The sequence below is a fragment of the Hypomesus transpacificus genome, unplaced genomic scaffold (genome assembly GCF_021917145.1).
Source record: "Hypomesus transpacificus isolate Combined female unplaced genomic scaffold, fHypTra1 scaffold_195, whole genome shotgun sequence".
Lineage (NCBI taxonomy): Eukaryota > Metazoa > Chordata > Actinopteri > Osmeriformes > Osmeridae > Hypomesus > Hypomesus transpacificus.
In genome coordinates, this window is record NW_025813740.1 from 1 (window position 1) to 53,128 (window position 53,128).

At 51.1% G+C, this 53,128-nt stretch overlaps 1 protein-coding gene and 1 long non-coding RNA gene across 2 annotated transcripts in view; one reads left to right on the top strand and one right to left on the bottom strand.

The window, feature by feature from the left end:
* Window positions 1–925: 925 nt before the first annotated feature.
* Window positions 926–46,431, bottom strand: hmcn1 (hemicentin 1). The gene is made up of 42 exons (XM_047052058.1): window positions 45,777–46,431; window positions 34,942–35,012; window positions 34,035–34,193; window positions 33,824–33,946; window positions 33,038–33,209; window positions 32,710–32,816; window positions 28,586–28,706; window positions 28,046–28,309; window positions 27,808–27,952; window positions 27,338–27,459; window positions 26,592–26,861; window positions 23,673–23,814; window positions 22,657–22,784; window positions 22,214–22,327; window positions 20,435–20,593; window positions 20,145–20,339; window positions 19,972–20,067; window positions 18,131–18,258; window positions 17,857–18,001; window positions 15,536–15,648; window positions 13,614–13,773; window positions 13,264–13,420; window positions 12,881–13,008; window positions 11,468–11,740; window positions 11,068–11,163; window positions 10,732–10,926; window positions 10,472–10,602; window positions 9,131–9,278; window positions 8,735–8,861; window positions 8,296–8,450; window positions 7,873–8,149; window positions 6,749–7,032; window positions 5,506–5,617; window positions 5,251–5,420; window positions 4,784–4,938; window positions 4,453–4,576; window positions 4,185–4,286; window positions 3,528–3,704; window positions 2,904–3,055; window positions 2,667–2,790; window positions 1,284–1,459; window positions 926–1,176 (listed from the first exon to the last, which is right to left on the bottom strand). Exons 1-42 carry the CDS (start codon window positions 46,036–46,038, stop codon window positions 940–942), a joined length of 6,696 nt encoding a protein of 2,231 aa, XP_046908014.1. The 5' UTR covers window positions 46,039–46,431; the 3' UTR covers window positions 926–939.
* A 4,808-nt stretch (window positions 46,432–51,239) lies between these two features.
* LOC124489682 overlaps window positions 51,240–53,128 on the top strand; it is a 3,399-nt gene continuing 1,510 nt past the window's right edge. Inside the window, exon 1 of the long non-coding RNA XR_006958786.1 lies at window positions 51,240–51,472. This is a non-coding gene — a long non-coding RNA (uncharacterized LOC124489682). The remainder of the gene's footprint in view (window positions 51,473–53,128) is intronic.

The following is a 53,128-nucleotide window of genomic DNA, read 5'->3' on the forward strand; positions in this document are numbered from 1 at the left end:
GTGTGTGGACAGTCCAGTACTGTTATTATCATACACCACAGGTCTACATCTGCCTCAGGATGTTATAGGCTGACTGGAGGTTTCATATGCTGCATAGTTTTCCTTCCCGACCGTACAGACGTGTCCATGGAACACACACACACACACACTCTCACACACACACTCTCACACACACACTCACGCCGTCCTCTCACACGTCGCCTCTGAGGTGTCAACGGATCCAACATAAACACCCGTGTCAGATCAGACCAAACAATCCGGGCGCCATGGTAACAGCGGGCCGCTACAACACCGTTGCCTGTTCACCCCGGGAGTCTGTTTCAACAGCCGGGCCAGCTCTGTTAATGGAGCGTCGCGCTGCTATCGAGAGACCTGCCTAGAAATCACCCTGAGGGCTTCTGGAGAGAGACCTGCCTAGAGATCAGCCTGAGAGCTTCTGGAGAGAGGAGAGAGACCTGCCTAGAGATCAGCCTGAGAGCTTCTGGAGAGAGGAGAGAGACCTGCCTGGAGATCACCCTGAGAGCTTCTGGAGAGAGGAGAGAGACCTGCCTGGAGATCAGCCTGAGAGCTTCTGGAGAGAGGAGAGAGACCTGCCTGGAGATCAGCCTGAGAGCTTCTGGAGAGAGGAGAGAGACCTGCCTGGAGATCAGCCTGAGGGCTTTCTTGAGAGAGGAGAGAGACCTGCCTGGAGATCACCCTGAGGGCTTCTGGAGAGAGGAGAGAGACCTGCCTGGAGATCAGCCTGAGGGCTTCTGGAGAGAGGAGAGAGACCTGCCTGGAGATCACCCTGAGGGCTTCTGGAGAGAGGAGAGAGACCTGCCTGGAGATCAGCCTGAGGGCTTCTGGAGAGAGGAGAGAGACCTGCCTAGAGATCACCCTGAGGGCTTCTGGAGAGAGGAGAACTTGGAGGTAATTTCAGAGGCTACACTCCAAACTAAGTCATCTGGAAGTTCTGTTATTGAACGTTTCTGTAGTCGTTTGGTGAGATGTCTGCCAACATAGGCAGGCACTCAAGTAAGCATAAGAGTGACACACACAATCACGTGTGTACGCACGCACACACACACACACACTCTCACCCCAGACGTTAAGGTTGTAGTTCTTCTCGGTCTTCCCGGCAACGTTGGTGGCCTCACAAGTGTACCTGCCCGAGTCCTGCACCTGGGCACTGTCAACCTGCCAGGGGGAGCGAGAGGATAGGGCCGTCAGCCTGTCAATCACACTCAACGACCAATGACAGTGACAGGGATGCAGACAGGAGGGCGGGAGAGGTGTCCTCCTACCGTCAGGACGCTGCCGTCCTCGGACACGGTCAGGCCGGGCTTCCGGAAGAGCGGGCGGCCATCTTTACGCCAAGACAGAGTGGGAGGAGGGATGGCGTCGCCCTGGCAACGCAGCTCCACCGGGCGACCCAGCATCACCGTGGCGTTCGCCTCCTCACCCATGATGTTGGGAGGCACTGGGAGAGACACACACACACACACACACACTGATAAACGTGGGCCAACTGGGACTCTGTTTCCCATGATGCAACTGTCACCGGGGTGGATGTCAGACCCAGACGGTGACCTCAGACTAGCGATGGAGATGGACTCTCAGAGGTCCAGCTCTCCAGCACTCCGCCCTGCGCAACTCCCTCTGGTCACCACCCTGCTGGACAACCCCTCGAAACAAAACAAACACGCTACTTTCCCCCCTTCCACTGGGATGGCCAATCTAGAAAAATCGGACTCATAAGCCAAGATCATCCTAAAATACGGTTCGTGGTGTGATTGCTGCACTTTCTCAATCAGAAACCCTCCTGTTTGTGTTGGCGTCGAAAACTTCCAAGAGGGGGCCAGTTTCTCGCGGAATGATGTCAGTTGGAAAACAAAACAGGCGTGTGTCACGTGTGTCACGGGGGGGGGGGGGGGGAAGTTCTGTGTGGCAGCTGGGGGACATGGTCATACGCAGGGTGTGATTGGAGGACGGGTGTGGGACATGGCCATTCGCAGGGTGTGATTGGAGGACGGTTGTGGGACATGGCCATACGCAGGGTGTAGTTGGAGGACGGTTGTGGGACATGGCCATACGCAGGGTGTGATTGGAGGACGGTTGTGGGACATGGCCATACGCAGGGTGTGATTGGAGGACGGTTGTGGGACATGGCCATACGCAGGGTGTAGTTGGAGGACGGTTGTGGGACATGGCCATACGCAGGGTGTGATTGGAGGACGGTTGTGGGACATGGTCATACGCAGGGTGTAGTTAGAGGACGGTTGTGATTAAGACAAGGCTGGCTTTCTGTCTCTGGACATCATCCTCTGGTCTGCTGAGGGACGCCGACCAGGCGTCCTCGCTCTCGTCACACATGTTGAAAGCGTTACGCACTCACGAGACGTAAACACACGCACACTCACAACTCTCTCGTGTTACAGTTCTTCAGAGTACGTTGAGGAGAGTGATTGAGACTGGGGCTCATTCACAGGCTAAATCGGTGGTCCAAACATCTCTTTCCTGAGCTAAACTCACTCAAGTGTTTCACATTCAACAGACCACACTCATTTCCCCGTTGTAGCGTATTGCTTGTGCTGAGTTCACGGACTTGTTAGTAGACATTCTAGAATGTGGTGTGTGCGTGAGTGTGTACGTGCTGAATGTGTGTGTGTGGTTTAGACTGTACTCACCATACACATGCAGGTCATAATCCCAGAGTGTCTCTCCCCCAGCATTGACCGCTACGCAGGTGAACCTGCCCGTATCACTGACCTGAGCACTGCTGAACAACAGCACTCTGCCACCAGACAACACCTGGAAACACACACACGTTATAGAGAATCACCGAACACACACACACACACAAAAGAACCACAACCAGGATCCCACCCTGGCGCCCACACAAACAGGAAGTAGAAGGTGCTTACCTGTATGCCATCGGAGACGCTGGCCACGGGGCTGCCGTCCTTGAGCCAGGTGAGGCTGGGCGGGGGCACGCCCGACGCCTCACACTGCAGCCTGGCCTCCTCGTTCACCACCACCGTCACCATGCCCCCCCGGCTGGAAATGACTGGGGGCACTGTCGGGGGAGGGGGGAGAGGAGGGCTTTACACACCAGTCACCTTACACACTGGTACTCACACACACACACTCTCTCCACACACACTCTCTCTTCTCCACACACACTCTCTCCTCTCAGTCTCAATTGTGTCTGACGACATCAGCCTGTCTGATGCTAAACAGAACTGGTGTTTCCTGTGCAGAGAGCGTGACGTTCTCTCCTGTAGACCCTCACTGTTCTCTCAAGGACGCCAGCCCCACGTGTGCCCCATGACAACGCTCCATGGCTTCCTGATCGTATGACGTGCTGCTTCCTCCACATATGGTCGTCTTCACTGGACTTCACCATCTGTGAGTAACTCATCGCCTGCATTCTGGATGACCTCTGACCCCCGCACAATACTCCATGTGTTCCCCCCCCCTGCTACGTCTGACGAAGACGTTGGGTTTTGGACCGCACGGTCATGTTGTGTGTGGTTGTGGTTGCTCACCGTACACCTGGAGCCTGTGGGAGAGCTCCGCCCTCCCGGCCAAGTTGACCGCCACGCAGCGGTACAGGCCGGCGTCCGAGAGCTGGGCGCGGTCGATCTCCAGAACATGGCCGCGTTTCAGGATGGTCACGCCGGCCGCGCTGGTCAGCGGTCGACCGTCTTTGTACCAGGTGATGGCTGAACACATGGGGACAGAGAACAGGGACACTGTCATGGCAACACCTGATTACTCAAAATACGTTTCATTAAAAGGCATGTTGTTCATCACCACTTTCTAAACCACTCTTTCGTTTACATTTCGTGAGAACTCCATCAGTCTGACTTGGCTCTGGTCCAGCATCGCTAGGTAAGAGAGTCTTGGGGGGAAAACCCCCTGGCTTGCAGCTGTTTCAGACGAGCTCGTTTCTGATGAATCCAGTGCGGGCTTATCAGATCAGGAGGGAGACACCTGCTCTGGATATGCAGAGACGTCCCCCAGCCTCCACCGTGACGCCGCTCATCGGAATGTGGGCGTCGCCTCCCCCTGCCGCACGCACGCACCACCTCAGAGAGCGGCCAGGGCGACCTAACCGTGCCTGCAGCTGGGAGCTCAGCCTAACTTGGGTGTGTGTGTGTGTGTGTGTGTGTGTGTGTGTGTGTGTGTGTGTGGGGTCCTACCTGGGAGAGGAGCTCCTGTGGCCTTGCAATTCAGCTTGGTGGGAAAGCTGGCCAGGATGGTCTCTTTGAAGATCTCTCCGGAATATGGAATGCTGGGAGGCTCTGTGGAACACACACGCACACACACGCACACACACGCACATACACAGGTATTGTATGGACACAGGCTGGTGTGTGTATCTACGTATCCACAGTCCCAGTGGAGTAAGATAAGCTACGTGCACGCAAAGCTGGAGGAGGAGAGACAGGGAGGCGTGTTTCCCGTTACCATGGACACTGAGGCGGGTGTGGTGTTGAGCCTCGCCGGCGGCGTTGGTCGCCACGCACGTGTATCTCCCAGCATGCTCTGCTCTGGCCTCCGTGACGAAGAGGGTTCTACCTTCCAACTCCAGCTGTGAGAACACACACACACACGAGCATATACAACATTTAGATATCATACGTCAACCTGAGACTTTGAGTGAGAGCTAGGGGAGGGTAAAGCTTAGCAGTTAGAGCATTGGCCTGCAGCCTATCAAGAGGTCACAGGTTCAAATCCCCCCTGAATGAATCCAACTGATCAAGCGGAGTGTTTGTGAGGGGCAGGTGAGGGCTGTCACCTTCAGGTGGTCCTGAGTCGCGTCCACCGGGCGCCCGTTCCTCAGCCAGGTGATGCTGGGGGAGGGGACGCCAGTCGCCACGCACTGGAGGCTGATGGGCTTGTGGAGGACCACCGAGCGCTCCGCAGGACCGGACGAGCGGATGGACGGAGGGACTGGAGGGGGGAGAGAGAGAGAGGTTGAGAGACAGTGGGAGAGACAGGGGGAGAGGGAGAGAGGAAGAGAGAGAGAGTGGAGGGGAGAGAGAGGGAGAGAGAGGAAGAGACGTAACCATCAAAGGAAACAGACGACCCTCCGAAATCCCAGTAAAAGACAAGAGATGCATCTACTGTACCCTGTGTGAGGAGAACCCCTCTGTTGCTTGCACACAGAGCAAAAGATACCCGTTAAGAAGCCATCGAGATGACTGCTCGTGTCACACAGATAACGGAACGCACGCAGGAGCGAGCGAGAAGGCGCCAGCTCACCGTGAACCACCACGTTGAAGTCCCTCTCGTGGTCCCCGGCCTCGTTGGTGGCCACGCACTGGAAGCGGGCCGTGTCCGACACCGTGGCGCGTGACACCACCAGACGATGACCACCGGCCCCGATACGAACCCCCTCACCCTGCCTGACCGGCTGGCCGTCCTTGAACCACCTGCGGAACAGCCACGCAGCGAAAGTTGAGGTGTGTGTGTGTGTGTATACACGTGTGTGTGTGTGTGTGTGTGAGAGAGCCTTACGTGATGACGGGGGCAGGGCTTCCTGTGGCGTGACACTCCAGCTCCAGAGAGCTGTCGATGACCACCGTGGTCTCTGTCGTCACCTCCTCCCCGCCCTCGATGAACGGGGGCACTGGGGCGGAACCAAAATGTCATCAAACAGGTTTCACATGGGAGACCCCACAGGAGAACACAAGGAAACAGGAGACATGGTAGAAACTCTTGTTTTCTTTTCCCTAAACTCCACGGTAGAACATCTCCGAGCATTTCACCTTTTTGTGACTGAGTACCTTTAAAAAGCTCGTCCTCACAAGCCTCTCTGCTGTTCTTAGTGTCTCTGGGTAATAACTGTCCTACTGCACAGCCCATGAACCCAGATCTGAAGCCATCTGGGAAGACTGGCAGACGTGCTGTGGGAAGATGGGGTGTGTATGCACTGAGTCTGGCCCCCACATCCAGATGTGGAGATGATCGATGGTGGGCCTCAGATCTCAGATCTCTCCATGGCTCTCTGTCTCGGGCTCTGCACCTCCCAGCTGAGGAAGCCATGGGAAACACTGGGATGCTGGGAGTCTTTCTCTCGTGACAGTGTGTGTGTGTGTGTGTGTGTGAGAGGGATTTGGGAGAAAGAGAAACATGTGTTGAGTGTGTGTGTGGTGTGTGTGCGTGCGTGCGTTTGGTGTGGTGTATGGTACTGTATGTGTGTGTGGTGTGTGTGTGTGTGTAGCCCCCATGCATCATCTTTCTTCTTCCACAGTCATGCAGATGCTAAAATCATTCCGACACAGTGGAGAAGACTGCATATCTCAATATTTCTTTCTTTCTAATACTGTTTCTCCCTCTAGTACACACACACACACACTCACTCACTTAGTTGCCAGAACAGAGGAAAACAAGTTAACTCTGGGCAAGTCTCTTTCTTCTGACATTGACTAATCACCACACTGAAAGAAAAATACAGTAAAATAAACTAAAGCAAATGATCTTAGACTGGTGTTTTCACTGAGTCCTGTTGCCTTGGTGATTTACTGATCAGACCTGTCTGGCTGTTACACCAGGATAGAGTTACAACACCACGACATCTGAGCCAAGACGTTCAAAATAAAACGGCTATATTTTGAGAGACTGTGGTTCAGAAGACAAAGAGAGAGAAGCTGGACTGTTTCACTGTGCTGCACAATGAACTCAAGCGTTGGTGTGTGTATGTATGTACGGTGTGTGTGTATGTATGTGTGTGTGTGAGGGGGGGGGGGGGGCGACGCACCTAGCACGCTGACATCATACTTGATCTCCTTCTCCCCGGCGACGCTGGTTGCCAGGCAGACGTAGCGGCCGGCGTCGGACACGGTGGCGGAGGTGATCTCCACCCTGCGGCCCTGCTGGAGCAAGCTTACACCGGGCGCCTCCCTGACCGGCACGCCGTCCTTCAGCCAGGTCAGCGAGGGCAGGGGGTGGCCCCCGGCCTCACACTCCAGGGTCAGGAGCTGGCTAAGGACGACCTTTCGCTCGGTGGGGGTGTCCTGGCCCCCCCGCGATGGTGGGGGGGCACTGAGAGAGAGAGAGAGAGAGAGAGAGAGGAGAGAGAGAGAGAGAGGAGAGAGAGAGAGAGAGAGAGAGAGAGAGAGAGAGAGAGAGAGAGAGAGAGGAGAGAGAGAGAGAGAGGAGAGAGAGAGAGAGAGAGAGGAGAGAGAGAGAGAGAGAGAGAGAGAGAGAGAGAGAGAGAGAGAGAGAGAGGAGAGAGAGAGAGAGAGAGAGAGAGAGAGAGTAAGAATGAGGAGAATATCAAGGATCTAATTTACACAGCATAATGTATATCTAATGACTGCAACACTTGTCTACAGGAAATATCTTCCTCTCAATTTCCCTCCAAGTCGTGTTCGTCTCCTGCAAGAGACACCTTGTTAAAGACAGAGCCCAGACCAGAGACACCTTGTTAAAGACACAAAGCCCAGACCAGAGACACCTTGTTAAAGACATAGAGCCAGACCAGAGACACCTTGTTAAAGACAGACCCCAGACCAGAGACACCTTGTTAAAGACAGACCCCAGACCAGAGACACCTTGTTAAAGACACAGAGCCAGACCAGAGACACCTTGTTAAAGACACAGAGCCAGACCAGAGACACCTTGTTAAAGACACAGAGCCAGACCAGAGACACCTTGTTAAAGACACAGAGCCAGACCAGAGACACCTTGTTAAAGACAGAGCCCAGACCAGAGACACCTTGTTAAAGACACAGAGCCCAGACCAGAGACACCTTCTTAAAGACACAGTGCCCAGACAAGAGACACCTTGTTAAAGACAGACCCCAGACCAGAGACACCTTGTTAAAGACAGACCCCAGACCAGAGCACTGTGTCCCAGCAGGACAGGGAAGGTTCTTACGATAAACGTCCAGCCGGTAGTTCCTCTCGGCGCTGCCGGCCACGCTGGTCACCCTGCAGGTGTAGCGGCCCGCGTCGGACGCCTGGGCCAGAGGGATCTTCAGGAAGTGACCTCGGTCCACGTACTGCGCCTGGCGGCTGGAGAGGACGGCCGCACCGTTCCGGTACCAGGTGACGGCCGGGAGCGGGACACCACGCGCCTCGCACTCCAGCGTTACCGTGGCACCCAGGAGGGCGGTGACCTCAGAGGTGAGGTTCCCGCCTTTGATGGTGGGGGGGACTGAGGGGGCGGTGGGGGGGGGGGAACAATTTGCAATTGTTTAAGCTTCTTTCCTGTTGTATTCAGCATCACCTGACACACAAACAAACACACACTCACTCACTCTCTGACCCATACCCCCCCCCCCCACCAGCCTCCCCCCTCACCATAAACACTGAGGTTGAAGTCCTTGGACTGTTTGCCCGCGGCGTTGGCGACGCTGCACTGGTAACGGGCCTGGTCACCCAGACGGGCGCTCTTGATCTTCAACACCTGGCCCCCGTCGGAGAGCTCCACGTTGGGGTCGCCCAGGAACAGCAGCCTGGGGGGGGGGGGAGAGGGGACGTGGAGGTCAGTTGCTGGAGGGGGGCTGACAGCAGGCTGGAACAGCGCCAGCTGCTCTCAGGGGACCTGGAGGCATTATGGGTAGGTTCCTACAGCAACGCAGGATAATATAATCCCTTCATTTTCAGTGCCTGGAGGCCAATTCCAAGCTGCGGTAATCTATTTTAATGCTCCACTCATTCCCTATTATTCATGCATTACTTTTCATGTTGATTTAGTGAGAAACAATGCTGTGTGATCCCGTCACAGGAAGTAACTCACTTCCTGTCCTTGTACCAGTGGATTGTGGGAAAGGGCACTCCTATGGCCTGGCACTGCAGGGTGACCTCCTGGTTGATGACGGCTGAGAGGTCGCTGGAGGAATCAGTCCCCGTGATGGTGGGAGGGACTGAGACGCAGAGAAGAACAACTGGGACTAAGAACTTAGAACTTACAGACCCGCCCGGCAAAGTACGGTTCTACGCATACTCTAAATCCACCCATTTCTCTCATGTCTGATGTGTACTGATTGAACTTTGACTGAACATTCTGCTGTGTTTTGATTGACATGCGTGGTGGTGAGTACTGAGTCGTTGAGCTGAAGGTGTGTGTGTGACCGTGTGTGTGTATGTGACCGCGTGAGGCGTGGCGGTGCTGGGTGGGTGTGGCTCCTCCTACCCAGGACGTCCAGGTGGAAGGCCTTCTCGCTGCTTCCTGCGATGTTGACGGCATGGCAGCTGTAGCTTCCTGCGTCGCTAGAGGCTGCCTGCAGGAGCCTCAGGGTCCTCCCCCTCTGCAGGACCTGGACGCTGCTGCTGGGGACCACCTACACACACACACACACCACACACACACCACACACACACACACCACACACACACACACACACACCACACACACCACACACACCACGCACACACCACACACACACCACACACACCACACACACACCACACACACACACACCACGCACACACCACACCACACACACACACACCACACACACACACACCACACACACACACACCACACACACACACACCACACACACACCACGCATACCCAGATACGCACATAAACATAGATGCACATAGGAGTCAGATGGCTGAGCGGTTAGGGAATCGGGCGATTCCCGCCCGTGCCAATTGACGTTGTGTCCTTGGGCAGGGCACTTCAACCCCTGTACTTACTTGTAGTCACTCTGGATAAGAGCATCTGCTAAATGACTAAATGTAAATACATCACATTAAAGAAAAAACAAAGTGCTGTAAAGAATACAAAAAGTCACTGTTTATCTCTGTCAGTCCTGTGACAAGCCGCTGAATATACTACATACGTAATCCAACTGGTGAAAACCTTTAAAACACATTAGAAACACTGCAAACTGAAGGGTCAGCAACATTTCCACTCTTGCTCTGAACTTGCATCACACATGGAACGAGACATGACATATTCCTTCAAACAAACTCTCCATTACCAGACTAACATGTACCAACAGCAAGCCTGTCCCCTAAGCAGGAAGGAGGAAGGTTGAGGGGAGAGCCTGAAGCCACTAAGGACCAGCACCAGCCAGCCAACGTGAGGTGGAACATTACCCTCCATAACACTCTCATATTAATACATCATCATTATTATGTGCTATTACAAACATGGGGCTGCTGATTAGATATTTCCCTGACCAGTGTTTGTCTAACACATAGGCCTACGCAAGCTTCTATGCACACACACACACACGTCTCAGTATAATCCATGTAAAATGTTTTTATGAGCCTTGCTTTATTCCCCTCCATGTTGGATCGTTCACCCTGTAATCATAACCCCCTCTCCTCTAATGGGCTCTCTTTAATAGAATAACAGCCTTCTATAAAGCAACCTCTCTTTACTTTAAGTCAACGTCATGTATCCTGTCATCTCAGTAGACATATTAAAACCCTGACAATTATGAAACGAAGACATTATGAAGCTTCTAATGGAATAATCTTTGACACATGATTGACACTTGGGTATGAGTTCACCTACAGGAAGTCCGTCCTTGTACCAGGTAATGACCGGGGTGGGACTTCCTGTGACATCACATAGCAGGGTGGTGGGCTGGTTCAACACCACGGACACGTTGCCCGGCGACGCTTTGTCACGGATATCCGGGGGCACTGTAGGGAGACCAAGGTGGAGTTCAGGGTTGAAGGGTCAAATAGAGGATTTAGGGAATGAATGAATGGAATGAATGAAAGGAATGAATGTATACAAAAGGACAAAGACGCTACGCTACGCTAGCTCACCGTTCACTTTGAGCTGGTACTTCCTCTCGGTGGAGCCGGCGTCGTTGACGGCCATGCAGACGTACTCGCCGCTGTCCAGGGGCGACACGGACGCCAGGATGAGGAGGGTGCCATCCTCCAGGATGGAGACGCCAGGCTCACTTCCTGTCAGCTCCTGGCCGTGACGCAACCACCTGATCACTGGCGTGGGCGTGCCTGAGAGGGAAAGAGGAGGGGAGGGGAGGGAGGAAGAGAGGGAACCATATTTGGCAGTCGTTTTAAAGGGTGTGTGTGTGTCTACATGTGTGTGTGTGTGTGTCTATGTCTCTGTGTGTGTGTTAGAGCGTACTACCAGACCTTTGGCAGGACAAGGGAAGGCGATGCGCTGGTTGGCCACTCTCTCTTGCAGGGGGCTGTTGAACGGAGGCTCCAGGACATCCACCACCGGGGGAACTGAGGACACACACACAAGCACACACACACACACATTGTTACACACTATTGAATATCCAGTATACATGCATGTGGAAGGAGTCAGATGGCTGAGCGGTTAGGGAGTCAGGCTATTAATCAGAAGGTTGTTGGTTCGATTCCCGGCTGTGCCAAATTACCTTGTGTCCTTGGACTTCACCCTACTTGCCTCGGGGGGGAACGTCCCTGTACTTACTGAAGTCGCTCTGGATAAGAGCGTCTGCTAAATGACTACATGTAAATGTGATGTAAATATGAAGACAGTCAGCGCAGTGAGGACACCCACCCTGGACCAGCAGCTGTGTGTTTGCCTGGTCCTGGCCAGCCAGGTTGGACGCCAGGCAGGTGTAGACGCCCTCGTCCTCCACCCTCACCTGGCCCAGGCCCAGACTGCCGTCTGACGAGACGCTGTAACGCCCCCCCTCGGCCTGCAGGGCGGCGCCCTCCTTCAGCCAGGCGAGGCTGGGCTCAGGGACGCCCCGGGCCGCACAGGGCAGCTCCACAGGGTGGCCCACCTGCACCTTCATCACCCTGGGGCCTGGCTGGATGCTGGGGGGCACTGGGGGGTGGGGTGGGCGTGGTTGTGAGGGAGAGGTTATTGAAACGTGTTGTACAGTTACAAAACAGACACTCCTAAAGACCCCTGAATAAACAAGTAGCACTTTGAGCGCAAGAAAAGGCAGATATTATTATTATTACCAGTATTGACAGTAGTAGCCCTACCTGTCTTTGTGTGGCCCTACTGTAACTTAAATCAAACCCACATCCTGAGAATTGTCGTTGAACGTTCCTTTTCTAACCAACTTTCTCGTTATGCTTCTTTCCAAAGACCACTCATCATTATCTTTGACATTCTCCCCTTTTTTGCATCTTCCTTTGAAGCCTATGACAGTGTTTAACGAGTGTCATAATTCGCAGTCTGTTCTGAGTGTTTTGGCACCAATGCACGTGCCTACACACAGACACAGACACACACACACACTCGATCATTATAATCTGCTGTTCAGATTGCTGCAGGTTAATGACAGCGTTCAGGCAGAGCGTGTGGTTTCCAGGAGCACTTAGCACGTTCCTGAACACCCTCCGCGCAGTCATCATCTTCTACTCAACGCTCTCATCCCATTTCATTTTCTCTTCTCTTATGTCTCTCCTCTCCTCTGCATCCATCATCTCCTCTCCTCCCCCCCCCCCTCCCTTGCTGTCTGTCTGGGGTAGGGAACCTCTCCCATGCCTAGCAACAGTATATTGTCTGAGACCCTGTGAGTAACCGTGTTTTACAACTGCAGCGGGATGTTCTCACACACGCGGTATTTAACTGTATCACTCCTGCGAGTATCTGTCTGGGCTGTAACGCAGGATGAATGACACGGCTCAGATGATTAAAACAAGCTGACCGGTGATGTCGTTCTCTGGGAATGTCTGTGGATGACTGCTTGTCGACTGAGTCTTCCAAGTGGGTACATTTGCATCTGTTCTGAGTTGGAAGTCTGAAAGATCTATCATTAGACTGTGGATACCGTGTAATTAGTACTGGGAGCGTTAGGTTATTAGCGTAGCAACAGTAGAGCACCACAGACCCTTCCGGAATATTCTGTTGTTCTGGTTTGTGTATTTATGAGAGGAGCGGGAAATGAATACAATTGTGATGTTGTGTGTGTGTGTCGTACAGTTCTGTACAGTATTTAGCATAGGCCCTTACCGTGAACACTGAGATTGACAGTCTGGGTGAAGTTGCCGGCAATGTTGAAAGCGAAACACACATAAAGTCCACTGTCAGAAACTCTGCTCTCTGCGATCTTCATCGAGCCTGAGGGCAGCAGGGTGTGTCTGGGGAGAGGGACACACACGTCAAACACACGTGTGTACTGTAAGTGGCCGGGTTTCCCAGATTCGTTAAGAAGCACTTAACGCTAAAAGCTTCTTAAGAACGTTCTAAGAGCGTTCTAGAGCGTTCTTAGAACGCTCCAAAGAAGCTCTGAGCGTTGAGATCTTCTTAAGGAACCTGGGAAACCCGGCCAATGTGTGTACTGTATGTGTGTGTGTGTACTGTAAGTGTGTGTACTGTATGTGTGTGTGTGTTACCTGAGAGAGTAGGGCGAGATGAGCTGTCTGTCCTTGGCCCAGGTGATGACAGGAGGGGGGACACTCTGAACCTCACAGGGCAGAATGACCTCCTCCCTCTCCACCACCGTCACATCCAACACCCAGCCCGCCCCCCCAAAACTGGTCCTGGGACGCACTGGACACACACACGCACACACAAACAAAACATACATAAATAACTACTTAGATAAGCAAACACGACACACAGAATACAAATGAATTGTAATCAATGTGTTCAAAGTAAATGTGAGGCATGGCGGAGAGGGGGGCGGGGGGGGGGGGGGCGTGGTGTATCGTCCCCACCATGAGGGCCTGTTTGTGGGCCATACCGTAGACGGTGAGCTGCACCTTCCTGGAGCTGTATCCGGCAGCGTTGGTGGCGGTGCAGACAAACTCGCCGCTGTGGTTCCCCGAGGGAGACGCCACATGCAGGGCCCCGTCCGGCAGGAGGGAGAAGGTGGGACCACCCAGGTTCAACAGCTCCCCGCTCTACACAGGGTCACCCACGGACGAGGGCAGGGGTTAGAGGTCACTCACCAACCAACAAGAAAGACTGAAAGGGGACGGACGTTTTCTGGTCGGGGTTTTCCAACCGTGTCGACTCCAATCTCAAGGCCTGTTTCCCTCCCCTGTCGTTTCCCATCTCGCGTCAGTCCTCGTGCGTAAATATACAAAACTGAGTCTTGCACCCAAACCAAAACACACCCTCTCATCCACACAGCTGTGTGTTCTCCACTGGACTGATGGAGCGGGGGTCAGATATGAAGATATGAAGGTTTGAAAGCACACGTGTGGTAATGAAGGAGCAGCAAGCTGCTGGCCCTGGAGGAGGAGCAGTCTGCTTTCACAGCTCTCCCAGGCCCCCTTCACTTTAACAGCACCGCTTTTACATGTCTGAAAAACCAGTGTGAGAAGCAGAGAACGAAAACCACACACACACACACACACGCACACCTATACACACACACACACAGGCGAAAGTGGTCGTCCACATGTGCAGAGATACACGCGTGTGTGGCGTTTACACGGACCAGCACCCACCATGGCCAAGCTAGGCTCGGCTTCTTCAAGGTTTTCTGCAACGATTCTCCAATAAATCTGTGATCGCTCCGAAAATACTCAATCCAAGCCACGAGGGAGGTGGAGAAACGATACAAGCCCCCCTCTCTGTTGCCTCACGCACGACCCAACCAGGCTTCCCACTAGCAGAACCAACCAGAACGGCCTGCCTCCCTCCACAACTGCAGAACCATTTAGTGTAGAGAGAGTGTGTGAGCATGCAGGTCTCTGTGTGTGTGCATGTGTGCATGTGTGTGTGTGAATCTCTAGTCAAAACCCAGGTGTACCCTAATAGCCTATTTAGAGTATTTGCACCTAATCAATTTGGAGTTTGTGTGTGTGTGTGTGTGTGTTTGCACAGCCAGACTCTGAAAAGAATGTGTGTGTTCTGGGTTTTCCACAGGAAGGATTGAAGTAGAAACAGAAATCAAAATGAGAGAAGATGCCTTCACTTCTCAGTCTCTCAGTACGACAATTTACCACCAACAGCAGCTTGATCAACAGCCAAACTCTCTCACTCGAATATTTAGCCATTTGACATTTCCTTTCCTCTGCCAGCTTCATTCCCTCTCTTTCCTTCTCTCCTACCTCATATGCAATACATCCATACCGTAGATAGATCCACACCATATGTGCGGGTGTCTGGGTGAGTATGTGAATAACATGTCCAAGTTTGTTTGGTTCCAGAGCTACAGTGAATGACTCTGCTAATAAGAACCGGCGGTTTGTGATGTCAGTGTCATTCCCTCCACACGGCCCTGGCACTGAGGAGGTGGGGACGGTTGTGGTTTAGCGTTGTGGTTTAGCGTTGTGGTTTAGCGTTGTGGTTTAGCGGAGAGAAAAGAGTCTGCTTTCTGTCAGCGGTCACAAGACAAACGTCAGTCGTACTTCCTGTTTGACCCGTGTAAGTCTCTCATTATCTCTCTCTCCTTCTTTCCCTCTCTCCCGCTCTCTCTCTAGCAGAAACAGCTTGTCCTACAGATGTCCTTGTATTTATCTTTTCTTCTTCCCTTCCAGCCGTCACAGGACATCTGAATGTCTCCTGTGACGACTGACAGAGCGAGAGAGAGAGGCAGAGAGAGAGAGAGAGACAGAGAGAGAGAGAGAGAGACATAGAGAGAGAGAGACATAGAAAGAGAGAGACATAAAGAGCATAGAGAGACAAAGAGAGACACAGAGAGAGAGAACAGACCTTGGCCCAGGTGATGTCAGGTGGGGGTACTCCGTGAGCAGGGCAGGGCAGAGAGATGGGCGTGCCCTCAATGGTGCTAAACACCTGGGTCCCATGCTGGATGGTGGGCATCACTGGGGACACAGAGGAGACGGTAACACGGTGAGAGCTGTGTGTGTGTGGATGTGTTTGTTTTGCGGTCAGGCCAGGTTTAGCTACCCCAGTCTCCTCCTTCATCTCTCCCTCTCTGCCTCAATCTGTTTTATCAATGAACCCCTCCACTGTCTGGGAAAGATGTTAAACCTGGAAGCTTAGCAGCAGCTGCAGTAAAGAAACCAACAGTGTAGCATTCAACACTCTCATACATACAGTAGGATTACCGCATCAACCAACACGGTCAGCTTTAACACTCACATAAAGTCGACGTTGCACATGCTGGCCATGGTTGGCAGAGTTGTGTTTTAATAAAAGCTCACAGGACACATTGTCTCACCCTCCATTAATGTCAGTCTGTCAGTTTCGCCATTCCCACTCTCTGGAGGAAGACTATAAAAGTGTCCAAAGTTTACATGTAGCGTGTGCACTGGGGGTGACCTAGTTCCAGTCTTTCAACGAGCCCACGCTTTTCTACATGCCATGAACAATTCCCCTTTTGCGGAGGCTGAAAAAAAGAGACGTGCTTTCTCCTCTTGTAAGCCACGCCACGTAGTGCAGCTGGTTCTGGTTTTGATGGACAATTTTATTCATGAAGTCAGAACATTCCAACCAGGAAAGGAGGAAAGGAAGGAGGGATGGATGGAGAGAAAGGTAGAGAGAGGGAGAATAAAGGATCATTGTGGGTGAAGGAGTGAGGGGAAGAGAGAGAGAGGGGAAGAGAGAGAGAGGAGAGAGAGAGAGAGAGAGAGAGAGAGAGAGAGAGAGAGAGAGAGAGAGAGAGAGAGAGAGAGAGAGGAGAGAGAGAGAGAGAGAGAGAGAGAGAGAGAGAGAGAGAGAGAGAGAGAGAGAGAGAGAGAGAGAGAGAGAGAGAGAGAGAGAGAGAGAGAGAGAGAGGGGGTCATGAGGACTATGGAATAAATAAAAAATCCTGATGTGATCCTGGTGTGGACCTAGTGACACAACAGCTAGTGTCGTCCTGACTGTGGTCCTGGTGACTAGTGTGGTCCTAGTGTGGTCCTAGTGTGGTCCTAGTGTGGTCCTAGTGTGGTCCTAGTGGTCCTAGTGTGGTCCTAGTGTGGTCCTAGTGTGGTCCTAGTGGTCCTAGTGTGGTCCTAGTGTGGTCCTAGTGTGGTCATGGTGTGGTCCTAGTGTGGTCCTAGTGTGGTCATGGTGCGGTCCTAGTGTGGTCCTAGTGTGGTCCTAGTGTGGTCATGGTGTGGTCCTAGTGTGGTCCTAGTGTGGTCATGGTGCGGTCCTAGTGTGGTCCTAGTGTGGTCCTAGTGTGGTCCTAGTGTGGTCCTAGTGTGGTCCTGGTGTGGTCATGGTGTGGTCCTAGTGTGGTCCTAGTGTGGTCATGGTGTGGTCCTAGTGTGGTCCTAGTGTGGTCATGGTGTGGTCCTAGTGTGGTCCTGGTGTGGTCCTACTGTGGTCATGGTGCGGTTCCTAGTGTGGTCCTAGTGTGGTCCTAGTGTGGTCCTGGTGTGGTCCTGGTGTGGTCCTACTGTGGTCATGGTGTGGTCCTAGTGTGGTCCTAGTGTGGTCCTAGTGTGGTCCTAGTGGTCCTAGTGTGGTCCTAGTGTGGTCCTAGTGGTCCTAGTGGTCCTAGTGTGGTCCTAGTGTGGTCCTAGTGGTCCTAGTGTGGTCCTAGTGGTCCTAGTGTGGTCCTAGTGTGGTCCTAGTGTGGTCCTAGTGTGGTCCTAGTGTGGTCCTAGTGGTCCTAGTGTGGTCCTAGTGGTCCTAGTGTGGTCCTAGTGTGGTCCTAGTGGTCCTAGTGTGGTCCTAGTGGTCCTAGTGTGGTCCTAGTGTGGTCCTAGTGTGGTCCTAGTGGTCCTAGTGTGGTCCTAGTGGTCCTAGTGTGGTCCTAGTGTGGTCCTAGTGGTCCTAGTGTGGTCCTAGTGTGGTCCTAGTGTGGTCCTAGTGGTCCTAGTGTGGTCCTAGTGGTCCTAGTGTGGTCCTAGTGTGGTCCTAGTGTGGTCCTAGTGGTCCTAGTGGTCCTAGTGGTCCTAGTGTGGTCCTAGTGTGGTCCTAGTGTGGTCCTAGTGTGGTCCTAGTGGTCCTAGTGGTCCTAGTGTGGTCCTAGTGTGGTCCTAGTGTGGTCCTAGTGTGGTCCTAGTGTGGTCCTAGTGGTCCTAGTGGTCCTAGTGTGGTCATGGTGTGGTCATGGTGCGGTCCAGGCCTGGTCCTACCGTAGATGTTGAGGGTGGTGGTGTGGTTGCTGGCCCCCACCAGGTTTTCCGCCAGGCAGGTGTAGTCCCCCCCATCCTCCACCCGGGCTCTCTCTATGTGGAGGCTGCCGTCCCTCCGCACCACCAGGTAGGGCCCCGTCGACACCTGGGGGGACACTCATGAGGTGTGTGTTTCACAATCCCTGTGTGTGTGTGAATCTGTGTGTGTGTCTGTGTATCTTTGAGTGTGTGTGTGTGTGTGTGTGTATCTTTGAGTGTGTGTGTGTGCTCTCACCAGGCCGTAGTTGTGGAGCCACTGTCTGTCAGGCAGGGGGTTTCCAGCCAGCAGAACGCAGGGCAGCGTCAGCTGCTGCCCCTCGATCACACTGAGCACGCTCGGACTGACCGCCAGGAGGGGGGGCACTGCGTACACACACACACATCCAATTCGAGGTGCTGCACATGGAGGTAAAGATGTATTCAACCTGTGGGAGTGTGTGTGTGTGTGTGTGTGTGTGTGTGTGAGAGAGGAACAGGGCTAGGTCTTTCAGATGACCTCTCTATCACCCCTCCTGGTAAACACCAAGCCCTCTCTACCACCCCTCCTGGTGAACACCAAGCCCTCTCTACCACCCCTCCTGGTGAACACCAAGCCCTCTCTACCACCCCTCCTGGTGAACACCAAGCCCTCTCTACCACCCCTCCTGGTGAACACCAAGCCCTCTCTACCACCCCTCCTGGTGAACACCAAGCCCTCTCTACCACCCCCTCCTGGTGAACACCAAGCCCTCTCTACCACCCCTCCTGGTGAACACCAAGCCCTCTCTACCACCCCTCCTGGTGAACACCAAGCCCTCTCTACCACCCCTCCTGGTGAACACCAAGCCCTCTCTATCGCCCCTTCTGGTGAACACCAAGCCCTCTCTACCACCCCTCCTGGTGAACAGCAAGCCCTCTCTACCACCCCTCCTGGTGAACACCAAGCCCTCTCTACCACCGCTGGCTGCTGACAGGTCCAACACAACAACGCGGTCTAGAACGTCTACGAGGAGTATGACATTCTGCAGCTCAGGTTTCCACCATCTCTAAGTACAATCTGAATTTAGGAATGGATGGAATGCACTGGAACATTATTAGCATTTCTTTTTCTTTTTTCTGGCGGCATCACCGTGGTAACCTTTGCGGCAGTGTTAACAGCCTGGGACTGTGTCACTCGGGGCAACTGGCTCCGCCTCGACCTTTAGTCCAAATAAAGCCCCCACGTCGCCATGCCAACAGACTTGCATGATCGTTAACAAGGTGCATGTGTGTAAACAAGCCCCCCCCCCCCACCGCCCCTAAGATTGGCCCGTGTACACAGTCACACCTGGTACACAACTGAGGTGAAGAGTCATGAACTGGAGTGGTTTCCTAAATGAACATTCCCTTGCAGGAGCAGGGCAGGTGTAGGGAGAGAGATGCAGACATATGGCTCGCAGACAAACCAGGTAGCAACGCAATCAGCATTCCCACCTAGGGGCTGTGCCCTGTCCTGACTAGATCTATCCTTCTCTGATCTCGTTTCCATCTGGAGGAATGCATGCATACCACAAAGCCTTTAGAAGTCCTGGAGTCTGAACCAGGAGCATGTAGACTTGCTGCCAGGGTTCCATGTCGGGGGGAGTCAGTGTCAAAGTGTTTCTGTGGAGCTACAGTTTGAGGTCGACTGTAACCAAAAAAACATGAACCAAGTATATGGGCCATGGAACTGTTGTGTCAAGAATCCACAGAGGAGAAATCAGTTGGTCTCGCATGCACCCACACACACCCACACACACACAGAGAGAGGCACACACAAGGCTTCCCTTTAAACAGTGCCAGAGAACTCTGAGTTCACCTCTGCAATCTCTCCCGTCCAAATAGAATCAACGCATGCGGACTGTAAGTCAAACAGGCAGCCAGCACAGCTCAGAGATCACTCAAACCTTCATCCTACCCTGCTCTCAGTGTGGATATCTGCTTTCACTTCAAACCAAGAACAAAAGTTCAACTTTGCTCGCACCCAACCGAAGAAAAGCTAGTCAGATTTCAACGTTACGGGCTCCACTCTTGTGAGGTGAACGTTCCACGCCGTGTCAGATGGTGGAGGTCTCTTACCCAGTCCGGTAACGGTGACTCGGGCCTGGGTCTGGATCTTCCCAAACTGGTTCCGCGCCTCGCACACGTATACCCCTTCATCCTCAACCCAGAGATCTGACCAACACAGACAGTCAGGTTAGTGTGTGTCTCTGTGTGTGTGTGTGTTTGCGTAAGCGTTTTTACAAACTCACTAGTGATCTGCAGTTCCCCTCCCCTCCTCTGGGTGATGCTGCTGGGGCCGGGGCGCCGGACCAAGAGGGGGACGCCGTCCTCCCTCCTCCAGGTCACCTGGGGCTGCGGGTGGCCTCGGGCGTGGCACGGCAGGCTCACGTTGGTGGAGATGTCCCCGGCCACGTCGGACGGCTCCTGGGTGAACTGGGGCGCGGCTGGGAGGGGGTCAGAGGAGGACAGAGGAGCTCAGGAACACACGTGACACCCCAGACAACCACGTCCACGAGGAAGTGACCAGGTTCTTCCGTACCTCCCACGTCCAGGGAGATCTTTCCGGAAGACGTGCCGGCCGGGTTGACTGCCACGCAGGTGTAGTCTCCAGCGTCCATGTCCTGCGTCTCCTGGAGGGTCAGGGTTCCCCCCGGGGCGTCGATGCTCAGGTAGGCGGACGAGTGCAGCCGGAGGTCGCCTGGAGGTGACACGGGACCGGGAACCATCGACCGAGGGGAGAGGAGACGAGCGACGTGAGTTTGTGGGAGGGGGGGGGAGGGAACTGTGGGGATCCCAACCTCGTTCACTCAAGGATATTTCTCCCCATCCCTCTCTTTGTCAACGTCTTGACTACGAAAAGCAGAGAATCTCCGAATCCGAGACAGATTTATGTTTCAGGCAACAAGCCGGCCATCTCAAGTGAACAGCTGGCTAAGTGACAAAGGGAACCCCTCCAGTCGTGAACATCCTCTTTAGAGGCGAACGACGACATAACTCCTCAGGGTCGCAGTCACTGAACGGCCGAGGCCCAGGCAGGGGTTGAGAAAGGGACTCGTCTAAAGACGGCCAGAGCGACACAGTGAGAGGGGTTGAGAAAGGGACTCGTCTAAAGACGGCCAGAGCGACACAGTGAGAGGGGTTGAGAAAGGGACTCGTCTAAAGACGGCCAGAGCGACACAGTGAGAGGGGTTGTGAAAGGGACTCGTCTAAAGACGGCCAGAGCGACACAGTGAGAGGGGTTGAGAAAGGGACTCGTCTAAAGACGGCCAGAGCGACACAGTGAGAGGGGTTGAGAAAGGGACTCGTCTAAAGACGGCCAGAGCGACACAGTGAGAGGGGTTGTGAAAGGGACTCGTCTAAAGACGGCCAGAGCGACACAGTGAGAGGGGTTGAGAAAGGGACTCGTCTAAAGACGGCCAGAGCGACACAGTGAGAGGGGTTGAGAAAGGGACTCGTCTAAAGACGGCCAGAGCGACACAGTGAGAGGGGTTGTGAAAGGGACTCGTCTAAAGACGGCCAGAGCGACACAGTGAGAGGGGTTGAGAAAGGGACTCGTCTAAAGACGGCCAGAGCGACACAGTGAGAGGGGTTGAGAAAGGGACTCGTCTAAAGACGGCCAGAGCGACACAGTGAGAGGGGTTGAGAAAGGGACTCGTCTAAAGACGTCCAGAGCGACACAGTGAGAGGGGTTGAGAAAGGGACTCGTCTAAAGACGGCCAGAGCGACACAGTGAGAGGGGTTGAGAAAGGGACTCGTCTAAAGACGGCCAGAGCGACACAGTGAGAGGGGTTGAGAAAGGGACTCGTCTAAAGACGGCCAGAGCGACACAGTGAGAGGGGTTGAGAAAGGGACTCGTCTAAAGACGGCCAGAGCGACACAGTGAGAGGGGTTGAGAAAGGGACTCGTCTAAAGACGGCCAGAGCGACACAGTGAGAGGGGTTGAGAAAGGGACTCGTCTAAAGACGGCCAGAGCGACACAGTGAGAGGGGGACCCTCTCAGAGTCAGCAGGGTGTGTCAGAGGTGTCGGAGGAACACTTCCTGTGCAGCGGTCGTTAAAACCCTCTGCTCCCTGCGCTGCACTCTATAAAACACACAACTTCCTGCCTGGCTGTCCAGGGGCGAGGAGCGAAGATTTATACAGGGGACACTTGACACTTGTCTGTGTGAGTACTTCAGGAGAATGTGTGTGTGTGTGTTTGCTTCTGTCCATGCGTGTACAGTCGGTACTGGACGTTTTATAAGAGAATAAACCAGTTCTCCGGTGTTGACCCCCCAGGGGGGGCCCTGCTCTGGGGGCCCCGTCAGGAGCACACGTACCTTTGTACCACCACACCTCAGGGGGAGGGATCCCGGAGGTGGAGCAGGCCATGATGGTGGTCTCCCCTAGACCAATCAGGAGCTCGCTCAGCGCCACTGTCACCACAGGGGATTCTGAGAGAACAGCAGAGGACAGAGAGAGGCTTGGGGCCGGAGGCTTGAGCTGAGTGTGTGTGTGTGTATCTGTGTGTGTGCGTGTGGTGACGTGTGTTTGTGTGTGTGTATGTATGTGTGTGGTGACGTGTGTGTGCGTGTTCAAGTTTCAAGTGTATCGACAAGTGCTTGTTAACAGAGTCATTTTCAGGTTTCCCCCAACAGTGTAGACTCATGTTGACTTGAATACAAGAGGGTGTATCTGTGTGTGAGAGTGTGTGTGTGAGCATGTATCTGTGTGCGTGTGTATCTGTGTGTGAGTGTGTGTGTGAGAGAGTGTGTGAGCTCACCAATATAAGACAGGACCGAGGTCTGTGTGTGTGTCCCAGCTGCGTTGCTGGCCAGGCAGCCGTACTGTCCTGCATCTCTCTGCTCCGTGTTCCTGATGACCAGAGTCCCGTCAGGACTCATCCTGTGTCTGGGCACCGCAGGGCACAAGGACCACATGTTAGCCACTGGAAACACACCCTGAATATGAAGTCATTCAGAATACCTCATGATTTATCATTTTGATCATGTATGAATAATATTAATGTAAGAATATATTTAATTTCTAATATTTTCTAATGATTTAACATTCATTCAGTGGTTCTCAAACATTCAGGGACCCACTGCCCTGCATGTTCTAGATCAGAGGTCTCCAACTCTGTTCCTGGTGAGCTTGTTGGTTTTTTCTCCAACCACACCCTTGACCTGATTCAACACTAGTTACCTGATCAACCAGCTAATTATTAGAATCAGGTGTGCTAGATTAGTGTTGGAGCTAAAACCTGCAGGTAGGTAGCTCTCCAGGAGCAGGGCTGGAGACGCCTTGTTCTAGACGTTTCCCTGTGCCAACACACCTGATTCTAATGACAGCTCGTTAGCAGGCTCCTGCTGAGCTTCATAACGACCCGTTCAACTGTTTCAGGTGAAACGTCTATTTTTACTGCTGAGTGTAATGCTGGGGACACACTGAACGATTTTTAAAAATCTTATAAGATTTTCAAACTGTGAGAGACCACAAACATGAGGACAAAAAATCCTAGATTTAGCCGTTTTGCTCCTACAGTGTGTGGTCACTCTTAACACACCTCACACCAAGGGAACATCTGATAAAATCTGCAGAACCATCAAGATAATCGGGACATTACCGAGGATTGTCGGAAGGGGGGAAATCGGCCCGATTATCCTGTGGTGTGTCCCCAGCAAGTCTGAGACTCACAGCTTCACAGTTTAGACAGGTCTGCAGAAAATTAAGTATCCTCGTTGACCTCCGCCCCCCACCTCACCTGTCTGGGGGGTGAAAGGTCATGACCTTCCTCACCTGCTGGTGCCCATGATGAACATGGTGTTGTGGGTCCAAACCACGTAGGGTGCTGGGTAGCCCCGGGCCAGGCACCTAATCTGGACCTCCTGCCCCGTCACAAAGGTCTGGTTCCTGGGCTGCACTGACACCTGCGGGGGCTCTGGAGCACAAGACCAGTTCAGCATCCAGCACAACCAGCCGTGAAATAAGCTTTCACACTCGTGTTCTGTGATTAGATGTGGGGGCCCCCTGAAAACATTTAATTCCCAAATACACACCCAGTGCTTTACGCTGCCATAAACCATAAAAGTGTTCTTTGTTAACTGTGATGTTAAGAGCACAAGCCGTAACTACACGCAGTAATGTTTCACAGCACATCATTCATCATCGAGTCTTTTTATCAGTAGAAAAGGGCAGAGAATATTGATGCCAGACACCGCTAAGTCACGGAATCCTCAGCAATCTTCCAACTGATTCATGATGTGTAACTCATCCCCAAAAGTGTGTTTTCCCGATTTTCCTCTCAGTTGCCAGAAGAAGAAAAAACGGTGCTGTGTCTTCCAACTCGGAGCCCATCCACACCAGGCTCTGCTCTTTTCAAAGATGAGAACTTGCAGAAATATATCTGGCCTAAATGTCATTCCTGTTTTGATTGCCTCATAGCTTGGATACCTTAACTTCATCCTCCAGATGACCTCGCTACATGTGCTAGTCAGGTCTACTGTACTTGACGACTGGACGATAGCTCTGGATACCCGTTAAGACGTGACATACACTTGCAAGTTGGACGCTGTGAAGAGTTAAAAAGGCGTAGAATATTCTGGAAGGAAGGTGAGCTGGAGTACGCTACTAAACAGCAGCTGTATATCTATCAACCTCTCAGGGTATTAACCGGGGGCTAAACCCTAACTCAGGTCGACTGATGCCTGGTTTCAGTTCTGCTGTCATACATATAACAGCTCCTACCCTAGTTGATATATTACAACCTCGACCTCCAAACAAATTGAGATCCAGTGTCACTGGATGAATTCAACCATGAATCTTCACAGCACCTCAAGGTAAAATCTACAAGGTGTGACTGATGTTCTATACGGTGCCACCTGGGCCTCTAAGTCGACCTGGTTAGTACAGTGACTGTACCTGGCCTCTCCAAACAACTTATTCAAGTGTTCCCTGGATCTAAGACCAGGGGCTTTGCTTTAAGGACAGAACCATACCTCTACCCTTACTCAGCACCCTTTATGTCTTCTGACGAGGCCTGTCTTTAGCACTTCCCTCCCTCCCTCCCTCCCTTAGTTCCTCCAGAGTTGTCCTGTCCCTTAGTTTCTCCACTGTCAGCAGCCCAGGACCACTTCAAAGCGGGCCTAATGACTAGGACAGGATGGCCTGGGGTGATTAGAGAACGCAGGGGCCTGCGGACAGCTGTTCAGGAGGGCAGGGGGACACAGAAAAATTGAGAGAGAGAGGGAGAGACAGAGAGAAGGAGAGAAGGAGAGAGAGAGACAGAGAGAGAGAGAGAGAGAGAGAGAGAGAGAGAGAGAGAGAGAGAGAGAGAGAGAGAGGGAGAGACAGAGAAGGAGAGAGAGGGAGAGACAGAGAGAGAGAGGGAGAGACAGAGAAGGAGAGAGAGGGAGAGACAGAGAGAGAGAGGAGGGAGAGGGAGAGAGAGAGGGGGGAGACCAGCTAAGCAGGGGGACACAGAAAAATTGAGAGAGAGAAGGAGAGAAGGAGAGAGAGAGAAAGACAGAGAGAGAGAGAGAGAGAGAGAGGGAGAGACAGAGAAGGGGAGAGAGAGAGAGAGAGAGAGAGAGACAGGATGAATGAGGGAGATAAACTGCGGAAAAGAAAGAAAGAAAGAAACATATAAAAGAAGAGAAAAAGAGAGATGGGGGGGATAATTACACAAAACAAGGAGGGCACCATGTACTCAATCCCTCACCCAACCCTGGGAAACTTTTTAGGTCAATTGAGCAACTTATCACTCAATGAGGTGAGCTAATGACAGGGCCTGCCTGTGGGGTTCACTCCAAACTTGTGTTTAAACCTGGTGTCAAAGAGAGAGGTCTGGGGCCTGTCCCAAACTGTCACCACGGTCCCGAAGCAGGCACAAAGACAGACAGCTGAACTTACGACACACTGGTCTGTCCTGCTCCGCTTACGAAACGTTAGTTCACGTGTCGAGCAACGGCTTGATGTTCTTGAGACTTGTGATTGGTTGAGAAGTTCCCTCCCTCCCACTCTGTCTCTCTCTCTCTCCCTCTCTCTCTCTCCCTCTCTCTCTCTCTCTCTCTCTCTCTCTCTCTCTCTCTCTCTATGTCACCCCTCATCCTCTCTCTCTGTCATCCCTCTCTTCCTCTCATCCACCCAGGGGTGTCCTCGAGGGACCGTAGCTGACGCTAAGGGCGTCCATCATCATACTCTCACATCCCCATGCCCTGGATGGCCCACAACCAGCCGCCCGCCCGGGCCAGAGAACCCCGCTCGCTCCCGTCTGTCTGACAACGTGTTACTGATTTGGCCTCTCCGAGAGTTTCTAGAACGCAGACGGCGCAGTGAGCCCTAGGAGGTTCTCCTGAATGGAACTTCCAGAGTTAGCGAGCGCGGCTTCAGATCACTTTCACGCGTCCCATAAAGTATTAGTCTGAGTGCTAGAGGCCTCGGTGTGCAGGGAGATCATGTCGGGTCTGGGAGCTGGGCAGGCTGTTATGCCAGGAGCCCTATTCCCCATCGCCGTCAATCTCCAAACGTCACACACAGACACACTCCAGTGGGATACTGTGGGAGTGTGTGGTTAGATAAACACACACACACATACAGGAACATACAGTAGACACAAACCAGTCCTGCACAATACATTTTCTCCAGCCCTCGATTTCAGACGACCGTTCCACAGCTAACGGTGCCGTTTCTCTCTTCCTGTCTCACTTCCTGTCTCACCTTGCACAGACAGATACACCCGCTCAACTGTGGCTCCTCCCTCGTTGACGGCGACGCATTCGTACCAGCCGGCGTCGGCGACGGCGACGGCGCGCACCTCCAGGGAGAGGTTGGCGAGGGGGCAAACTCTGGGGTCCAGGCGGGCGTCTAAGCCCCTCCGCAGCCAGGTGAGGTTGAAGCGCACGGTGCTGACCACGCCGCAGGTCAGGACGGCCGTGGAGCCGGGGGACACGGTCACGTTAGCGGACGCGGTGACCACCGGAGGGGGCTCTGGGGGGGGGGAGTGCGTTAGATGTCTGTGTGTGTGTGTGTGTGTGTGTGTGAGAGTGTGTGTGTGTGTGTGGGGGTCTTTCATCCACTGGATTTATTTTTTGGGGTTCGATAAGAAGCCAATGTTACTGTAGAGTGTGCAGGTCCAACGGACCATGAATCTAACCCTTGTCCCTTGCGTACTAAATCATTCTGAATGAAGGTGTTTATTTGATACTGCCGTTAATTTTTTACATTTACATTTACATTAAGCAGACACTCTTATCCAGAGCGACTTACAGTAGGTACAGGGACATTCCCCCCGAGGCAAGTAGGGTGAAGTGGACACAACGTCATTTGGCACAGCCGGGAATTGAACCAGCAACCTTCTGATTACTCGCCCGATTCCCTAACCGCTCAGCCATCTGACTCCCTGTTAATGATGGTTAAGTGGTGCTTGATACACCGGCGGGTGCTGCAGTCTGTCGTCACCATACCTGAAACATCCAGGAAGGTGCTGGCTCGACCTGTGCCAGCGCTGCTGATGGCGATGCACTCATAGTAGCCCTCGTCCTTCAGGGTCACCTGACCAATCTCCCACGATGCACTGCCAGACTCCCTGGGGGGAGAGACGAGACATGGACTGAAGACATCGCCAGAACCCAGCTACACCTTCACCAGCTTGTGCATGTCTCAGTAGTGTGCTAATGATCCCATATCCTCTTCCCCCCCCCCCCCCCGCCCCCCCCTGGATGTGGGCGTGTCTTACTTGAAGAGCTGGTCCACGCCCAGCAGCCCCCCTCCCCGCCCCCCCCTGGATGTGGGCGTGTCTTACTTGAAGAGCTGGTCCACGCCCAGCAGCCCCCCTCCCCGCCCCCCCCTGGATGTGGGCGTGTCTTACTTGAAGAGCTGGTCCACGCCCAGCAGCCCCCCTCCCCGCCCCCCCCTGGATGTGGGCGTGTCTTACTTGAAGAGCTGGTCCACGCCCAGCCGGGCCCCGTCCCTGGTGAAGCGCAGGGTGAAGGGGATCAGGCTGTCCACGTGGCAGGTGATGCCCCCGCTCTGCAGGTAGTAGCCTGGGGTGGTGGCGGGCATCAGGGCCCTTGGGGCACCTGAACGGGGGGGAGGGGGGAGGGGGGAATCCATTCATGAGTTTTGACTGGAATCGAATACATGGATTGATATCGATCGATCGAATGACTGACCGGGTACGATGCTGGAGAAGGAGACGCTGGAAACTCTCTGGAACAGGAAGCCGTCGACATCATATCCTGTCACCCGCAGGAAGAAGGCCTCGCTGGGCGGGACAAACTCGGTGATGTTCCAGATGCCAAACGGCCTGCGGTCGGCGTAGTAACGGATGGGGAGGGTCTTCAGGACGCCGCCCGTGATTGACAGGAGCTCCAGCCTATCGGCACGCGCCGGAGGGGACAAGCCGGTCGTGTTCAGCAAGATGTGGGTGGGGATACCTGGACGGAGGAAGGGGGAGGAAGGGGGAGGAAGGGGGAGAAAGAGGGAGGAAGGGGGAGGAAGGGGGAGGAAGGGGCAGGTGAAACAGAGGGTGAAGAGTCGGACAATGGAAGGAAGCTAACTGTCACGTCATCCAAAAACATTTTCAAAAACCAAACATCCTTTCAACTCAAAAAGACAGCAGGTATCCTAAATGGAAGCGCTAAAACAAACATCCCATTGACCCCTTTGCAAAACACAAGGTAGAAAGAAGGTCAACACGCAACCTCACTGACCTTGAACTGGTCGACTGGAGGTCATCTTAAAATCCAGAGTGGGTTTCCTGGAAAACCCCGCCCTGAAGTCTATCGTGCTGAGTCCAGTTATTCTGACTGAATGCCTGCCTTCACTGGCTGTCTGCGTACACAAAGATATTCATGTTCAGGATTTACAATAGAGCTAGGCATCAAAATAACTAACAATGTTCAAAATCCCTCGACTGTGTCAGAGGAAGTGCTACTAAGAAAAGCAATGTCTCCAGCTTGAACTCTAAATGTTTCTTTTTTATTATAAACTAGATCTTTTGCACATTTTGTTGAGGGGAATATTTTGTCAGTTATTTGCTTGTGTGTGTAAACAAGCCATGTAGACTCAAGTAAGTCAAGAGCACGTGTCCCTGCATAGACAACAAACCCAGACAGTGGAACAGGCTCATTGCTGATTTATGTAGAAACAAATCAAAAATCAGCGATTCACAAATACCACGAGCACCTGACTGTTCTGCTTTAATCAGCCAAACAGGAGTATTATAATTAGAGAGGATGAGCTGTGTCGTGTTTATAAGAGTCAGTCTCCTTTGAAGCCAGACTGAAATATACACCGAGTAATTACAATGAAACGCAGGTCTGTGAAAAGTGGAAGATCCTCACCCTAGTTGAAACAGCATACTATAATCTAACGCATGAAGTTATCTTTCTCAAAATGCACCGTGCTGAATTGTTTGGCTGACTCTTCAAACCAAAACATTCAAAATAATTAATTTGAAAGACTGTGATCTTCATACCCCATACTTCAATAATTCAGTCATTGAAAATAAATGTATATGTACGTATGCATACTGTATCCATTGCTTACTATAAACATGAAAAACAGGCCAGTTTGTGGGTGGTACTATCAGTCTCATCTGAGAATGTCATAAACCCTTAAAGAACAAAACACGTCACTCCTCTGACATCCTAATGGCTGTCAGAGAATGACATGCTTGGTCAGCCCACTTAGTCATTAAGTGAAGGGTGATGGAGTCATAACTGAGGGAATGACTCTTAACACGCCCTGAGAGACAATGGGGCCCCTCAATTTGTCCCTGTCATGAATCCATCCATGTCCCAGCCCGGATACACCCAGGCCCTGCTCATATAGGGAGGGAGGGAGGGATTCCTAGGGACATTGTCTTAAACCAGAGAGGGGTGAGTTTGCCAGAAAGAAAAGGCAAGGATGTGTGACTACAGGGTTTGGGGGGAAACTATGATCGGTTTAAGGACCATAAGATTGTGTAATAAAAAGGCAGGATGGTCTTCACAACTACAGTCAACTTTGTTGATTTGTTACGGACCCAAAACTGATCAGATACACTACTTGAGCTTGTTTGTTTGGTCGTCTCTGAACATCTTGAAATACTAATGCATGGAAAATCAGGAACATTCTTTATTTTTTCTCTTTATCTGGCAAGAGATACCATCCTGGAGTCACTACAAATACAGTCCTGCTGTTTCTTTTATTTTTGATGTGTTTGCTCTTGGAAGATTAGAGAGTGAGAGAGAGATATACAAGGAAAGAGAGAGCGCGAGAGAGAGACATAGGCAGAGAGAGAAAGAGAGATAGAGATAAAGAAAGAGAGAGAGATAAAGAGAGACAGAGAGAGAGAGAGAGAGAGAGAGAGAGAGAGAGAGAGAGAGAGAGAGAGAGAGAGAGAGAGAGAAAGAGAGAGAAAGAGAAAGAGAGAAAGAGAGAGAAAGAGAGAGATAGAGATAAAGAAAGAGAGAGAGATAAAGAGAGAGAGAGAGAGAGAGAGAGAGACAGAGAGAGAGAGAGAGAGAGAGAGAGAGAGAGAGAGGCAGGCTGCCACAGCTCGTTCTCTAGGGTTGTTTGCATACTTTTCAAATTACAACCTTCCTAAACTATTATCATGGGCCATAAAACACCAACCAGTATGAATCCAAGACGCACTCATCGCTCAGGTCAGCAAGCTAGAGACAACCCTGGGAATTAGCCCTACACACTCACACACACACACACACACACACACACACACACACACACCACTTGAAAGCACATCTGAGAGATGTCTGGAAAACTGAGGTGCTGAGAGGAAGCTGAGGGCGATTGGTGTTCAACAATCCAAATTCACCAATTAAAGGCAGATTAAAAAAAGGGTCAAATTCTTTCACACACACACACACACACCACACACACGCCACACACACTCTCTCTATGACCACAGTGCTACACGTTAAGGTCATGGCTCATTAGCACAGGGGAAACACAACATGGCACAGCTCAGAGCACAGTGTCCCCGCTCCGCTCAGGCTGCGTTCCTCTGGCCTGGGAAGCCCAGCTGGAGAGGAGAGGGTTATTATTAGTGCTGCTGAGGGACAGGAGGGAACGACAGGAACAAGAACAAGAACAAGAACAGGAACAGCAGCAGCCACCGAGCATTATGGGTAAGAAAGGAATACATCAAACGCCGGCCAGGTTTGATGCTGTGGTTCCATTTGTCCTCTCTCTGTAAGAAAACGTTCTGACAGACGGCTCATTTATAATAAAATAACAAGTTTTTTTTTCCCTTTCAAAACATACAAACAGCAGTCCTGGCAGATTTGCAAGGTGAATACCATTGGCCAGGTCTCCCTCGAAAAAGAGATTTTTAATCTCAATGGGACTTCCTGGTTAAATAAAGGTTAAATGAAATACAAATAACAAGTTCTTCAGGTTGCAAGCGGGTCCACGGTATCCGTGTGCAGGAGGCTTGAGGTCACGATGTCGGACTGGAGTGTCACGGGAGTATGAGGAGGACGATAAGATGGAGACTTGAAAGAGACTAAAGAGCGATCATGCGGCGAAGCGGAGCGTTTTCAAGGAACGGTTGCCACGGTGATGTTGCCCGACAACAACAACAACATCAGAGGGCGACGTTGTCGAGGTGAAATAATAACGACCAAAGCCTCAGGAAGAGAACGGCCAAACCAGTGTTGTTCCCACTGCTCGCTCTCCTGTCCAACCACAACAACCAAACCGCCAGGCTTCATAACTCATTTAAACCCCCTTTTACTTAGTAAATCTCCCCCTCGACGCAGCGGTGAGAAGGACGAAAGAAACTGGCATCGCGGGACTCCCGGGTCTGCAGCCTCGGTGGACCTCAGGATATCACTCAGGTAAAAATGCGAGTAATTTCCTCTCGTCTGACGTTGATGGAGACGGCACCATGCTGGACGTTAACGCTTCAGCTCCTCCATCGCAGGGGGGCCCGGGAGGGAGGGGCAGGGGGGGCCGGGAGGGAGGGGCAGGGGGGGCCAGGAGGGAAGGGCAGGGGGGCCCGGAGGGAGGAGCAGGGGGGGCCAGGAGGGAGGAGCAGGGGGGGCCAGGGAGGGAGGGGCAGGGGGGGCCAGGGAGGGAGGAGCAGGGGGCCAGGAGGGAGGGGCAGGGGGGCCTGGGAGGGAGGGAGGGGCAGGGGGCCTGGGAGGGAGGGGCAGGGGGCCTGGGAGGGAGGGGCAGGGGGGCCTGGGAGGGAGGGGCAGGGGGCCTGGGAGGGAGGGGCAGGGGGGCCAGGAGGGAGGGGCAGGGGGGCCTGGGAGGGAGGAGCAGGGGGGGCCAGGGAGGGAGGAGCAGGGGGGGAGGAGCAGGGGGGCCAGGAGGGAGGAGCAGGGAGGGAGGAGCAGGGGGGAGGAGCAGGGGGGAGGAGCAGGGGGCCTGGGAGGGAGGAGCAGGGGGCCTGGGAGGGAGGAGCAGGGGGGGCCTGGGAGGGAAGCTCCAGGCCCAGACACGACGACACGGCACTGTCAGCCACCTGGGACCTTGCATGTGTCTCCCTCCAGAAGGGGGAACAGCCTTCGCTGACAGTTCCAAAAAGGCTTTTTCTGGAGTCGAGTTGCCTGGTGTCTTTCCTTTGGTCAGAGGAACCTTTCAACTTAGAGCAGCCCCGCATGGCTTATCGATTACACGTCCCTCCATTTACACGGCTTGACGGATGGCAGTCGTAATTCAGCTTAAGTGCTTTGCTCAAGGGCACCGTTCGACTGGTCCCTCCTGGGGTTCAAAATGATGGCTAGGCCATACCACTGACCTGTATAAGTCATTTGAAATGACCCCGGACCCAGATTTCCTGTTTTAGGGTTATTCTCAGGTAGGGAAAAACATTGTTTACCTTTATGGACCACATTCCTGGCTCGGGGTTCTTGATGCTGACGACCCAGGCAGAGTTAGGAATGTGTAGGAGCTGATGCAGGCCATCGTTTATCCTGAGAAGCTTTCCTGTCAACACATACGACACAGATTCCTGTAAAGCACGTCCGTGTCTCGTACCACGGCGTTTAAAGTCCTTCTAACTGAGCTGAATGGGATCAAGAAATTCATTAGGAAATTGTTAGGCATTAGTCATGTTGCCATTAGTCACATGTCGTGTGTGAGGATGTGTGTGGATGTGTGTGTGTGTGTTTGTGTGTGTGTGTGTCTCGGGGAGTGAGGTAGCCTACCCTGAGGGTTGCGTATCTCGATGAGAGGCTGGAGGCCGCTGAGGGCCACCGTGACCTCTTTGAGGCTGGGGTCGAAGGGGATCTGCCAGGTGTTGCTGATCCCGCTGTAGTGGTCTGTGGACAGCAGGTGGATCTTGGAGGACTGAACAGCCTCCTCCACCCACTTCAGAACCTGCATGACGAGACCCCCCATGGGGGGCAAGGGGGGGTGAATTCCAGCTCGGAACGTTCCGTGTAAAGAACGCTCTCTAAACATGCAGCCATCGCATTCCCCGCTGACGTCCTACTGCGTCGCCCCCGGAAACCTGCCCCCCCCCCCCCCCTTGTCAACGCTCCCGGAGCAGCCAGGTCACCCAATCAACAGGTGTCGCCAAGACAGTCCCTCATGTGCCTTGACCCCGGGGACCCCCTCCAGCTCCTGTGTGACCCCCCCAGGCCTGACCCTCTGACCCCCTCAGGCCCTGTTCTCTCCACACATGCCCCCTCCATCAAGCCCCTCTCCTGGGCAACATCACGGCTGTTACCAGTCCCGGCCAGGAAACCAATGACAGGCCTGTCTGGGGAGGGTGGAGGGGGGGGGGGAGGGGGGGGAGGTTGTGCACGCCAGGGCCAGGTGTGGAGAGCCCTGTTGGGGCCAGACCGAGAGGGGGGGCATGGGGGTCACAGAGGCAGGTGGGACTCTGAGGGACTGGAGAGGTTCCTCCTGATTCCCGCCAGCTCGTCTATTTCCACCCGCGCTCCCTTTGTAAAAGGGACTTGAAAGAGGCTTTCGACGGTCTCTCTTACCTCGTTGACCTGCTTCTTGTCCAGATGGAACACCTGTCCAGAACTGGTGGAAGCTATCTCCTCATAGGCCTTGTAGCCGATATGGGTCCGGTCATCACAGTCTCCTGTCAGCACAAAAACCACCTACACACACACACACACACAGATAAGTTTGAATCCTCCATGATATGGCTTTACACTGGCTTAGTTACCATGGTGAGAGAGGGGACACCTGAGACTGCTTCTGTTGGATGAGCTGCAGGACTTCGTTCGTGAGCTTGTAGTCTTTCGACCGCGCGTCGGTGAAGACGTAGATGAAGGACCCTGGGAGGGAGATCTCCAGGGCGATCTTGATGGCACCGATACTCATCTCTGGACAGTCTCCACCTCCCTGGGGACAAACGTGGAGTGAGTCGTCTCCTGCTGCGCTGGACTACAGTCATGTCTGTGCGTTCAAGAACACACAACGTTCCGCAACGTTCACAAGCAACACAGGCTTCCCTCGGTGACCAGGGCCAGAGAGACTGCAGGATTCCAGGAGGTGTTTGTGCGAAGGGGAAATGGAGCCGCGATGTTCCAGCAGAACATCTGGAACTGTCTGGTCCGTGTTTCCAAAGCACACGGATGGTATGTCAGGACTCCTCTGCCCTCCCCTCCATGTCCCAATAACCCCAGTGCCCCAGTCCTCCCCCCCACACACAAACACACTAAGAAAATGAAGGGGCTCAATATAGCTTTTCCCTGTGAGAGAAGAGAAGTCACTGACATCCTCTGGACTGGGAGCTGTGGTAGTGTGGTTCACCAGACTGCGGTTGACTTACAGTACACTTGGCTAACCTTTCAATGTTTAGTGAGTTCAATGTCACTCTGAGCACAAATCTGTGTTTAGTGAGATGTCACAGCACTGAGCACAAAAAGGGCTACTTCCTCCACTGAAGCGTTTCTGTAAGAATTTGAACTTCTAGTCAACACCCTGGCTTGGCTGTCTGTGTTAGTAAATACGACGGAAAATCTGGAAGACATATCAACGCATGTTCCTCAAAAGGTTGTTTACTCGAAGACGTGACAATTAATCTGTGTTTGGACCAGGTGGTCCACAGGTTTAACAGTCTCTGGGTCTGGTTAACTCCTCAACCTACCTGCACGTACAGCTCTTTGAGTTCATACTGGAACTTCTTTGGGTCTGTTGTGATGGTAACGGGTCCGATTTCTGCAAAGAAACATACAAAATCCAACATTAAACTTTAATAACAGACAATTAATTGTGATAGATGGGAGTTCAGACAAACATCCCTATTATAATGTGAATAATTGGAATAGTTTCTTTGACTGAATTCCTAGTTATGGCCAAATATTTGTGTTGGCGAGGGAGTGCGGATGTCCAGGTTCAAATGTCACTTCTTGAACTGGACTAACGGCGAGCTTCCTGTAAACAGACAGGAAACCAGATCTCTCACCACTAGACTGTGTGGACGAGACTTTCAAGCAAAGAAGGAGGGAGAAGAACAGGGAGAGTGAGAAGAACAATATGAGAAGAGATACACAAAGAGCTGTTCGAACATTTAACTGGTCGAACAACCTTGTGATACAGTGAAATAGTACTGAGAACTGACTTAACTACTTCAGAAAGGTACACACACAAACAAACTCGCATAGTTTGTATGGGCACACCATGAGTTGTATTTGACCTAGCTTTAAACAGACTTCAACACCCCCCCTTCCCCCCCCCCCTTCCGACATGCTCTATGGCAGCTGATGAGTCCCAGGGATGACCTTATGACTAAGGTATGTCGTAGTGTCATCACTGGAACTTGTCATATTTTACCCCATATAAAAGCCCGGCATCACCACAAACGTGTCGGTGACGTCACCCCCCCCGGTCACCTCTGTTCTCCGGTCAGGGTCGCTAGTCGCATTTCTCAGTTTACTTTGTTCCGTCCGCTAACGAGCTGCAAAGTCTTTTCGAGGCCGAATTCCGAGTGACTTCAGCCACAACAGCTGTGCTGAGGAACGAATGTGAAGAAACGGTTTTCGCCCAATCTACACAAACAGACGGGCTTTTCTCTTTTCTCTTTTCTTTTTGCCGATGCAAGCAGATTGGTGGAACAAGAGTTTCCTTGTTTAAAGAAGGGCAATTAGCCTACAACAGCTGCATTACATTTGAGTAGCTGCCTAACAAGGAACCAGACAATACAGAACTTGGTCATGGTAGGAATGGTTTGGTGTATTATTGGCATCCTTCAAACAAATAGGCTAGGCCTAGCCCTATACCACGACCAACTGGTTGACCGGTTCATTAGTTAGCTTCCAATCTGTCGAAACACAAAGGTGGATTTGGGCAGGCTGCATGTTGCCAGATTTTCACTGAGGGTCTTTCTTTCGTAATAAAACGTTTCAGGACAAATCTTCACTTGTCAAGTGTTTAACCCCTACTCTCCTGGATTTGTGTCAACAAACGCTTTTAAAGTCAACACAACTTTGCACCATATGTCCTGGCAACAAATTCTTCAGAGGAAAAAACTTTTAATCATCAACATTTTCTTTTCTTTTGGGTGGTTTATTTACGTAAAGTCCAATGGCAAATGGCATCAGAAGTCTTTATGAAAAATACTGTACAAACAAATACTTCAATAATGCATAACAACCAGTGAGGTCTTTTCCAAAGACTTTGATTCTGGCAGCCATGGAGCGTGGAGAGAGGGAACATTCTGCTGATCAAAGAAGACTTTTAAAACTAACAGGGAAATGTGTTTGGCTGCTCTGAATGGAAAGGAGATCTCAAGTTTTTTTTTAAACGTTCATGAATGGAAAAGTTGACATGGTGTTCCCATGCCTTGTCTGATGGGCCGCTGTGATGGGTATTCTTCGGTCCACTCTTTGAATCTTGGCACGGGTTACCATGGTAACCCTTAGGCTTGTGACAGCTGGGTTTTTCCTTTTCAGATGTTGCAAAAAAACACTGTCGTGAAGATGCGGGTCACAACAATCAAACCTTCTCCGAAACCTTGTCGAACCTTTTGCAGACCCTTGAAGAAACTTTCTCCGGATCCTTGTAGAACCTCATGAAATCATCCGAGAGCTTAAATTACCTCCGAACTAATGTCTGGATGATGTCATCTTCCTGATCTGTAAAAACTCGACAGCAATGCACCGGTGTCTGGGGTCAGTCTCAAAGTCACTAAACAGGAAACGATTGAAGTGTTTTCTCGATGATAAAGAACACATTAGAGCCATAAAGGACACGTGTGTGAACTCAGTTTGGAAGAATGCTCTGAAGTCTGACCAGAGGAATGAAACAAAGATATACTATCCACCATAAACAAGACAAATAATGATCTGCTCAAAACATTTTCTCTTTTATTCAACAAGGAAATGAGGTTGACTCAATCTGCACGCAGTAAACACCAAAAACAACTGTTCCTGATTCCGGATGTTTTTACCTTCCACATTTTCACAGCATTTACCAGAAGTAATGCTAATTAAATCCGCATAGGAATCATGTTTTTGTAAACGCTAACAGAGAGGCTAATGGGATGGAACAAACAGGGCAGTTTTCCAGCACAATCTCAGTTTTACCTCCTCAGATAAACGTTGCTGGAAATTTCCTAGAGAATTGTGAAATGTACCTTCAACAAACTAATTTCAGCAATAACAACAGACGGAATTCCAAGACAAATCTCACAGGAAGGTCACAAAAATCCTTGTATATTTAAATAGGCATGCTTCAAGTCCAATTGTTCAAGAAAAAAACATGTTCCTATGTCGACAGACAACAAAACAGAACGACTGTGTCATTCCTCACAAACAATATGTTACATAAACGTTGTAAAATAGTTACCAGAACAGTCTGGGAAAGTAATCCTACCCCCCCCCCCCCCCCCAAATATCTTGGCCACAGGCTCAGGAGTTTATATAGCTGTGGAAACAATCACATTAACAGCCTCGAACAGTTCTTTTCATTTTTTAATTCCTTCATGCAAAGCCCCGGCCATCCGAACACACAATGACTCCATAAAGGACCAATCACAGAGCTCCCAAGATCCTGCACTGTGACAGTACCGATCTGCAGCGACCACAGTAACCCTGAACTCAGACCACTCTCCGACCACCACCAAATCAGTGGTGACACTCAGTCATGTTCCCTGCTCAGGCTTAAAGACAGGATGTCAAGTTTAGCGACAAGTGTGATGCTTTTTTTGTTGTTGAGAGGGAGATTTGTAATAGCGGTCCTAGCAACACGTGTCAGGCTTTGAAGGATTTTCCATCTACCTGAAGATCAACCACCAGTCAGTTTTAACCTCAAACAAACACACACAGACACACACACACACACACGTGCAAGCACACTAATGTGAAAGCTTTCCATTGGATAGCGGGACAATTCATGTGGCCTGCTGACAGAAACATAAGCAGACATGTTTGTGTATGCTTGTCGGTATCTGTGTGGGTGCGTGAGAATCTATATACATGTGTGTGTGTGTGTGTGTGTAGGCTGTTAACAGGGGGAGTAGAGGTGTTCTGGTCAGTGATGGTTGACATCAGTGGGAGAAGGGGGAGGGGCCTGTCCCAGTCAGGATATGCCCCAGGGCTCCACCACTCGGGGGTCTGCTTCCAATTTTGGCTGGACGTGATTGGTCCTGAGCGGCCCACAGCCTCCAGTGGGGGGGGCATCAGAGGAGGGTCTTCACCTTCAAGTGACGCTGGCATCTGCGCGTGTGTGTGCGTGTGTGTGCGTGTGTTACGTGTGTGTGTGTGTTTTTATGCATGTGTGTGTGCGTCTGTACATGGCTGTGAGTCTGTGTTAGTGCGTGAGTCCGTGTGTGTGTGTCTGTGTTAGTGTGTGTGTGTGTGTGAGGAATCTAATAAAACTGTCGGACACGGTTGTCCGACACCGTCTCCCATGCTTGGAACAGTGAGACAGCCACATGTTCAGCAGACAGTGAGGTGGGGGATGGGGGGATGGGAGGTTGGAACACGACCACAAGGGGCATCATTCCTCTCATGTACCTCAGTACTGTAGTGACTTCAGTACTCTGTCTCTGTACAGAGAAGTTAGCCAGTGACTGCTGGATTCCTGTTTAGCTGTACTTTCTACTACATAATGTCATTTTTGTAACAGCCACATTAAATGTAGCTGATGCAGGAATAACAGTTCTTTCATAGGTGACGACTAAATGATAAATGCTACTGTAACACCCCTCCTAAAATAGAATATTTTTCATCTTAGTCACACGGACGCAATGCCAGAGAGTGTTACCCAACCGAAAGTTTCGATGTGCTACAGTACGGTGGGACATCTGTGAGTGATCAAAGCTAGGCGGTCCAAAAAACGCATCAGTTATCATAAATGTATCGTAGGGTCTAACGACATGGGAGAGGATGATGATTTCAACACGTTACCACATCGTTGCTTATACTGTAACTGTAGGAACGCTGGCTGTGACAATAGGATCCCGCCTCCACAATAGCGCTTTTGTTGGAATAGACGTATAAACATTCTCAGATGTTGGCAAGACGGTGTGTGGAACAGTAGTGTGGGACAGCAGAAAAACACGACGCGTGAGCTTACATGTAGTCATTTAGCAGACGCTCTTTTCCAGAGCGACTTACAGTACGTACAGGGACAAGTAGAGTGAATTGCGTTTCCCACGGACACAACGTCATTTTGCACGGTCAGGAATTAAACCGGCAACCTTCTGATTAATAGCCCGATTCCCTAACTGCTCAGCCATCTGACCCCCAGCTTGTATGAAGGATGACATGAATATGTGACAGAGGCTTACTGATGAATGGAATGGGTTTGGTCGAGAGACCACACAGAGACCTCCGTCTGCAGGGGTCGTCGTTCAGATGTGTATTAGTCTGGGACGTGACGCTCACTGAACCTCTCTCCACCCCTGACCCCTTCCGTCTACAGTCCGGTGGCTGGACTCTGAGGCAGCGCGGACTGGGGCAGTCTGGGTAAACAAGGTTGGCAGCTGGGACAGATTAGGGGCAAGACTGCCGGGCGCTCCAGCGTCTGCCTGGGTGTTGGGAAACATGCCAGAAAAAAGGGGGAAAAGCTCTCGCTTTAAGAATCAGTCTGTTTCCACTTTCATCACGTTGTCTCCCTCAGAAGAACCTTAAATCGGGTGGTCACCTCAGGGACAGAGTGGAACACAAGACCCTCTGTCCTCTCAGAGTAGACAGAACGGGGCATGGAAGACAGAATGAAAGATGGAGAAATGACTTTGAGATCCCCTTCTCTTGAAGAGGACACTGATTATTAACCCAAAAGCCGTTCCCAGTGACGGTGTTTGTTCCAGATGGAGCAGATTACACAGGTTCTTATCTCTGGAAACACATTACCGCCGACAAACGCTGTGCCCATTCATCCCGAATTAAGGCCTTGACACCCATTAAAGTACGGTTACCTAGTGCCCTCCCTCCCTCCTCCCCTCTCTTTCTGCTGCGCTAGCGTTTCACTCTCCCCCTCTGTGCGCGGGAGACGCTGACTAGCCGGGCGCATGGTGAGTTTTCAACCGTGCAGGAAACGTTTCAGCACCACAGAGCCAGCTCCCCTGGAGCAGAGGAAGGAGAGCGAGAGAGGGTTCCACAAACAGAACCAGACAGCAAACAAGGGGGAGGGAAACCAGAAACACAGAGAGAGAGAGAGAGAGAGAGAGAGAGAGAGAGAGAGAGAGAGAGAGAGAGAGACAGAGACAGAGACAGAGAGAGAGGAAAACCATGAAGAGGTCTGGGACTGCCTCAGCTGTTCCTCCCACGAACTTACATTAACCACACTAACCTACAGCACGCACACACACACACAGGAAAGAAACCACAAGACGACTTTTTAAACTTACTGCCAGGAGAACCCACAGCACTTTGGCTTTACAGGCTGAGCCAAACATGGCACATGTCATTCTGCACCAGCCAGCCCAGTTCCAGACAGGCCATACACATGTTTTGACTAAAGTGTACAAGAGAAGCTTACAAGGTAATGGGAAAAAATGTGCCTTTCGAAACATCCAACATGAGATCACGTCATCGCAAACCATGGGAACATTCACATTTGGCACAACTTTCTAGACGGAGGTAAATCTAATATGTTCCAAATGAGTTTGCCAGAATCTATGTTTTTTTTAAACATATCAATAAAGATCTGTCTTTCATAACTAGCGTCTAGACATTAATCTCTGCGTTAAGATGTTTTAATTTGACTGTTAAACTAGTGTGTTGGGAAAAGCCCTTATGAAAGGGCCCTGCAGAGACCTCACCAAGAGTCTCTGCTTCTCATCATGGGTAATAAAGCTGCTTGCTCGATAACTGGCAAACACAAGTTCTGTTGGAAGCTAATAGCATAGACTTCCAAAAGCAACCGATCATCTCCTCTCGCTCTGTTCCTGATGGAGTTCCTTATTTCCATCCTTCCTGCCTGCCTGCAGGTGCAGCTAGCCCAGTTAACAGGAACATTACCTTTTCATTCCTTTCCCAGCGGCAAAGACAACCAACGCAAAACAACGAAAACATACCTTCACGGAACACGGCTTCATAAACACCCCCAAAAAAACACATTACGATGTATAGAGCGAAGGTCGAAGGTCAAAGGTCAGATACCAGACGTTCATGTCCAATCACGGTTCACGTCGAGGTTCACCTTGGCACCTATAAATCAAGCATCATCACAGCAGTGGCTGTCATCACAGCAGTCACTGTTGACGTGTAGCTGACAAGGTTCGCTTGCATAACACAGTGAACCATGCACAACCGAGGCGCTGAATGATACGAGACTCATTTAAAAATGAGGTAACTGAAAAAGAGGTACGAACTAACGGTTAGCTACTCCTGACCACAAACCCATCAGTTGCCCCGACGACCACGACAAAGCTGGGAGGGATTTCTGAGTTCACGTCCAGAGCTCCCTAAACCTGTAACCAATCAGCAATCAGCTTCATCCAATCAGAGGACGACAAATGTCTGACCTTAATGCTCTACGTCGCTCCCCCATGATTCCAACACACACACACACACACACAACACACACAGACACATTAAATCAGTAGCAGACACAGGCCTTGAGGCCTAAATCATCCCTAGATCATCCCTGTTTGTCTGCTCCCTCCCTCCCTCCCCCATCCCAAACTCCTACATTCCTCTTCCCCCTTATTCTCTTCCGCCATCACGAGTTCAAGTGCTGGCGCTCAGACGGTCACACGAGGAACGGCGTGACCTCATCGATCCGCACCGGTCATCGGGGAAACGGGGGGGGGGTTTATCTCCTAATCCAAATCATAACGAGGTTCTAAAGGAGGCAGTTGAGACCCCCAGGGGTCCGGAAGGGGACGTCCGACCTCTGGTCTTCCCAGGAGGAGTGCTGGGCCTGGGGTTTGAGGAGTCGGGACGTACCCTCCCTGGAGCAGTGCACAGCTGGGAATGACCCAGAACCCCACGGACTGAAGAAAAAACGGACAGGTAACCAAGTTACCTTAAAGTCTACCTCCGTCCTTTAAATGAAAAAGGGTTAAGTAGTGTTTACACAAAGGTCATCACTGTGACTTGCAAAGCACTGGAACCCCCCCCTACTGAAACCACAAGCCAACAGGGGTAATCTGTGGTGCGGCCCAACATGGCCTCAGGTATGCAGGTTTTCCAAGATGAAAGCTGGAGGGGAGGGCGGCGGGGGGGGGGGGGGAGTTAACCTCCCAGAGTAAACTACAAGGGTGAAGAGTCTGGAAAAACACTGGTCTCATGATGCCCAAGGCATACTAAAAAGGGGCGCGCGAGCGAGCGCTCCTGAAAAAAATTAAAGGCTATTTTAATATTCCAGGCAGGTAATTAGAGAGATGAAACGGTGAAGGTCTGACTGTCCTCTGACACGCTCCTCTCTAACTCCCCCTACCCCCCTCCCTGATGTCATCATTATTGAGTGTCCACTGTAGTAACCTGACGTGAGCGGGGCTAAACAAACGAGACGGAGGAGACACGGGGGGGGACGCGGAAGATTCCGGAGCGCTGACAATGGAGGCTTTGATCATCCGCGGGGGTCGACAGAGATCCCGTCATCACCTCTGATGACTCCACGCCCCTCGCTTCGGTCAAAGACCCAACCCCAGACATCCATCATGGGGGTGTGGGGGAAGGGGGGGTGGGGGGGGGGAGGCGTAACCAAAGTGGAACGTCTTTGGAGATCAAGAGATTCAGCAACCGCCAGATGGCAGTGAAACAAGACAGGGGAGAGAGGACAGGACCTGGAGGTGATGAAGGAGCGGTCGGTCTCAGCCGGCCAGGCTGGTGAACACTTCTGTTCCGGAGGGAAGGCAGGGCTGGAGGGAGACATGGAGCACCACCAAAACACAAAACGACCATTCAAACCTCTGCTTGATCCATGGAAGAAAACTCGCCCTGAGTCTGCCAGCGGTCGACCTACGACACCGAGCCCTGACCCATCTCCACCTCCACCAATGAAACACACAGACAGGCACAGACAGATCACACCATCACACTGTGAGGTGAGGGGGGGTCAGATGGCTGAGCGCTTAGGGAATCGGGCTACCAATAAGAAGGTTGCTGGTTCGATTTCCGGCCGTGCCAAATGAAGTCGGTCCCTGTCCCTTCACCCTATTTGCCTCGGGGGGAATGTCCCTGTACTTACTGTAAGTCGCTCTGGATAAGAGCATCTGCTAAATGACTACATGTAAATGTTTACAAGACAACATGTGTGTGCACTGATGTCCAGGAGGTGGAAACTGAAATGGCTTTGTTAAGGGGATGTGGGGGGGTGGGGGTGGTGGAAGACATCACTTGCCAACGGAAACTAATTTGGGGGCCCAACTAGCTATCAGCCCAATATCAACAAGACAGGAATTTCCAGCTTCTGTTGTGCAGCTATCTCCCGTGTCACAGTATAGCGAGGCTTGATGGCATCTTGTCCCCCAGCCAAGGGGAAATCTCAGGGGGTTATGCTACAGTGAAAGCCTAGCATAGCCCTTCCCCGACACTATCAGTGCCTCGACAGTGCAGAGAGCTGCCATTCAGAGGCTGTATAAACACAATCCCTGTGCCTCAGTAAACGGACTCCTGAAATTAGCCTTTTTTTCTTCATTGTCTTTCTCTTTCGTTCTGTCTAAAGAAAGAGAGGGGTGGGGGGTGTGGGGGGGGGGGGTGCTTCCTGAGTGCTTTCCATACGAGCCTGATCCCAAAAGCCAGCCACCCCCTACCAAACACACAAACATTTACAGCGACACGCAAAAACACATGTACGCGCACGCACACACAAGTAGTGCTTGGCATGCACACAGAAACACACACACACACTCACACACATCGCATGTTGACTCAGTGAGACTGGAGCAGGAACAGTAGGGTGGCTGAGGCCTCCGATTCAAAACCAGCCAAGACAAACAGGATCTATCTGTATCTGGGATGGAAAGCGGGGGGGAAAATGGATACATATCGAGAGAGGGGGGGGAAAACTCAAACCTAAAAATAACAAGCTTCGCATATCTGCCTCTGTGCCGTGGCGGAGCGCTGGAGCGGACAAGACTACGAGGACACTGTGGAGTTGTTTTGCTGGTATGGCTCTGTGCAGCACTAATCATTCCTCAGTCTCCCTTAAGGGATTTCAAGAAACAGATTCTAACATCCTCATAAAAGTAGCTGAACTGTGGCTGTTGGTCGGCACAATAGGACACAATAGGACACCGTCAGGAAGTTGTACCCGCTGAAGATCCCTTTGGTTGCTCTGAGAGTAGTTAAGAGGGAATGTTAATGAGCCAGATGATTGGTCAACAGGGTTGTTTCTTTATGGTTTACCCATAAGTCGAATGTTTCTTGTATTTTCAAAGGCATGCAAACAAATTGAATTCATGATCTATAGATTAGTTGTGTTTCGCGCATTCCTCATTTTCCCTTTTTTGATTTGTTTTGGCACTGCCCAAAGGACGAGACAGGATCAAGGCTTTACAGGAGAAAAAAAAAAGCTTTCAGAATTTGACATGCTGAATTCTAGAAGAGGAGCAAGCACATCTGGAATACTGAACTCACAAGAACCCCCACCCTCTCTCTCTCTCTCTCTCGTTGTTCTGTAAAAAAGAATCTTGGTTATGTTACAGTATTGTGATCTACAACATAACCAGACGTATCTTGGAAAGGCATTCCAGAGCGCGTGCAGGAGGGGACCGAACGAAAATGCATTTAGCACAGCCTCTGGTTGACGTGATGCACGTTCAGGGGTTCCCTCACTTGGGTCCTGCGTTTGAGAGCGCGCACACAGCTCTCCAAAATGCCTTCCCCCGCGCTCCGGTCTGTATCGCGCGCTGCGGTGGTGTTGACCGAGCGTTCTAGTCGACGCCTCCACTTCTCACCTCGACCCCAGCACACAAACCATACCATTGGGTTTTGTTTACGTTCTAGGGAGTAGTTGAATGAGTTCCTCGCTCTCTGCTGAACCTAATTACAGACTCGGACCTTCAGCTGGGTTTTAGGCCCAAAAAAGCACCTTTATGTAATAAGGCTACCTAGCCAAGGTGTGACAGTATCACGAATAGTGTTAAATGGTTAGAATATTCAAATTAGTTCAAATAATTTATTTGCGCATTAGGAATTAAATAATATATTCCAAGGCACGGGGCAGAGGCAATAAGGGGCACAGGTAAAGCATGGAAAAGATCACATAACATCCTCTGGACACAACGGTCAAAGCCACATATTAACTGACAGAATGCATAAGTGACAGAACATGAAAACATCTGCGTTGGTGGAAACTCGAAGTCACCTTAGCTTGAGGTGTGAGGACGTCACCAATTAAGAGCCCGGAGTCTGAGTAAACTACTAGATTTCTCACGTCTCTGTGTGCTTATGTTTCGGAGCAGGTCTAGTCTTGACAACAGAGCTAGTTAACATCTGGACCCATCCACACACGTAAGAGACAGATAAATACTGGCGTGCTTTCATAAAAAGTTGCGGTAAAAGTGTTAAAAAAAATTAAGTTTACCTGGGTCGTGAAAGGGTACCAGAGCAAAGTTATATAAAGGTCTCTGTTGTCTGCTCAACGACGTTTCCAAAATCGTGGATGCCCCCTCGATAACCTGCACCAGGTCATCGTACATGGAGCCAGTCACATCAAATACGAATGCCAAGGTGGACGCACCCTCCGGGATGTCCTCTTTGGCCTCCTCGGTACTGGTGTCCTGACCGGAGGAAAAAACGACTAAAAGAACCTGCACGAGCAACAGGAACAATAGCCTGGTGCCCATTTTCAGACCGAAAGGTCTACAATAACTAAATGCTATAGTTGTCTATTTTCCAGTCGGAACCTTATGATGAATCTCGAAGTAAAGGGAGCGACATTGGCTCTCTAAACCCGTGACAAAACAGTGATGAAAACGTCTGTTCTTTCTTCAATGGAAAGAGAAGTCGAAAAAAGAGATGAAAACAATTCCCCCCGGCGCTGTCCAAGATGCTGCACTTCCTGCGCCCTCAATCTTCCTCTGCCTCTATGCGAGTGATTCTACTTCTCCGCAGTCCCTCCAAACTTCTTTTCGTCCTCCTTGAAACTTAAGAAGGAGCTGCCGACTCAGGAGCCCTTGTTTCAGCTCGGAGAGCCTTTGTCAAAGCTCAGGAGAAGAAGGCTCAAGACAAAATTAACGGACTCTCATTGGACAGCAGAAGTGGGGACGGTTGATCTTGTGCGTAAAGAGGTCGGCGCTCTTAAGTGCAGAAGCAGTGTGGAATCGTGTACATAATTTGTTTTTTTTAATCCGGCATAAGTTTGGTTTATACTCTTTCTTTAAACTTATTTTTTTCATCAAACGGGCCTAATAATTGGCGGGAAGAAAACAGTTTCATTTTAATTTACCCCAGGCCAATATCATTTTAGGATTAATCAGCAGAGTTTATATATATATAAACCTGTAGGCTTTGAGAATCTCAGACCCTCCAGTTCACTGGGCAGGGAAACGATAAAACGGACCATCCGTTGAACCTCTGGCACCATCTATAGGTATAACATATAACACACTGTTCAACAAACCTCTATTTCTAGATTAGAGGTCTTGTTCCAAACAGACAACGTCCTTTGTGGAGTTTCTATAGACGTAGTGACTTAGTCCGGGACATGGTTTAACTTGTGTCATGGGAACTGCGTCAATAGAGTGTCTCTGAACATAGAGCGATTAGTCTCAGGTTTCACTCGGACGTCATAAGTGTTTTAAAAGACCCACCTAATTGCATGGTAGTTAATTAAAAGCTAAGTGATCATTTTTGTACAAAAAAACACGCTACAAATAATGCATGTATATTTCCGTGTGGGAAAATACAAAATGCTTTAAGAATCAAACAAACATCAAACAATAACAATTCGTATACCTTATTTTTCTAAAACAACCTTAAATATATTGTTTTATTTACCAATAAAACAACATGGGGGTATTGAAGAGCAGTTATATTTGCTGGCACTAGGGGGGGCTAGTGCACTTCTTTGCAGCTGGTTGTGCTCGCTCCCATGAAGAACTGATGTATTCTGCATCCACGGCAACAAGACGAGGAGTGAGTCAGCATAAACCTAAACATCTACTGCAGCAGACTCCGAAACAATGTCAGATTAGAGACTGGCAAAGTAAGCAAAGGAAGGCCAGACAGAGAGAGAGATAAGTAGAAGGAGAGAAAGAGAGAGATGGTAAAAGTGAAGGCTAATGTTCCACCAAGTTATGTAGCTAAAGAGTTTCATGGAAATATTCAAATGAGGACCTGACCCAGACCAGCCCAGGTGCATTCAAATAATGTTAGCCTGAGTGGTGAGGGCTTTGCATGGTAAACAAGCAGTCGGGCTTGGAAAAAATGCACCACAAGAAATTAAGGACTTGCGTAACTCCTTCCATCAGCGTTCAAGACAAACTGGAACCACAGAAGACTGAGACGTTTACCGTGTTCTGAATCTGCACATCCATGGGATTTATGTCGGTCAACATGTTAATTCAGATTTCAGCCAAGGCACATACACACACATACACACACACAGTAAGATGTGAAAACGTTTGTTGTTTGCTTGACTCTAGCTTGACTCTAGTCCAGCTAAAGCTAATTGTGGAGAGACATAAATCTGGTCTTTTATTGTAATGGCCCAGTTTTCTTGGTGCTAAGAGGCTGGCGGTTAGGCTAAATCTGGTAGTTTGGCAAGGGGGACGAGGCCTAAAGTGTTTGGACCAGGGTTCTGGTGAAACTCAGCCAAAACCAAGAAGAATATTCAGCCAAGCCCGAGGCTTCTAGAACGTTCATTTCCGTACACAACAGCCTTCAAGGCACGACCCGAAGCTAACCGCTACACACTGGCTGTTCTGATCCAGATGAACAGGTGCCTCATGCATTACGGGCCAATGCAACACAGGACCAACAGGAAGTGGAGAGAGGAAACGTAGAAGGAGTCAGGAAGAAAGGAAAAGAGAGAGAGAGAGAGAAAGAGAGAGAGAGAGAGAGAAAGAGAGAGGAGAAACAGGAGTCAGAGAGAAAGAGAGAGAGAGATGAACGGCGGGAGGGAGAGAGTGAAGAAACAGAGAAAAAAGTACCCTGTTTTCTTTTTCAGGGCAGGCCAAGAACCCCTCACACAGAGCCCCCAGCAGATCTGCTGCTCTCCTTCTGTCTTACTGCGCTGCATTGAGATTCTACCCAGTCTGACGGTGTGGGTGGTTGAGAGAGAGAAACAGCGAGGACTGGGGAGCAAAGGTGTGTGTGTATGTCAGTAAGTCAGTAATTAAATAAGCAGGGTAGAAATAGACACAGAGAAGGAGATCTGGTGCGTTTCCAGGGGCAGTCTCATGTTTGGGCGCCACCTCACAACAGCCTAACGACCTCTGACTCACGAGACCGGTTTGACTTTAACGTGAAAACACGAGACTCTCTGTGTCCTTAACAAGAGTAACACGACCCCCCCTTGTGCAGTCTACCCAACAGCTACCCCAGGCCCCAGTGCTCACTGGAGCTCCGTTACTCAAAGGGCTTAATCCCAGGGATTAAACTACATCTCATCGCAGCAAAGCCACCCTTTTGTATGCCGACACAGCCTATCAGCCTGGTGGAGCGCGCTCAGTCCAGCAGTCCCTTCCTGTACACCTCTCTTTCAAACACACATATACTGTTCATACACACACACTGCACACCCATGGTTTGTGCACGCCATAACACACACAAGCAGGTGCACAGACAGACAGACAGGCACACACACACCAGCAGACACACACACGTCCACACACATGCGCACCACACTGCTACCCCAGGCGCTGTTGTGTTGACAGAAGCATTTCCTTTGTCCCCTTGTCTGTGTTTATGACGGGGTTTGTTTGTAAATAATAGGAAACGAGTAGAAAAACAAGAAAGGAGAGAAGGGGGATAAAGAAAGAGAGAGGTGGAGAACGGCAGTGTTAAAGTAAAGGCAGGAGGAAGACATACAAGAGGACAATACAGTGTGGGACTTTTCTCAGTCCGGACAGTCTAACTTGGACTGTGAGAATGCTGTCTGGAAGGCATTTGAATCCCACCCAACAACCCATAAAAGCGTCCCTTTATTGTCTGTTGTCTATAAGCCGATTCTGTAAACAGACAAGGACACATACTCACACAGTCTAACACACACAGCCCAACACACACACACACATGCACTCATATACCTGTCCTGAAAACACTAAGGCACATACACGCCTGTGCACACAAGCGGATCCTGTAAACACAGGTACACACACACACACGTACACACACAATCATTCTCTGGCCCTGGATCTGTCCAATCTGCACATTCCTCCTCACCTCAGGTTCCAGTAATGAAGCAGAGATAAAACCCCTCTCATGCCAGGGTCTTTGTTAGGAGGCAGGGCCTTCACAGACTGTACCAGAAGAGTGTGTGAGAAAGCAGGCCTGCGCCACAGAGCCCAGACCATAATAGTCCCAGCAGAGCTGGGAGGAACACTCATCATCGCTAAGCGACTGACTCTATTACTTTGTGACACGTCTACCCCACAGTGACCAATGCCATATTTTCTCTATAAAAGGCTGCTTCGGAATGACATTGTGTGAGTGAAAATGGCCACTGTTGGAGACTAACGGCTCCTACTGACGTTGGTATTGTTTTTGGAGCTCAGCCAACGGACAGTGTTGAGGGGTAGTTAAGCGGGCGGTTGAAACACGCCTTGCCCAGACGAAGAGCTTCATTTGGCCAACGCCTCACGTAATCCTCTCGAGACAGAAAACAGTTTCACAGTAATTCCCATGTTGTCAGGATGCTTCCAGAGTATGGATGCTAGTCATGCTAAGGTCAGCCTGATGGGAATTTGGGTCACTCAAATGAGTGCTCACCCCCCCCCCCCCCCCTCCCCCAGTGCACCAATCAAACACTCTGTCTGCCTACTCTGGGTCTGGCCACTGATTTGAGATGTTTTTTTTGTTGTGGGAAATAGTGATGCTGGTCAGGTTCACCCTTCTCCTTCTGACAGGTAATCAATTTGCAGCCATGTTTGTTTGTTATGAGAGGGTTGTTTATACGCTGTCTGCCGCATCCACTGGCTCCCTCCCTCCGTACTTTCCTCCTTCCATCCCTGTTCTCTGTCCCTCCCGCCTTCCATCGTCCCCTCTCTCTCATTTCTCATCCCTCCATCCCTCCCTCCATCCCTTCCTCCATCCCTTTCTTCCATCCCTCGCTCCCTCCGTCTCTGATATGAGCCGTGTGGTCAGGTCAGAAGGTCACCCCTCCTCTCTGTGACAGCTGCTGATTGGGACCTTGAGGATGGAGGGATGAAGCAGGAAGTGAGGATGGAGAGCCGATCCTAGAGGGGGGAGGAGGAGAAGAAGAGGGAGAGGGCGTGACCCCCCCCCGGGGCCCATGCTATAGTGGAGGAACATGTGGCTGAGATGAGTGCCCCACACACATCGCAGCAAAAATCAAACACGCACATGGAAACACACACACACACACACGTGCACCAAAGCCAGGTTGCAAATATGTGGAATTGTTGTTTTGGGAGACCCTTATTCTCCTAACAGCTCCATGTTGCCGTCCCGGAGAGAGGAGGCAGGGTTCCCAGGCTCCCTGCTCCAAGGCCAGGAGGGCAGCTCACCTCTTCCCAGGCCCAGGGGTACCAACATTCCAGAACCTACTCTGGAATTCCAAACAGGAAAGAGAACGGAAACTGTATCTGGTGCCTGTGAAAACGGTAGTAGTGCGTGTGTGTGTGTGTGTGTGTGTCGGTGTGTGCATGTGTGTGTCTGTGCATGTGTGTGTGTCCACAGAGCACAGACTGGCACATCCATAAAGCCTCTACAGAACATCAGTACTGTCTGAACGAGCTCTCTATCTCCTCTGAGACTCGGACTACAAACGTCTGTTTGTGTGTTGCGTAAGCAGAAGGAGAGAGAGACACTGCTGATTCAGAAACCCTGAGAGCAGAACTAACCCTAGCTCAAAGGGGAACAACTGACTGGCACTTTTTTCTAAAACAATTCTCCTCACAATCACAAGACAGGAAATGGTCTGAACAGTGTCAGGGATATCAGACAGTGACATAATACTTTGGATTAACAGTGCAGATTTCATTTGGCATCCGACAACCTCTACAACAACAGAAAACGACATATCCGGATAACTTAATCTACTATTAGGCTGCTTACGTCGTTTTACGTCCTACATCCTAAACTTCAAAAGACTTGGTAAGTCTTGGTAGCTCTCCTATGCGACCTTAGATAATGCATCATTCACACACTGCATGTGCAAACTCACACACGCAACCACGCGCGCACAGCACTTGGTCAGGTTCTAACTGAAACATTTAAAAGGGGCACCAAGGTATTCATCGGCAGCTACGGAGAGATGCGTCTCCGTGACAACCTTTACATTTGGTGAGAGTGGGGCCCTGCTGCTTGTGTCTCTGTGTTCAGCAGCAGAGGGGCTAGCATGTGTCTTGGGGCTGAGCAGGCATGTGACTCAGCTGTGACAGAGCAGACAATAAGACAAAGACCCATTTGCCCGGTGGTGACCGCCACCCTTTATCTCCCCCTCCCCCCCTCCCTCTCTCTCTCTCTCTCTCTCTCTCTCTCTCTCTCTCTCTCTCTCTCTCCCTTTCTCCCTCCCTCTCTCTCTCTCTCTCTCTCTCTCTCTCCCTCCCTCCATCCCTCCCTCCCTCCATCCATCCCTCCCTCCCTCCCTCCCTCCCTCTCTCTCTCTCCCTCCCTCCCTCCCTCCCTCCCTCCCTCCCTCCCTCCCTCTCTCTCTCTCTCTCTCTCTCTCTCTCTCTCTCTCTCTCCCTCCCTCCCTCCCTCCCTCCCTCCCTCCCTCCCTCCCTCCCTACCTACCTCCCTCCCTCCCTCTCCTCTCTTTCTCCCTGTCTTTCTTCCCTCCCTCTTTGGTTCCCATCTCAACGGCCCGTTTCATCTTGTTCAATGAATCTGTCAGTCACGGTCCACTTAATTGACTTTGCTCATTCTGTGCCTCAAGACTTCTTTTTCTGGAGCTACCTCTCCCTGTATTCTTTCCATCCAATAAACCCCCTCCACTATCAACTCACACACAAATCTCACTTGAGACACACACACTGACACATCCCACCTTACACACACATCCCACCCTACACACACATCCCACCCTACACACACACACATATCCCACTCTACACACACACATCTCACCATACACACACACCCTCATTCTGAAGTGTGAGGATCAGAAATATTTTATGTTGATTTTGCGGACTATCCATTCGTGCCTGAAGTAATCCCTGTGCACTCAAATAACCCCTCACCCCGAGTGTAGTGTGTGTGAGTGTGTGTGAGTATGTGTGAGTGTGTGTGTGTGTGTGTGTGTGTGAGAGCGTGTGTGTGTGAGAGCGTGTGTGTGTGATGGCCTCAGGAATCAAGTCCTGTTGCACATTTAGAGCAGATGCAATCCAACAGGTCTTCAGAAACCAGTGGCTGCACGCCAGTCGGTGACAACGTTTCTCTGAATACCTCTTGATATCGCTAGCTCTCTTAACTCAAAATCCCTACGTTGCTGATGAAACAGATGTTAGACCTTTGTGCAGGTCCAAGAACAAGAATGGATTCCTGAGGGTAAATTATTGTTATAATCTAGCATCTCAAAGAACAGCCAGTCCAAACATCACTGTGCCAATATGAACTTATGAGTTGGTTTGAAAACACGAATCACTTGGTCAGGCCAAAACGAAGCATCTCAGTGTCAGTACAGTTAGTCCCATCTCTGTATTATCCACAAAACTGACCAACATATGCCACACTCTTTTAAAGATGAATTTCAATATGTTACTTGGTTTTTAGAACAAGGCCCTGTGTGAATTTTCCACTGGTCCAACT

What these genes read in the sequence shown, in the direction of transcription:
- hmcn1 (XM_047052058.1), bottom strand. Translation starts at nt 46,038, where the DNA reads ATGGGCACCAGGCTATTGTTCCTGTTGCTCGTGCAGGTTCTTTTAGTC. An exon ending in TTCATCATGGGCACCAGCAG is followed by an intron (nt 22,785 to 23,672) that starts GTGAGGAAGGTC and finishes TGCGGTGCCCAG; the next exon opens with ACACAGGATGAGTCCTGACG. An exon ending in CACCACCCTCAACATCTACG is followed by an intron (nt 15,649 to 17,856) that starts GTAGGACCAGGC and finishes CTGTGTCCCCAG; the next exon opens with TGATGCCCACCATCCAGCAT.